At 44.6% G+C, this 72,089-nt stretch overlaps 2 protein-coding genes across 4 annotated transcripts; one reads left to right on the forward strand and one right to left on the reverse strand.

Annotated features, from left to right (window-relative positions):
* Positions 1-1,818: 1,818 nt before the first annotated feature.
* On the reverse strand, positions 1,819-42,802 carry LOC112223126 (teashirt homolog 1). 2 transcript variants are annotated; one of them, XM_024386102.2, is made up of 3 exons: positions 42,688-42,802; positions 40,362-40,929; positions 1,819-6,600 (listed from the first exon to the last, which is right to left on the reverse strand). In XM_024386102.2, exons 2-3 carry the CDS (start codon positions 40,399-40,401, stop codon positions 3,128-3,130), a joined length of 3,513 nt encoding a protein of 1,170 aa, XP_024241870.1. In that variant the 5' UTR covers positions 40,402-40,929; positions 42,688-42,802; the 3' UTR covers positions 1,819-3,127. The 2 variants fall into 2 exon arrangements, with proteins under 2 accessions (XP_024241870.1, XP_024241869.1); XM_024386101.2 differs by lacking the exon at positions 42,688-42,802 and adding an exon at positions 41,087-41,356.
* On the forward strand, positions 41,918-47,790 carry LOC112223127 (prostaglandin reductase 3). Of its 2 annotated transcripts, none has more exons than XM_024386103.2 (2): positions 41,918-42,527; positions 44,930-47,790. In XM_024386103.2, the coding sequence occupies exons 1-2, from the start codon at positions 42,244-42,246 to the stop codon at positions 45,855-45,857; spliced, it is 1,212 nt and encodes a 403-aa protein (XP_024241871.1). In that variant the 5' UTR covers positions 41,918-42,243; the 3' UTR covers positions 45,858-47,790. The 2 variants fall into 2 exon arrangements, with proteins under 2 accessions (XP_024241871.1, XP_024241872.1); XM_024386104.2 differs by lacking the exon at positions 41,918-42,527 and adding an exon at positions 42,864-42,968.
* Positions 47,791-72,089: the final 24,299 nt, after the last annotated feature.

Consider the following 72,089-nt stretch of genomic DNA (forward strand, 5'->3'; position numbering starts at 1 on the left):
TGTGGGCTATATTAGGTTATTGTGTGTAGCGATGGTTCTTCTTTGGTATTTTGTTACAGTAGGAGCGGCAGAGAAGTTGATATGCTCACCTCCACATACTGTCACAAGCCCAGGTAATATTTAGTTATTCTGTCTGTGCCCCTCCTCGACACCCAACTCTGTCTGCTGCTCCTGCACATAATGGTCAGGATCCCTGGGAGGAAGTCGGCATTTACTAATACAAAACCTCGAGGAAATCCCTACGAATCCTCAGGGCGCACGTTTCTGCGTGCCCAAAACACAAAAGCTATGCAAATCTGCCCAGACTGTGTTTATCTACCCTCGGTTTCCGTTTGCACCTCGGGAACCAGCATTGTGTCCTGAACTGCGATTATCGCATGTAATTTACATAGAATGCGTACAGGAAACAGTGTGCTGATCTCTAACAAAGCAGGGATAGAGTCTCTATCTGCTCAACAGACAGCGATCTGACGGCAGAGCAGAATGACAGGTTTAGCTGTAGGGTATTAAACCGACAAACCTACAAGGTTTCCCCCTTTTTTCATTTCTTGTGTGCATTGAACAGTATCTCCTCAAAGTGTTCCTTGTTTATCTGCTCTGTTTGTTTTATAACCCAACTCCCCAACACCCCTTCCAGAGAAACTGCATCCTCATTCCATTTAATCTTCACTCTCTGTGTTTCCTTTGTCAACAAATCCATGTAGCACATACTAAGGTGCAGCTGGATAAAAAATGTGTATAATTTTCACAAAGACTACTTACTAATGTGTTTGTGTGTGTGTGTGTGTGTGTGTGACAATGATAGGCACAGCACACTCTGCCAATACAACACGTTTTGAGAATGAGGACTGCAAGTCATTACACTGTTGTGCTCCTCTGCTGATACAAAGTCTAGTTAGTACCCAGTCGGAAATCTGAGACCTGAGGGAGAGATGAGAGATCAAATTGTTGATGGTGCCATTTCTCTACAGCTGCTCAGGAACGTATCCTTATGTGAGACTGTTAAACTACAGCAAAGGTCAAACAAAGGTCACCTCCCACTGGGCGCGTTTCATTGAAATGACATGGAGACAACGTCGATTCAACCAGTGTGTGCCCAGTGGGTTAATACTAGGATTCATCTTTCTGTCCCGGATCTATTGTCTTAACTCTTGTAAAAGTTGGCTGTGTGACATTATCAAGATAAAACTCATATAATAGTATTGTTTCAGTCCAAAATACTCATTGCGTGACATCTTAATTGTGTTATTTATTGAGTTGCGCAGTGTCGACCATCAGCAGTCTGGATCAAATGGAACAGACACCCATCGGACTCGTTTCCAGGAAGACAGGCACAAGCACATTCATTCCCATCATGAAGACAACACTGATTCTTTCAGTGCAGACACTCCAAAGGCCAGTCACAAGCCTAGCATGGGGCTCACAGCACAATAAACCCCCTTACAGCTTATCATCACCCTCATCATTATATGATGATTCGCAGTCATTGGTCTGTGGCATGACACTAGGTTTTCTTTATAGACTTTTATCTTTTTTTACATCTTTATGTGTATCAATGAAGAAGGGAAAGCTAATGTTCTTTTGTGTGTACCTTACACGTAATATATCATTTTATGTCATATGTTATAATATAATGTTGCATCTTATATAACCTTGTAAAACACAGAAATGTTGTGCAAGGTGAGTATTTAGTTACAGTATTTAGTTAGTATTTCTTCACCAGAAAACAGTAACCACAGAGAATTATCGAAGTGAGCCCCAGTCTTTTCACTGTGTCTATGTACTTCCATGCAAAACAAACACACAATCACAAATCCATGACTGTTAACAAGAACTGCGTTGAGATTTATTTTACAATTGAGAAAAAAAAACTAAATGAAAACAAACTAATCGGTGCTAGAAATATTTTTTTTTTTTTACAATATCATCGATAAAACATTGAAATGTATAGTCATTGTGCATCGCTTAATTCATTTTCACACCATATCATGCATCAAATTGGATGCAAGTATAATTCAAATCATTTCTGTAAACCAAGCCAAAGAAGCTAAATTCTTATTTCTTAAAAAATGACATTTTTGTGAATCTACAGTATATATCTATATACACATTTTTTTTTAACTTTTTATTTTTATATATAAAATGACGATATAAAAGTTAAAGAATGCACACACCTTTTAAGTACAAATAATGTTGAGCTATTGCAAATGGCAAGATATGTCTTATGGAGTATGACATTTCACTGTGAGTCATTTACATGTAAAGGACTGTTCTTTTTATGGTTGAATTCAAAGCGGCAATTTTTTTTGTTTAAAGGAGCTTGTAACAAACAATTGGAAAATTACTATAAGTGATACTTCACATTCAAAAAAAAGTTTATTTGAGCAAACTTGCATACTGTACGGCCATTCATTTTCACTGACTGATATGTAACCAGAAGCAGCATTTCAATTACTCTGAATGTTTACATGATCTGTTTCGTTTTGTAATACACTGACAGATTTCTGAGCAGGCCATTCTTTAGCAAAGATGTTGCAGTGTGACAAGAACCGAGAGAAGAAAATAATTTATCTTTCAAATTAAAACAGATTTTGGACAAAATGCAGAATATCTTAAAACATGTTCTCTTTACAAATAAAATGTTAAAACGTCTATAAGGTGCTACGTCAGTCTTTCAAGGGGTTCTTCCATTCTTTTGGTGTGAACAATGAATTTTCAACTTCTTCATATCAAGTATTGTACAGTTTTCTTTTCCCCCTAATTCATTTTCTGGTCGCCACTTTAGTCACCATTGAAACAGTAGTAGTTTTTTTGTTGTCATGAAAAGATAAAAAAACAACTTGTATTTAACCTTGGTTCACTAAAATACATGCACAGAGCAGACAAATAGCATATAAATACATTACAAAATAAGTGTTAAAAAAAGCTTGCCAAAAAAAAAATCAAATAAGACATGGTCCAGTCAGGCAGTATCACAACAAAAAATAAGACTGATTTCTGGCGGCTCAGTTCGGCCCAGTGCAGTAACTGTGAACAATGTTATCTTAGTGCAATGAAATTCTGGTCAGTTACACAGCCGTCTTTCTGTCTGTTTATCTGTCTCTTCCCTCAGCTCCAGACCTCTCTACTACTTCTCCAGTTTCTCAAGAGCAGTGACGAACACCAGGTGATCTTCTGGTGACTTGCCATGGGTCTTGCTGAGGTGCAGTTTGACTGCGTGCTTGCTGACGAATGTCCGATTGCAAAGCCTGCACTGGTAAACTGAGCCAGTGTCGTCGTCTGGTGAGGTCAGTGATGCCAGGGTGCTGCCAAAAGTCATTTTGTCTGTGATCACCTTGGAGGCAGCCTGCTGCTCCCGTAGGTGCTCATTGGACAGCTTGGACAGGTCCTTCAAGCTGAAGCCCAGGTGAGACTCCAGGTGGCCGATGTAGGCGGACGCAGTCCTGAACTGCGAGGCACAGTCACCGCAGAGGAACACAGGCTGGCAGGAGTCCATGTTCTTCAGGAACTTGGTCCCGCCAGTCCGCCGGAGCTGGTACTTGACGTTGGCCAGCCAGTGAGAGATGGTGGTCATGGAGAGGCCTGTGAACTTGCAGATGTGAACCCGCTCTTGGGGGCCGAGGTCCGTCATGGCGTAGCGGCCCTCCGGGGTCTCCCGCAGGCTAGAGCAGAACTGAGCCTGGAGGATGAGGAGGTGCTGGGGGTTCCAGTTGGACTGCCGCCCTTTCCTCTTCTGGACCGGGGAGAGGTCCTCCAGAGCATCCTCGAACGCACTGCCGTCTGCATCAGACTTCTCGGAGATGGATGACGGGGCGGAGGACTTGGGTGTCAGCCTGCCTGTAAGGTTCTTCACCATGTCTGAGATGTCCATCAAAGCATTCTCTCTCAGAGGAGAAGAAATGTCAGACAGAGACAGGCTTGACATTATGGGTTTGTTACCATTTATGCTGCTGTTACTGTTGATGACAGTGCTGCTGTTGCTGTTGCTGTTGTTGTTGTTGCTGTTGCTGTTTTTGGACTTCCTCAGGTCCATAGGCTGGTCGTTGTTCTCGTACTGATAGTAGCGGTTGATGGGCTCGGCTTGCTTGGCTTGAGTCTGGTTGAAGGCCGGTTTCTCCATCACGCTGTTGCTGATCTTGTAGAGCATGGCCAGCGGGTCGCCCGCGGGGCTGACGGGCTTGGATGCCTTGCCCAGGTGGTTGTTCATGATTGACTGAAGTGCGCTGAGGGGGTTGATGAAAGGCCTCTCTGGTGAGTGATCGGTGATGATGCCCAAGCTGTTGGTGCCGTTGGTGATGGGTGACTGGCGAGTATCTGGGCCGTTCTTTGAATGGCTGTGGTGGTTGTCTACCAGGCTCTCTTTGGGCTCCTTTTTGCAGACCAGCTCCGACTCTACATTTCCAGGGCTGCTGTTCCTCACGAGGGGCTTCCCGACAGTGAGGTCATTGGGCCCTGATTGGTGGTCCCTCTGCTCTTTCAGTACAGGAGACGGCGACTTGATGGAGGATGAATGCCTGTGGCGGTCGAAGCTGACCATCTTCTCCTCTTTCTCTTTCTTCACAGCAGCAGCAACAGCTTTCCTTGTGACCTTCTCCACCAGCTCTTCCATGGCAGTAACATTGCTCCTGAGAGAGGGCGGAGATGCGGGGCTCCTGGGGGAGTGGCCCACTGAGCCTGAGTCCTGGTTCACCAGGCCACGGAGCCCGCTGTTGAACACCGGCTGGATCTGTACACTCTGGACCGAGGAGTGCAGTGCTGCATGTTTCATGTGGCCCTGGAGTTGGTAAGCAGCGTGGATGCTGGGGTAGCCACCACCCCACTGGGGCGTGCCCGTCTGGGCCTTGCTGATGGCACTGGACACAGTGTTCTCCAGGGACTTGAGGATGTCCAAACCTCCTTTAGGAGCCTCCTCCAGGTCCTCCTCTGTCAGATACTTATACAACCCAGCGTTCACCTCAGTCTTCTCACCTGGCTCTTCCTTTTCCTCTTTGATCTTTTTCTCCCTGGGTTCACTTGCCTCCATCCTCTCGTCTTCCGGTTCTCTCTTTTCGTCAGAGCCGCAGGAGAGTGCAGGGGAGACAGGCTGAGATTTGACGCTGGGGACGGGAAGCCTGGTGGTGGTGGGTGGCAGAGGGATGGATTGGATCTTCTCCTCCACCACTGAGTCAAACACTAGCTGCTTGCCCTTTTTTGAGGCGGAGTTGGTGACCTTGAGGAAGTGGCCTGTGACCATCATGTGGGCAGTCAGCTGCTGCAGTGTATCGTGGGAGCTCCCGCACTCCATACACTTCAGGATCTGGGCCTTGCGAGCCTCAAACTGCCAAGTGTAGCTGGCACCGTTCTGATAGCCGTAGCGGTTGTTGGGTGTGACATAGGGGTTTGTCGTGGACTTGGGGTCTTTCCCAACGTCCCCTTGGGGCATGTGGCCACCGCTACCATGGACAGAGTCTGGGGAGCATGGGGATACCAGGGCGTCCTGGAGGGCTCTTTTTTTGGCAGAGGGCATCAGTTTAGTGGCCAGGGCTGGCATTGGTTCTTTGAGGGGCACTTTCTGGTAATGCTTGGTCTTGATCATGTGGACGCTCAGGTCCTGCAGAGACTCGAAGGAGTGGCCGCAGTACATGCACTTGAGCACCTTCTGAGCGTCCTCTTTGCCCTCCATCTCCATCAGGGAGCGCTTGCGGGGCTTGGACCAGCGCTTGCCCCGCTCTTCCTCCTTGTCCTTGTTGTCGTCACGGTAGTGGCCCGACTCGTTCATGTGGACCGTGAGCCCCACCAGCGTGTCGTAGGCACCGCTGCAGTCTTTGCAGCGGAACTTGCTGGCGCCAGTGAAGACTGAGCCGTAGAGCTTGTTGTTCTGGCGGTAGAGCTGCACCGTGCTGAACAGGCTGGGCTCAGGCAGCAGCTGGTAAGGGGTATGCTGGAAGGTTTTAGCCAAGGCTGCCTGGTGCCAGTCATAGGCCACAGCCCCACCGTTACTAGCACCGCCACCGCCACTGCTGGTGCCACTGTTGCTACTGATGGAGGTAGCCACGGTGCCGTTAGAGCTGCCACTGCCACTGCTTGTTTGGTGGTTGGCGGTGGCAGTACTTCTTCTCCCATTGTGGTGGTGGCTGCTAGCATTGCTGTTCTCACTGTGGTTGTTGTTGTGTGTGGTGGTAGTGGTGGGGCTGGTGGCGGTGGGGATGGCGCCAGCAGTAGCAGGCGTAGCTTTCATGATGTCCATGGCAATGCTGGACCAGGAGGCATCTGAGATCAGGTTTGCATAGACAGCTTTCATCTGAGCCAGGCTGTCCCTCAGTGAGAGGCCATTGTTCGGTCCAGAGGGGAGGGGGGCTTCCTCCCTCTCATGGCCATCCCTGGAGGAGGTGCTCTTGTAGTCTGTGAGCCGGTCACTGGCATCGCTGAGCGGGGAGCCGTAGCCAGCGTCTGGGTTGGTGCCGTTACTGAGTGGAGAGGCCCGGTAGCTGGGCGGCTGGCCTCCATCCTCTTCCTCATTGCAAAGGTACGCAGTGTCCTCCCCGTTCAGTGACAGCCCGTCATCCTGCAGGTGTTCCTCGTCGACTGCTCCAGCCTTAAACTCGTCCTCTGGTGAGTAAGCTGGAAGAGAGAGCGATAGAGAAAAGGGAAAAAGGAGGTCAGCAAAGTGAAATAAAAGACTTACAATTCACTAACAGGACCACTGACAAAACATAGTGATGAATAGTCTGTGGCAGGAAATATCGGCTTTTATCTGTGTGTGTGTGTGTGTGTGTGCTCACGTGTATGTCTTTGAGTGTCAGTGAGTCTTTCTTAACTCCCTATTTCATTGCCCATGCCTGCTGTTCCCTAGGATATCGCTAACTGCTTGGCCTTGTTAGCCAGCTGCTTGACTCTCCTCCTTTCCTTCTCCCCCATGCCTTATCTCTATCTCCCCCCCACACACACACACAGTGAACTTCACTTTATTTAGTCATTCACGTGGTGAGCTTACGCAACCGATCAGGAGGGAGGGAGACAAAACAATCATTCTGGGATGTTGCAGCATCTCCTTCACCCACACTCATGTGCCAAAGGCCACTCTCGCGGAGTTAATAAATAAAATGATATTAAATACCAGACAGTACTGTCAAGTCATCTCTACAATGTCAAATAGGGGAGTGACACTCCTTGACTGTCTCTGTTATGTTAGACAGCTTATTGAGAGGTGGAAGTGGATATGAGTCATACTATACATTGTGTTCTGTATTCTTTTCCTCGACACATACCGTGTGTAAACAACTTAGCATCAAAAACACGGGATGAAACTAAAGAACGTACAGGATAGACAGCATAATGTAACAGGTACGAGAGGGAGAGAGAGAGAGAGAGAGAGAGAGAGAGAGAGAGAGAGAGAGAGAGAGAGAGAGAGAGAGAGAGAGAGAGAGAGAGAGAGAGAGAGAGAGAGAGAGAGAGAGAGAGAGAGAGAGAGAGAGAGCAAGGGAGAGAGAGAGAGAGCGCAAGGAAAGGGAAAGAGAGAGAGAGAGCGCAAGGGAAAGAGAGAGAGAGAGCAAGGGAGAGAGAAAGAGAGAGAGCAAGGGAGAGAGAAAGGGAAAGAGAGAGAGAGAGCGCAAGGGAAAGAGAGAGAGAGAGCAAGGGAGAGAGAAAGAGAGAGAGCAAGGGAGAGAGAAAGAGAAAGAGAGAGAGAGCGAGCAAGGGAAAGAGAGAGAGCAAGGGAGAGAGAGGGAGAGAGAGAGAGCAAGGGAGAGAGAGGGAGAGAGAGAGAGCAAGGGAGAGAGAGAGAACAAGGGAGAGAAAGCGAGGGAAAGAATATGGGAAATATTGTGAGTGTGTCTGCGAGAAAATAGAATTTAGGAGAGGCAGGAGAGAGCTGGTGAGCATTAAAGCCAGGGAGAGGTGGGGGCAGAGTAAAGAAGAGGTGGAGAGAGGGAGAGACGGAGCAAGGGAGGGGAGACAGGAAAGACGGCCCCCTCAGTTCTCCCTTTATCTCCTTCCTCCGTGGTGAGATGTGTGTCCTAGATGCCAGCATCAGTCTCTCGTGATGAAACAGATGTGCTGTCAGCTTCAAACAGCACGCTAACCTGTCATATCATAATCTAAGTGGACATAATACCTGATATATGTACACTGGCACCATTTACTGCTGCCTGAGAGGAGACGGGAGGGGAAAAAAGGCGAGCAGCTGCATACGGAAGTGTGTGCGTGCGTGTGTGTGCACGTGCGTGTTTGTGTGTGTGCCTGCATTGGTGTGTGCCATTCGCATGTTCTCATACATGTACGTTTTAACACGGTAGCTTTCGAACATAAAGGACCTACCGTTGTCTATAGGTTTGTATTTTCTGTCTATGACTGATATGCCCTTCTCTCCAAAACGAGCCACATACTGTATTCTGCTCATTCTCTTGATTCCTGACAGGATTTGGAGGGAAGCGAGCGCAGCACAGGAGAGCCTGGCTGTGTTTCAATCCCACTGACAGACAGAAGCTGAGACAGTTCCTAAAACTCTGAAAATCCCTAACACAGCAGATTAGCATTAGCTATCTACTGTGCAAACTCTAACTGTAAGACGTTTCCCCGGTATTATGGCAGCCTTCCCCTCACCAACGGCCAACCTGCGCTTGAAAAGAAAGAGGACGATGAAATCATACAGTAAAACAGGCGATTCAGTCATCACTAGCCTCTGATCAGATCCAGTGAACCCATGTGAAGAACTATGTCCACAACATCGGTGCTAAAAAACGGCATTTTGGCAGCCCCGCAAATCTACGGAAGGAAAGGGGGGAATGGAACGGAGGAACAATATCTGTGAGTGAATGGCGAAGTACAGGCCGAAGGCAGGGAGGGGGAGGGGCAGGGAATGGTGAACGACAGGACGTGAAGGAAACCCTTTGACGATAACTGTCAATCAATGCTTATCCCCTCGTGTTGTCATGGAAACAACAAAGAGAGGGAAATCAAAGCCTGCAGACAAAAGAACGGCTTAAAACATCTGTAAAATCACAGGTTGGGAAAGTGGAAGGCTTCAGAAACCATAAATATGGGATCTTATGATGAAACCCATCTAAAAAATTAGGCCTAGGTAGAGAATTGCGAAACATAAAATCTATATCTTTTGACTCTGTGATTAAATCGCAATCAGACGACAACTCCTCCCCCTCCCTAAAAAAACAACTAAACGGAAATAGGACAGCCATATCCGTTCAGCCATTCATGAAACCCGATCGAACACAACGACTCAAAGTGTCCTAGACCTAGACACACATATGAGGGGAGACGGGAGCGAAGGCGAGGGGTTTGGCGTGCTGTCCCCGGTGGTTTAGCTTGCTGAGCGGGTGATGGCTGTGAGCGGGGCCATCTGCACGGCCGTAAAGGCGCCTGTCACTTCTGCTCCAGGACGCCTCGCCGTCAAAGGGACAGGTGGTGGCGCGGCCAGGATGTGTCCCGAGTCCTGTGCTGTCACAAACGTCCGGGATCAAGCCACGCCATGTCACCGCAACACACACACACATTAAACGCCAAGCCATTTCTGGGCACCACACACGCACACATACTAAACGTTAGCAACACCACAGAAGATCTACATTGTTTTTGAAAAAAAGGTGTTAGTGGACAGTCCATCTATATTATGTGCAACAAACTGCACTATCAGTAACTGTTACCAAACAAAGTAAACCCTAGTTTCTTTTTAACTGTTACCAAACAAAGTAAACCCTAGTTTCTGTTTAACTGTTACCAAACAAAGTAAACCCTAGTTTCTGTTTAACTGTAACCAAACAAAGTAAACCCTAGTTTCTGTTTAACTGTAACCAAACAAAGTAAACCCTAGTTTGTGTTTAACTGATACCAAACAAAGTAAACCCTAGTTTCTGTTTAACTGTAACCAAACAAAGTAAACCCTAGTTTGTGTTTAACTGATACCAAACAAAGTAAACCCTAGTTTCTGTTTAACTGTAACCAAACAAAGTAAACCCTAGTTTCTGTTTAACTGATACCAAACAAAGTAAACCCTAGTTTCTGTTTAACTGATACCAAACAAAGTAAACCCTAGTTTCTGTTTAACTGATACCAAACAAAGTAAACCCTAGTTTCTGTTTAACTGATACCAAACAAAGTAAACCCTAGTTTCTGTTTAACTGTTACCAAACAAAGTAAACCCTAGTTTCTGTTTAACTGTTACCAAACAAAGTAAACCCTAGTTTCTGTTTAACTGTTACCAAACAAAGTAAACCCTAGTTTCTGTTTAACTGTTACCAAACAAAGTAAACCCTAGTTTCTTTTTAACTGTTACCAAACAAAGTAAACCCTAGTTTCTTTTTAACTGTTACCAAACAAAGTAAACCCTAGGGGTTTAACTGTTACCAAACAAAGTAAACCCTAGTTTCTGTTTAACTGTTACCAAACAAAGTAAACCCTAGTTTCTGTTTAACTGTTACCAAACAAAGTAAACCCTAGTTTCTGTTTAACTGTTACCAAACAAAGTAAACCCTAGTTTCTGTTTAACTGTTACCAAACAAAGTAAACCCTAGTTTCTGTTTAACTGTTACCAAACAAAGTAAACCCTAGTTTCTGTTTAACTGTTACCAAACAAAGTAAACCCTAGTTTCTGTTTAACTGTTACCAAACAAAGTAAACCCTAGTTTCTGTTTAACTGTTACCAAACAAAGTAAACCCTAGTTTCTGTTTAACTGTTACCAAACAAAGTAAACCCTAGTTTCTTTTTAACTGTTACCAAACAAAGTAAACCCTAGTTTCTGTTACCAAACAAAGTAAACCTAGTTTCTGTTTAACTGTTACCAAACAAAGTAAACCCTAGTTTCTGTTTAACTGTTACCAAACAAAGTAAACCCTAGTTTCTGTTTAACTGTTACTAGTTTCAAACAAAAAGTAAACCCTAGTTTCTGTTTAACTGTTACCAAACAAAGTAAACCCTAGTTTCTGTTTAACTGATACCAAACAAAGTAAACCCTAGTTTCTGTTTAACTGTTACCAAACAAAGTAAACCCTAGTTTCTGTTTAACTGTAACCAAACAAAGTAAACCCTAGTTTCTGTTTAACTGATACCAAACAAAGTAAACCCTAGTTTCTGTTTAACTGATACCAAACAAAGTAAACCCTAGTTTCTGTTTAACTGATACCAAACAAAGTAAACCCTAGTTTACTTTACACAGAGAGACACGGGGGTCTAGATGGTGTTATGATTAATGGGTCTGGGATGACTGTGTTCCTTTTCACTCTGTACTGTCTCAACATAATGTTAGGGCTGGAGGTGTAACACACACACACACACACACACCTGTTTCATTTGATTTGGGGAATGATAACAACTGAAATGGAATCACATGTGTATCAGCGCTTTAGCAGAGAGTAGGCTCAGCGTCATATCATTTCTTCTCAAACTTTGGCATCTTGGTCTGGCCCTTCCATTTTGTGTTTTTGTTGTCTTTCCAAAATCTGCTAGTTGTTAAATGAATTCATCTCTGTGTCAGGCTGGCGATGCCTCACCATTTGGCCGTAGTCAAACCCAAACAAAACAGATAAGAAAAGCAGAAAGGCGATGAAACGGGAGGGGGCGAGAGGGAGGGAGAGAGGGAGGGAGAGAGGGAGGGAGAGAGGGAGGGAGAGAACGGGGTTCGAGACCAGTCGGTTACTCCGCCATCCAACCCCCATTCCCCAACACCCCTCCTATTTCCTTACACACATTTCTCTATTTATCTGATGTGATTTTGGGAAGAGGGGTGCAATCACCGCAGTCATTTGCACCACTAATGTCCAATCCTGGCCCCCTTCACTCATGTGATTTAGGCTGGTGTTGGAGTGGGCTAGTGGGGGTATGGGGAGCTGGGAGGGAGGTGGGGGCCAGGGGCCATTTAGCCCACGCTCTAATGGGAAACTGGCAGTCTTATTCCTTCCCCTACATTCTGTTTGTCACCCCGCTCCTCCATTACGGTCCTCTCAGCCCTGATGGCTTTGGACAGGAGCTGATCAAAAAGCCATCGCTTGACCTACGCGCCGTGGCGGGGGGGGAATAGCTCCTCGGACCGGGACAAGAGGGGAGGCGGTTGTAAATAAAATGACATTATTATTTATTCTGTCCCGTCATGTAGAAAACCCAATTATGGTAATGTCTGCTGCCGGCCCGCCGTGTCAGAGAGATGGAGAGCAGACAGAGAGCATGCTGGGTTGTGGATTCCTCTGGAGCGGCTAACGTGAGAGAGCAGTGGCCTGCCTGCGTGTCGGTCTGCCCACCGAGGCCCTCCCCTCATCTCCGCCACCGGACGGTACACTCTTTAGAAAAAAGGGTTCCAAAATGGGTTCTTTGGCTGTCCCCATAGGATAACTCTTTTTGGTTCCAGGTGGAACTATTCTGGGTGACATGTAGAATCCGCTGGGGAAAAGGTTCCATGTGAAACCCAATAGGGTTCTACATGGACTCAAAAGGGTTCTTCCTGAAACCAAAAAAAGGTTCCTCAAAGTGTTCTCCTTTGGGGACAGCCGAAAAACTTTTTTTAGGTTCTAGATCGCACCTTTTTGTAGGCACAGAGGTACACAACAGCAGACCGGAATCTGGGCCTGCCACCCTCCACCCTCCACTTCCCACTCTCCATGATACAGTTGGTTGTTTACAGGACCGTATAGAGTAGGCTACATGCACTATAGATGTGTAAGAAAAAAACGGATACCTACTGTAAGTGTCTGGGGTTTAGCACCACCAGACGGACCATCTTACATAAATTAAGAGGTAAAAAGTATTTGTAAAATATAGAGAAATCGAAATATATAGGATAATTATCAATTTCTGTAATACATGATTTGTTTAGCTTGCATCGTCTTCCTAAGTCCTAATATCTAGTCTGGAGATGTGAGTGATATAGGTCCTCAAATAATTCCCCTCACTGCCACCCCCACCACTTTCCACCTCCTCCTCCTCCTTTCCTTTCCCTATCCTCCCTCCCCTGCTCTCCCTCCCCACACTGGTCCAACCACCGACGTCAACCCCTCCCTCCCTCCCCACACTGGTCCAACCACCGACGTCAGCCCCTCCCTCCCTCCCCACACTGGTCCAACCACCGACGTCAGCCCCTCCCTCCCTCCCCACACTGGTCCAACCACCGACGTCAGCCCCTCCCTCCCTCCCTCCCTCCCTCCCCACACTGGTCCAACCACCGACATCAGCCCCTCCCTCCCTCCCCACACTGGTCCAACTCACCGACATCAGCCCCCTCCCTCCCTCCCCACACTGGTCCAACCACCGACGTCAGCCCCTCCCTCCCTCCCCACACTGGCCCAACTCACCGACGTCAGCCCCTCCCTCCCTCCCCACACTGGTCCAACCACCGACGTCAGCCCCTCCCTCCCTCCCCACACTGGTCCAACTCACCGACGTCAGCCCCTCCCTCCCCACACTGGTCCAACTCACCGACGTCAGCCCCTCCCTCCCCACACTGGTCCAACTCACCGACGTCAGCCCCTCCCTCCCCACACTGGTCCAACTCACCGACGTCAGCCCCTCCCGAGGGGAAGAATACAGCATATGGCCAAGCACCTACAGAGCCTTAAATAAATGCTGCGCCATTCCAGCTCACCGTACCGATTTATCTCCACTCATTTGAGAAAACCTCCGACCGGAGCAGAGTGGAGCGGTGGCCACACACACACACTATTCTTGTAGACAGAGCCGGAGCGTGTGTGTGTGTGGACATGTTTAACAATACTTGTGGGGATCAGAAGTCCCCACAATGACAGTAAACAAACCAACATGTGACATTTTGCCAGTCCCCACAAGGAAAAAGGCCATTTGTCAGGAATTTAGGGTTGGGTTAGAATTAGGTAAAGGGGATACCTAGTCTGTTGCACAACTGAATGCGTTCAACTGAAACGTGTCTCCTGCATTTAAATCAAACCCCTCTGAATCAGAGAGGTGCGGGGAGCTGTTGTTAGAATTAGGGTTAGGGGTTAAAGGTTAGGAGTTAGGGTTTTGAGGTTAAGGTTAGGGCTAAGGTTAGGGGTTAATGAAATTAGGATTTTGAATGGGTATCGATTGTGTGTGTCCACAAAGTTGGAGGGGGGGTGGGGTTGACAGCTGATCTACACACAACTCGCAGGGCATAGTTACAGTTACTGTGGTCTCTAACCTTTAATATTTTTGTTAGCTTAAGTGTTAGCCAAGGGTGACGAGTGAGGCGATGAAGTCATGTCAGCGGAATGTCTTCCGGATTCTTTTCCTATTCCCTGACATCACTACGGGCCAAAATACAGCACAAAATACAATTATTATTCTTGAGATTCAAATGTGAGATTTCGATGGGAAACAGTGTTGGGCCGTAACAACTGTTACATGACAAATCTAGAGGACATCGAGAAGAAAACTACTGCCTGGCAGACAGGTAGCACTGTTCTGTGTGAAGGTTTAGACATATTGAATGAGAGGAAGGGGAGGTGTGCATGTACTGTATGTGTGTGTAGATACAAGAGGTAGGGTGTGTGTGTGTGTGTGTGTGTGTATTCTTGGCTTGTTTCTCTGAAATTATCTTTGAGTCGGATATTAATAGACCTGGCTCTATAAATAAAACGGAAGCACCACACACAGACACACAGACACACACACCTAATTTCTGCACCATGCATTCTTGTACACTAACCCACACAACCAGACATTTATTTAGCAACATGTTTGTTGGTTCTCCTGTCTGATTGTAAAGAGGGGGGGGGGGTGTAAAAACGAGTGGATGTTTTGAGCGGCTGAGTTGAGTGAATGCACTTGGTGTAGCACAGCTGGGCTGAACGCGCCGTGGGATCAATAGAGTGAACCAGCAGGGATCGATCGCAATTCATCTCGCTTTTAAAAAAATAACATTTTCATTCTCACCCACACACACACTGAGCATGTTACTAGCTTGTTAGGAGAGGGGGCAAAACATGTGGGTTCATGCACGTATAGGCGTGCATGCAAACACACACACACACACACACACACGCACACACACACACAGTCCAACCTGAGTAGCTGAACTAAAGCGATGCACGCACACAGAGGTTCAATAAAACAATATGGAATGTATTTATTTTGATTGGGCATATCAGCTCATCCCCGTCGTCTCCTTTGCATAACAAGCCCTGTATAATTAAACCATAACTTTCAACACGTCCGTTTAATTACCAGAGACAATGTCAGGAGGCAGGAGAGTAAACAAGTGCCTTTGAAGTGAGTTAAAAAACCGCTCCAACACAGATGCTGTTCATTTTAGGTGGGATGCTTTTATATGAAAATGTAATGTTCAAAAGAATGTGTGTGTGTGTGTTTTGTATTTTGTTTGTTGGTACTTCTCCAGGAATGCTTGGAAAGTAGTAGGCTGGTGAGGTAGTGGGTACAGGTACAAGGGGTATGGCGTGTTAGTGTCTGTGCCCGGACATGGCTGATGTGTGTGTGTGTGTGTGTGTGTGTATTACCCGGCAGTGTGTGCATTATGTGTGTGTGTGTTCCCTGACCAAACACAATGGGCTGAGGGTATAATAATTGATTGGGGGCCCCGCCTCCTTGTCCAGGGTGACCATGACAACAGACGACAGGGGGACAGACATGACAGTGGCTGGGACGGTCGAGTGGACGCTTCAGGTCAATGTCAACACACACTCGCCGCTTCCAGCAGCTTAGCTAATTACACAGCGGCCCTTAAGGCCACTTACAACAGGTTAGCTAATTAACAAACAACTGATTACAAATGAACAGAGAGGTGTTCTTAATCTCCCACCCCACAACGCGATGACGAACACTAACCGCTTGTAATTAGTTCTGGGTAAAGGGAGGGGTGGAGAGGGCAGGATTGTGTGTGTATGTATGTGCTGTTTCGGTAAAGGGACCGCATCTATGTGTCAAACTAACAACAACACTGTCATGATGTAGTTGCCACTTTGTGAAAAATTCAACGGTCCAGCCACAGTTAACCCAGTCTACGTACCTTTCTATTAGCATAGTGAGTGCCATCGAAATAACATTGGCGAACACAACTCACAGGCCCGAACGGCCATAAGGCTCTGAGTCACACCTGCCGACAGTTATAAAATCCTTTCTCTCTCCCTCCGCCCTAATTTTCACGGCCCCTAAAACATCCGCTCTCTCGCAAGGCCCCAAACGTCCATCTGCCCAAATAAATCCCTTTTTAAAATGTACCCCCCTCCCACCACCACCACCACACACTGGCACACACGTCACCTGTGCCTTTTAAGCTGCCCCAGTCCCCCTCCCCTTGAACACTTCCCTCGAATTCCACCTGCCCCCTTTCAACATCAATACCCCTTCCTCTCTCTCACCACAAAGGAACCTGTGACTTTAAATCTCTGTGTCAGGCCCAGCCCGACAAACCAGCAAGCCCAACATCACCTGGGCACCCCTCCCCCCCACCACCTCGACAAGACAACAGCACGGCCCAGAAAACGGCCCAGCCAGCCGCAGCTGTCTCCATCGCCTAGCAACGGCGAGCCTGATAGATGACCCCAACGATGGATAATTACCGTAAATCACAAGAGCTCAGACACTAAAGGGGAGAGCAGGGGAGAGAGAGAGAGAGAGAGAGAGAGAGAGAGAGAGAAGGATAATAAAGGAGGGGTGGAACTGGTCATGCATGCACTAATGCACCTTGATGAGCTCAGACCCCCCCCCTCCTCCACCCAAACACACACACCAAAACACAGGAACACAGAGGCAGGCAGCAGCCTTGTCGCTGTAATCCGACACCCCATTCCCCGCCTCCCTGCAGAGGCGCTTGTCTGTCAGAGATTCACATCAATACACAGAGGCGCCAATCAAAGGCCAGACAGAGCAGCCCAGAACATTGAGAAAAAAAAACAAGAAGACAACTGGATTGAGGAGAAATGGTGACCAAAAGTCCAAAGCAAGTTTAAAAAACATAAACATTTCACGGAGAACTGCCCAAAGCACAGTTTACTCACTAAAAAGGTTCAGCCTTTTTTACTAGTCGTACAAACTGTCCCTTCTCTCTCCCTCCTACTTCACTCATCCCTCCCTCTCTCCCACTGCATCCCCCCCCGTTCCAGATATTTGATCTGGTTCTGCGTGTGATAGATTGACAGGTAATGGGGAAGTTGAAGGGGCGAAGGAGACATGAACAGGTGTTCAGCACAGTCTTTTTGGCTGCCGTTAAAGCTGCCATGTCCTTCACTACATCTACACCACCTCTCTCTCTCCCTCCCCTCTCTCTCTCTCTCTCCCCCTCTCCCTCTCTCCCTCTCTCCCTCCCTCTCTCTCCCTCCCTCCCTCCTCTCTCCCTCCCCTCTCCCCCCCTCCCCTCCCTCCTCTCTCCCTCCCTCTATCCCCCTCCCCTCTCTCTCTCCTCTCTCTCCTCTCTCTCTCTCTCTCTCTCTCTCTCCCTCTCCCTCTCTCTCCCTCCCCCTCCCCTCCCCTCTCTCTCCCTCCTCCCTCTCCCCCTCTCTCTCTCTCTCTCTCTCTCTCCCTCTCTCTCTCTCCCTCTCTCTCCCTCCCTCTCTCTCTCTCTCCCTCCCTCTCTCCCCTCCCTCCTCTCTCTCTCTCTCTCTCTCTCTCTCTCTCTCTCTCTCTCTCTCTCTCTCTCTCTCTCTCTCTCTCTCTCTCTCTCTCTCTCTCCCTCCCTCTCTCTCTCCCTCCCTCTCCCTCCCTCCCTCTCCCTCTCCCTCCCTCTCTCCCTCTCTCTCTCTCTCTCTCTCCCTCTCTCTCTCCCTCCCTCTCCTCTCCCTCTCTCTCTCTCTCTCTCTCTCTCTCTCTCTCTCTCTCTTCTCCCTCTCTCCCTCTCTCCCCCCTCTCTCTCCCTCCCTCCCTCTCCCTCTCCCTCTCTCTCTCCCCCCTCTCTCTCTCCCTCCCTCCCTCCCTCTCCCTCTCTCTCCCTCCCTCCCTCTCTCTCTCCCCTCCCTCCCCTCTCTCTCTCCCTCCCTCTCTCCCCTCCCTCTCTCCCTCCCTCCCTCTCCCTCCCTCTCTCTCCCTCCCTCTCTCCCTCTCTCTCTCTCTCCCCCTCACTCTCTCCCTCCCTGTCTCTGTTTGAGAGATGTAATCCATCAACATATTGACAGGGTTGGACATGTAGGCCTACGGTCGTTCATGGGGAAACATATGTGCAGGTGGGAGGGGGGATAACACAATAAGAGCCCACAGTCCCAGCCATAAAACTACTGTGTGACTGTGTCACACTGAGCACTACCTGAGCAAAAGAGGTTGTTACTGAGTAACTCACTCTCACCTCTATGGGTTGGACTGAACCAAACACGTCATGTCATGTGTACGTCCCAAAATGCAATTATTACAGGATGGGAGGAGGAGAGAAGAGAGTGAAGACAGAAGGGAAAGAAAAACGAAGAGGAGTGTGATGAGTAGGAGAGAGAGAGAGGAGTAAGAGAGCGAGAGAGAGAGAGAGAGAGAGAGAGAGAGAGAGAGAGAGAGAGGAGTAGGAGGGGGGGGATGCAGGCCATAAATCAAAAGTGGTGACGGTAAATAACTACGGTGAGGCTGTAACTACCTGCCACCATGTGACCCCAGGAGAGCGTTCAGCGCGAGGGAAACAGGGGTCTCGCTGATAAATCCCCTCCAACTTTTACTGCATAACATTAAAGGACATGTCACCATCGCAAATCACTCCGGCTCTGCGTTGGAGATGGAAGTAGGGAGTTCAAAACAGGCTCCATTTGCATGTTGTAGCTCCAAAATTCCAGAGGAGTGGATATTGGATAAGAAAACCCCTCTCTGACTTGGGTGTATTGACTTGAAAGTACAAACACTTAAAGACATGCTCCAGAACTTTGGCGAGTAGTAAATCTTTTTTAAAACCTCTTGCTTTGGGCTGGATTTCTCAACGTGTAGTTCATGCCAGAGGTTGACCGATCGGCATGGCCGATTAAAGTAGGGGCGATTTCACGTTTTCATAACAATCGGTAATTGGCAATTTTGGACGCCGATTATGGCCGATTACATTGCACTACACATGGTTGATGATATTACTAGTGTAACTAGCTTGTCCTGCGTTGCATATAATCAATGCGGTGAATCACAGTCTACTTCGCCAAACGGGTGAGGATTTAACAAAAGCGCATTCGGAGTCAGGGTATATGCAGCAGTTTGGGCCGCCTGGCTCGTTGCGAACTGTCCATTTCTTCCTAACGAAGACCATCATTAATTTGACATAATTATGACATAACATCGAAGGTTGCGCAATGTAACAGCAATATTTAGACTTAGGGTTGCCACCCGTTCGATAAAATACGGAACGGTTCTGTATTTCACTGAAAGAATAAACGTTTTGTTTTCGAAATTATATTTTCCGGATTTGACCATATTAATGACCTAAGGCTCGTATTTCTGTGTGTTTATTATGTTAAAATTATGTCTACGATTTGATATTTGATAGAGCAGTCTGACTGAGTGGTGGTAGGCAGCAGCAGGCCCGTAAGCATTCATTCAAACAGCACTTTCCCGTGTTTGCTAGCGGCTCTTCCCAATGCTTGAAGCACAGCCCTGTTTATGACTTCAAGCCTATCAACTCCCGAGATTAGGCTGGCAATACTATAGTGCCTATAAGTACATCCAATACTCAAAGGTCCTATAATAACTACAACCTAAAACTTCTTAACTGGGAATATTGAAGAGTCATGTTTAAAAGGAACCACCAGCTTTCATATGTTCTCATGTTCTGAGCAAGGAACTTATAAACGTTAGCTTTTTTACGTGGCACATATTGCACTTTTACTTTCTTCTCCAACACTGTTTTTGCATCATATAAACCAAATTGAACAAGTTTCATTATTTATTTGAGACTAAATAGATGTTATTTATGTATTTTATTAAGGTAAAATAAAAGTGTTAATTCAGTATTGTTGTAATTGTCATTATTACAAATATATATATATATATATATATATATATAAATAAAATACAAAATCGGCCGATTAATCAGTATCAGCTTTTTTTTTGGTCCTCCAATAATCAGTATCGGCTTTTTTTGGTCCTCCAATAATCGGTATCGGCTTTGAAAAATCATAATAGTTCGGCCTCTAGTTCATACAGTACTTGCATAATCTATGAGCAGAATTACTGTTTTAGCTCAATTAGCCACGAAATCCCTAGTTTGAAAGTGACTCTTTACGGGACGATGTACAGGGCCATTTCACCTACATTTTCCCCCACGTGGACCAGCCCCCTAGCAATTTGAGTTCCAGCCAATGAGCTTCAGCCCCTCTCCCTTGAGTGACAGCTAGCAAGTTGCACACACAACAGAGTGAGAGAGAGAGAGAGAGAGAGAGCAATGACATGGTGCACATATCTGCACATACAGTATGTGACATAGTAGACAATTTTTGGGGGGTCGACTTTCGGGTCGTGAGCACTACTTTCAGAACTACTAGCCAAAAAAGTATACAAAAGTACCTGAGAAACTCTTTAAAGCAGAGATTATAATCATTCGGTAAATATGCTGGACCTCAATTGAAATGACTTAACTTGGTGGAGTTGTTAGTTTTTTAAAGAAAGGGGAGGATACGGGGAATAGAGAAATCCTAGCGTTTGAATTCCCACTGTAACTGCATTGTAATATTAAACTTCAGCACCTGGGTCTTGTTCATAAAGGCATCAACTGGAAGCAAACGGACTGAAACAGGGAGGGACTACCTTTCATTTTCATTTTCTGTTGCAAAACAATGTCTGCCGAGTGCCCTAATGAACAGGACCCTGCTCATGCAAATGCAGCACCTGCTCCATCTCTTCCAGCCCTGCCTTATCCCAAATGGCACTATATTCCCTACATAGTGCACTACTTCATAGGGAATGGGGTGCCATTTCAGACACAGGCCATGGCTAACTGACTTCACCAGAACTGACTCACAGGAGAACTTGATAACAACCGTCTGTATTTATTTCCTTGTTGCCCATCATATAAGATTTACACAAGTTAACAATATAACCAGCAGAAAGATACAGAGGTTCAAACGGGTCACTCCTTGGCAGTTATCTAGAAACAAACAGCCAATCACACACAATCACTTTGAAACACACATGCTTTCTGTCATTTAATAACTCTCTCTTTCACTCACTCACACACACACACACACACACACACACACATTTTTCAAGCAGTGTGCCGGGCATCTGCTGTCACACGACCTGTCTCAGTGAACTAAGCAGAGACAGACACTGTCAACTTAAGAGTGCCTCAAATGCCCACCTACGAACAGGTGAGGCAGGAACCACGGCTGCCTCTTCCTCCCGGTATAATTTGAGCTAATCCGCAATAGGAGATAGTCAAGTTTATGGCATATCTGGCTAACAGCGTCAGTCACCGGCAGCTTTTAATCTCGTATTTGGACCCGTTTCCATCACTCGCCGGCCACAAAAGCAGCCGCACAAAGTGTGATTACCTCGCCTGTTTTTACATGCCTGCATGACTTGACTTCTGATAATTGCGCGGATTTCCAAACAGGAGAAAGAATACACTTAGATTCCCTTCTTAGTGAAGGAAAGCAGGTCAGTTATGGCAGGCGACTGGCTATAGGAGAGGAGTGAAAAGGGAATGTTTCAAATGTGAGCTGTACACTGAGTGTACAAAACATTAGGAACACCTTCCTAATATTGAGTTGCACCCCCTTTTTGCCCTCAGAACAGCCTCAATTCGTCGGGGCGTGTACTCTACAAGGTGTCGAAAGCGTTCCACAGGGATGCTGGCCCATGTTGACTCCAATGCTTCCCACAGTTGTGTCAAGTTGGCTGGATGTCCTTTGGGCGGTGGACCATTTTAATACACACCGGAAACTGTTGAGCGTGAAAAACCCAGCAGCGTTGCAGTTCTTGATACACTCAAACCGGTGCGCCTGGCACCTACTACCATACCCTGTTCAAAGGCACTTAAATCTATTATCTTGCCCATTCACCCTCCGAATGTCACACGTACACAATCCATGTCTCATGGCTTAAAAAGTCCTTCTTTGACTGGCTCCTCACCTTCCCTGGGGCGGCAGGGTAGCCTAGTGGTTAGAGCGTTGGACTAGTAACCGGAAGGTTGCAAGTTCAAAACCCCGAGATGAAGAGGTACAAATCTGTCATTCTGCCCCTGAACAGGCAGTTAACCCACTGTTCCTAGGCCGTCATTGAAAATAAGAATTTGTTCTTAACTGACTTGCCTAGTTAAATAAAAGGTAAAATAAAAAATAAATCGACACTGATTGAAGTGGATGTAACAAGTGACATCAATAAGGAATCATAACTTTCACCTGGGTTCACTATTTCATGGAAACAGTGTTTCCAATGTTCTGTCCACAAAAAGTGGAGTTTAACACAGACACACTAACACACACACAAACTCACATGCACAAGAGCAAACAAACACGCACACTTCCTTTTCAGTGCCAAGGTTCACACCCTGTGGCGTTTGTCCTGCACTGTTGGCCACATGACCGCATGCATTTGAATGTCGGGTGGAGTGCATCCCTCCTCTTTTTCCAGAGAGAAGACAAGAACCATAAAAGACGACACACACACAATGAAGGCTTTTACCCGAGAGGGACTTAGAGGGGGTATACCGGGGTGCAACTCTGGCTGGGGGGTAGGTACTTTCAGGGCACAAGGCAAAAAAAAGCATGAGAAAACCAGCCTACGTATTACAGGAAAACACCTCCCAAAAACATTTGGGTGTGGGGTAAAGTTAATGCCGTAAAAAAAAAAGAGTTGAGGTGCTTGATTTAGTTGACGAGTCTCTTTCTCTCAGTCTCCCCCACAGAGAGTGGTTTTGGTTTGGCTCTTCCATAGAGGAGTGACCTGGGAGAGAGGAAACAGACAAAGGGAAAAGGGGGGAGACAGCACACGGATCCTAATGAAGCCATAAATCAAACGTCCGATGAGAAAAGACTCCGAAGGAGGATCACATCGCCGGGGATCAATGGAGACACATCTAAAGGAGGAGACAACAACAGCCCGGAAAGACACACACACACACACACACTAGATGGACACAAACGAGCACATTGCAAGTACACACAGGCTGAAATACAGCCTCATAAACACACACACATTAACACACTTGAACATACACACACATACTCGCTCACCAAGGCGCAGAGCAACTGAGACACGTGCTTGTCTCTAATCTATTCAACTTCCTCGCACATTGCCCCCCCCCCCCCTCCTCTTACTACCCAGGAGGGCTCCGAGTTACACCTCCACGCTCAATCCCTCTCGTCTAAATAATATTGGCCGTGATAAATGGCGCCATAACTCTGATATCCACAATCAATCTCTGCTTTAAAGACACATCCATCTTCTGTAATGCTGATGGGGGATCCAGGGGAGTGCGAGGGGTGTGGAGGGGAGGGGGAGCCGAGGGAAGACGTGACTGTTTTCCTGACCTCCTGGCGGGGACTAAGGCGGGGGGGTGTGGGGGACGGCGGGGCCCCGGTGGAGGCGGGCCACTGAGTGATGTCTGTCAGCTCACATCTGGCTGGGAAAATAAATTAGGCTTATGAAGACAAATGAAAAGGGCTGTTCCTGCCGCCGCCACCGAGACAAGGGGACGAGAGACAGAGAGCAGGAGAGAGAGAGAGAGAGAGGGACAAAGAGGCAGCGAGAGAGACAGAGAGAGACTAAATAAAAAAAGAGAGCGAGGGGGAGAGAAGCAAAGCAGCCATTAACATAGTCACGCTGCAAAGACGCAGAGCTCACTTAGTCAAAACCTTGTCCTTCTCTCTTCTCTCTCGCTCTTATTTTTTTCCTCTCTGGTTCTCAGTCTTTGAGTTGCAAGCCAGGAACATTCTAGATGGCAACATGGCCGCAGTATGAGGAAGACCAAAGACAAGACACGGACTCCTTCCTCTCTACCTCAGTGGTTGTGAAGTGTACACGGGGGGGGTCTGAAGATGCATTGGGGGGGTGAACTAGGGCTGGGAATTGCCAGGGACCTCACGATGCAATATTATCACGACACTTAGGTGCCAATATGATATGTATTGCGATTCTCACAGTTCAAAACGTATTGCGATTCGATAATTAGATTGTATTGCAATTGGATGTTCAAAACATATTGGTCACAAATGTCTGCTGCCATGAGAACGTTTTGAACAGTCATGGAAATAAAAGACGGAGAACAAGCTATGAAGGAAAAAGATAATGGTGATTTGGTGCAGGTACTGTACAGCCAACTAGTGGTGCAGGTACTGTACAGCCAACTAGTGGTGCAGGTACTGTACAGCCAACTAGTGGTGCAGGTACTATACAGCCAACTAGTGGTGCAGGTACTGTACAGCCAACTAGTGGTGCAGGTACTGTACAGCCAACTAGTGGTGCAGGTACTGTACAGCCAACTAGTGGTGCAGGTACTGTATAGCCAACTAGTGGTGCAGGTACTGTACAGCCAACTAGTGGTGCAGGTACTGTACAGCCAACTAGTGGTGCAGGTACTGTACAGCCAACTAGTGGTGCAGGTACTGTACAGCCAACTAGTGGTGCAGGTACTGTACAGCCAACTAGTGGTGCAGGTACTGTACAGCCAACTAGTGGTGCAGGTACTGTACAGCCAACTAGTGGTGCAGGTACTGTACAGCCAACTAGTGGTGCAGGGTACGGCCAACTAGTGGTGCAGGTACTGTACGGCCAACTAGTGGTGCAGGTACTATACGGCCAACTAGTGGTGCAGGTACTATACGGCCAACTAGTGGTGCAGGTACTGTACGGCCAACTAGTGGTGCAGGTACTGTACAGCCAACTAGTGGTGCAGGGTACAGCCAACTAGTGGTGCAGGTACTGTACAGCCAACTAGTGGTGCAGGTACTGTACAGCCAACTAGTGGTGCAGGTACTGTACAGCCAACTAGTGGTGCAGGTACTATACAGCCAACTAGTGGTGCAGGTACTGTACAGCCAACTAGTGGTGCAGGTACTGTACAGCCAACTAGTGGTGCAGGTACTGTACAGCCAACTAGTGGTGCAGGTACTGTACAGCCAACTAGTGGTGCAGGTACTGTACAGCCAACTAGTGGTGCAGGTACTGTACAGCCAACTAGTGGTGCAGGTACTAGTGTGCAGGTACTGTACAGCCAACTAGTGGTGCAGGTACTGTACAGCCAACTAGTGGTGCAGGTACTGTACAGCCAACTAGTGGTGCAGGTGGTACAGCCAACTAGTGGTGCAGGTACTGTACAGCCAACTAGTGGTGCAGGTACTGTACAGCCAACTAGTGGTGCAGGTACTGTACAGCCAACTAGTGGTGCAGGTACTGTACAGCCAACTAGTGGTGCAGGTACTGTACAGCCAACTAGTGGTGCAGGTACTGTACAGCCAACTAGTGGTGCAGGTACTGTACAGCCAACTAGTGGTGCAGGTACTGTACAGCCAACTAGTGGTGCAGGTACTGTACAGCCAACTAGTGCAAAAATAATATTGTGATATTGTCAAAACGATACGATATATTGTCAAAAATAATATCCCGATAAATAACTATCGATTTTTTTCTCCCCCATCACAAGAGTGAACTATCTCTGACCTGTCGGAGGGGTCGTCACAGCCACACCACAGTGAATATCCCCCCGCCCGATGTAGCACGTCTTTTAACAGACGGACAAAAGCAAAGAATCTCTCACTTTTCTTCTCTCCCCTCCCACCAATGTCTTCCTTGTTCTAACTATCTAGCTGCCTGGCCCCCACCTCCCCCTCTCTCTCTCAGTCTGTCTGTTAGCCACCTAATGCTGCTCTGGGTCTGAACTTAATTATTAAACGGAGATGTCCACACTGCCTTTTTAGTTGTTCTCCTCTCCTCCTTCCAGCACCATAGAATATGATGCACCTACCACCAGGTCGCTGCTTCTACTGCTGCACCAGTCAAAATCGCTTTCCCTTTCCTACCCAAAAATGAAAAGGTACACAAGTTACATTTACGCAAAGTCATAAAGGTGCACGACTGAGGTTGTTATCAAGCTTTGCCACGGTGTGAGAGCAAACACGTCAATGAATCATAAACTAGGCTTTCAGGTTTTTTTCGGAGGGTTTTACAGATTAGAAAATGCCACTATCAAAAAGCCCTGAAAATGACACCAAACGAGTGTGAGAACTTGGAAGATGTGGAACAGTCGCCGGTTTAAAGGCATGTGCGCCCGTTTACACAAAGGGTTTGTCACATAACTGGCCTAGCATATGCTTCCTGTCGCCATACACTTCCATAGCATCACTCACAAGAGAGGGTTGCGATTCAACAAGGCCAGATGTAGTACTAGCCCTACTGTAAACACTATCTGCTATAGCTTAAGTTGCACTAACAAAGCATCAGAGAGAACCAAAGTAGCGCTGTGATATAGTGCAGCATTTTGACAGAGGCCCTCCCACACACCCCAATCTGTCTCTACGATAGAGGAAATGAGAAAGAAAGAGAGAGAGAGAGATACAGATGCAAAGAGAGAGAGAGAGAGATACAGATGCAAAGAGATACAGATGAGAGAGAGAGAGAGAGAGAGAGAGATGCAAGAGAGAGAGATGAGAGAGAGAGAGAGAGATACAGATGCAAAGAGAGAGAGAGAGAGAGAGAGAGATACAGATGCAAAGAGAGAGAGAGAGAGAGAGAGAGAGATACAGATGCAAAGAGAGAGAGAGAGAGAGAGAGATACAGATGCAAAGAGAGAGAGAGAGATACAGATGCAAAGAGAGAGAGAGAGAGAGAGAGAGATACAGATGCAAAGAGAGAGAGAGAGACAGATGCAAAGAGAGAGAGAGAGACAGATGCAAAAGAGAGAGAGAGAGAGAGAGAGAGAGAGAGAGAAAGAGAGAGAGAGAGAGAGAGAGAGAGAGAGATGAGAGATGCAAAGAGAGAGAGAGAGAGAGAGAGATGCAAAGAGAGAGAGAGAGAGAGAGAAGAGAGAGAGAGAGTGAGAGATGCAAAGAGAGAAAGAGAGAGAGAAAGAGAGAGAGAGATGCAAAGATTGAGAGATGCATAAATAACAGAGAAAGAGATACATAAACAACAGAGAGAGAGAGAAAGAGTGAGAGAGAGATGCATAAATAACAGAGAAAGAGATACATAAACAACAGAGAGAGAGACAGAGTGAGAGAGAGATGCATAAATAACAGAAAGATAGGAGAGAGAGAGAGAGAGCAGACACCTAAGCCCTGTCTGGTGCTCCGTGTCTCTGCCACACCAGGGTGAGTGTGTTTATTGATTCAGGAGGCGCCTGGTGATGGTGTTCTAACCCTGTTGGGGAGGCCGGTGGGGGTAGAAGGGGGGTAGGGGTGAGGCGTTTGGTAGTGCTGCTAACCCCAAGGACCTCACTGGGGGATGACAGCCTGGGTAGGAGATAATCACTCTGTCAAACAACTCCGGCAACAGCAGGTAACGAGTGACACACAACAAACACACACACAGACGTAAACACACGGACGCACAGAAACACACACACACGGACCTAAACAAACACATACCAAAACGAGATACTGGGAGACGATGTTGTAGACCAGAACAAGAGACAAAAAAAAACAAAAGTAACATAAGTAGTTACTAGTATGTTAGTGACTACAGCGAAGAATGATGTGGGAGGGAGGGGGGCAGGCAGGGCCAAACCATGCTTAGCACTAGTAACAGTGCTCTAAGCCTTGAACAACAACAGCAACAGCCCCCTGAGGAGTTACAGTGAGACACACACACTCCACAGCTGAGTACAGGCAGGACCCCTGTGTGTGTGTGTGTGTGTGTGTAGTGCAGTGTTGGGAAGACAGAAAACATTACAGGGCCTTTTTTGGCACCAGGCGAAGCGAGGAGAGCGAAGGGGTGAGGAAAGAGAGAGAACGGCGGGGGCGGAGTGGAGACGTAGAGGGGGGCGTTGGAATGAACTCTCTCAGGCTTTGTGGTGCACGTTTCCCAAGGCCCCGGCCTGGCCCCTTTGATAAATGACACATGTCATTCTGTCAGCCCGTGACACTGCAGCTGGGAGGCCCTGTGATGTATGGCTCTGCTGAAAAAGGAAATCAACTTCTTTCCCTCCTCTCTCTCTCTCTCTACCTCTCTCTTGTCCTGGGCCGAGTGCATGTTCTTTTTTTTTATGAGGATTTAGGTTCTTTAGCCCAGTAAGCCCCCTCCTTTCTCCCCCCGCTCGTCTCCCTTCTCTCTTTCCCTGACACAGGCATGCTCAGAGACAGCTAGCTTGGGGCCTGGTTTGGTTCTCACTCACACAATGACACAGCTTATAATGATGTACTAATCTAGTAACTCAAGGAAGGGCACTGCAGCATCTGAGGTGAATTGAAGATTTATGACAGTGAGGAAGTAAACAAGGTATGAACATAGCGGGGCCTTAGCACATTCCGGTTATTCAGGATGACTGTCTCCCTACTGGGTCATCTGTCGTGCATCTGTCTATGTAAAGGACAACGCTGTAATGAACATGTTCCCACAGAATGAATATACACCGCATGCAATAACTAATAGCTCTGTGTATCTGTTTGACGATCACAGTCCAAAATAGTTTGGGGGGGGTGATGAGATGACATTTCGTAGAGAAATCGAGCACAGCCAATTAAGAGCTCTGTGAGACATGGCCGACCCTCCCTTCCTATTAGATTAGCCTATCACAGCACCCCACTGACCCTTTGACTGCGTACGCCGCCCACACAGCAGCATGTGAGGCAACTCTCCCTCCCTCCCTCTCTATCTCTCGCTCTCTAAAGGCTGACCTGTTATCAGTTCTCAGGAGATTTGACAGCCAACAAACCCCATAGTTTGAATCAGCTGTGACAGAGGAAATGTTTGAGTGTCACCTCTCAATCGTCATGCCCAAAAGCCAGTACAGAAAAACTAAGTGGGTGGGAATAAACTTAAAATATTGACTGATTCAGGATCAGTAGTTCAGGACATACCATCCAACCATGTGGTTGACTGAAAACAAAGACAGCCAGATAATGCAGAGGGATCCTTTGACATCCTTCCTGAATGATGAGGTAGAGTGAGAAGAGACTGATAAGAGATCAGTTAGTGTGTCTTGTCAGAAATGTCAGGAATGAGGAATAGGAGAGGACCAGATTACAGGCACCAACACAGGGTATTCATCAACACGGATTCCACACATTATTGGTCCACTGAACCACTACAACATTAAAAGAGTTCACAATGTGTTGCTATGGGGACCAGCTACTTTGACTGAGGGGGGAGGGAGAGAGAGAGAATAGATAGTCTAAAGCACACACAGAGAGAGAGAGAGAGAGAGAGAGAGAGAGAGAGAGAATAGATAGTCTAAAGCACACACAGAGAGAGAGAGAGAGAGAGAGAGAGAGAATAGATAGTTAAAGCACACACACACACACACAGAGAGAGAGAATAGATAGTCTAAAGCACACACACAGAGAGAGAGAGAGAGAATAGATAGTCTAAAGCACACACACACAGAGAGAAAGAGAGAGAATAGATAGTCTAAAGCACACACACACACACACAGAGAGAGAATAGATAGTCTAAAGCACACACACACACAGAGAGAGAGAGAATAGATAGTTAAAGCACACACACACAGAGAGAAAGAGAGAGAGAGAGAGAATAGATAGTTAAAGCACACACACAGAGAGAAAGAGAGACAGAGAGGGCAAACAAAAACAAGAGTCGTCTAGTGAGAGGGCCCGGGCGGCCACCTTGGGGGTCGTGACCCACGGATGACCCCGTCAGATGTGCACTCTGGCTGGGTGCTAGCAGGGAGAGGGGCGGGAAAACAAGGCATCATTAGGGCTGAGTGATGAGCCCCTTGCCATGTTTGACCTCCTCCTTCAGTGACTATGGGGCTGCAACGCTCCACCACAGGACCGACACTGCATTTATAAATACCCGAGGGCCTTCACACACACACACACACACAGGCGCGCGCACACACACACAGAGAGCGAGAGAGACACACACACACACAGAGGGAGAGAGAAAATCAAACAATGCCTAAGCACACAAACACAATTCCTGAGCAACACTACTGAGACTGACCCCACACACCCATAGCAGCACTGCTAACAGCATAGCATGCCTGTGTGACCCGTCGCATATCGGCTGTTTTACCATGAGGCACAAACACTGACCGACCCTACAAACACTGTTGCCTTTAGCTAGCATAACGTCATTCATACGTCCAGTGTGTTGCGGTTACAAACACACTGAGGCAATTGTTAACATTTTGTTTTTGTTTAGTTGGGGGGGGGTTCACTTTTAATTACTGAAGAGGAAGTGGAAAGGAAAAGAAAATAGAGAAAAAAATGAAACAAAAAGGCCAGTGTATGCTAGTCGCACAGTTCAGAGTGCGTATATAAGCGACTGTACAGGGGCAGGTCGCGAAACGACACAGTCCACAGTGTTGGACTCCTCGGTTGATCATGAGAGGCTAAGCAGAACCCTAAATACACATACAGTGGGGCAAAAAGTATTTAGTCAGCCACCAATTGTGCAAGTTCTCCCACTTAAAAATATGAGAGAGGCCTGTAATTTTCATCATAGGTACACTTCAACTATGACAGACAAAATTTGAAAAAGAAATCCAGAAAATCACATTGTAGGATTTTTCATGAATTTATTTGCAAATTATGGTGGAAAATAAGTATTTGGTCAATAACAAATGTTTATCTCAATACTTTGTTATATACCCTTTGTTGGCAATGACAAGGGTCAAACGTTTTCTGTAAGTCTTCACAAGGTTTTCACACACTGTTGCTGGTATTTTGGCCCATTCCTCCATGCAGATCTCCTCTAGAGCAGTGATGTTTTAGGGCTGTTGCTGGGCAGCACAGACTTTCAACTCCCTCCAAAGATTTTCTATGGAGTTGAGATCTGGAGACTGGCTAGGTCACTCCAGGACCTTGAAATGCTTCTTACGAAGCCACTCCATCGTTGCCCGGGTGGTGTGTTTGGGATCATTGTCATGCTGAAAGACCCAGCCACGTTTCATATTCAATACCCTTGCTGATGGAAGGAGGTTTTCGCTCAAAATCTCACGATACATGGCCCCATTCATTCTTTCCTTTACATGGATCAGTCGTCCTGGTCCCTTTGCAGAAAAACAGCCCCAAAGCATGATGTTTCCACCCCCATGCTTCACAGTAGGTATGGTGTTCTTTGGATGCAACTCAGCATTCTTTGTCCTCCAAACACGACAAGTTGAGTTTTTACCAAAAAGTTCTATTTTGGTTTGATCTGACCATATGACATTCTCCCAATCTTCTTCTGGATCATCCAAATGCTCTCTAGCAAACTTCAGACGGGCCTGGACATGTACTGGCTTAAGCAGGGGGACACGTCTGGCACTGCAGGATTTGAGTCCCTGGCGACGTAGTGTGTTACTGATGGTAGGCTTTGTTACTTTGGTCCCAGCTCTCTGCAGGTCATTCACTAGGTCCCCCCGTGTGGTTCTGGGATTTTTGCTCACCGTTCTTGTGATCATTTTGACCCCACGGGGTGAGATCTTGCGTAGAGCCCCAGATCGAGGGAGATTATCAGTGGTCTTGTATGTCTTCCATTTCCTAATAATTGCTCCCACAGTTGATTTCTTCAAACCAAGCTGCTTACCTATTGCAGATTCAGTCTTCCCAGCCTGGTGCAGGTCTACAATTTTGTTTCTGGTGTCCTTTGACAGCTCTTTGGTCTTGGCCATAGTGGAGTTTGGAGTGTGACTGTTTGAGGTTGTGGACAGGTGTATTTTATACTGATAACAAGTTTAAACAGGTGCCATTAATACAGGTAACGAGTGGAGGACAGAGGAGCCTCTTAAAGAAAAAGTTACAGGTCTGTGAGAGCCAGAAATCTTGCTTGTTTGTAGATGACCAAATACTTATTTTCCACCATAATAAAATAAATTCATTAAAAATCCTACAATGTGATTTTCCGGATTTCTTTCCCTCTTTTTGTCTGTCATAGTTGAAGTGTACCTATGATGAAAATTACCGGCCTCTCATCTTTTTAAGTGGGAGAACTTGCACAATTGGTGGCTGACTAAATACTTTTTGGCCCCACTGTAATTGGCCCAGCGTTGCTGAAAGTCCTAGCAATAGAAATAGACTGATTTGAGTCAAAGTGCCTTAGTTTGAGGGGCTTCATCCCGTCTAGTAATTCTATTTCTGTGGTTCCCGGTACCTCTGCTCGCTGAGCCTCCGTACGCTGTGTGTTTGCCTCAATGAATCATCCCAGTGGTTATACTGTGGTAATAATAAAACAATCTCCATGATCACACACACAAACAACATTTCAAATTGCTATCATCCATCTCACCTACCCCTTTAAGAGCAGGGGGGGGGGTTGTACCTCGCACCCTCCCCTGCCTAGGCTGGCCGCTGGAAAAGATGATGGTAAAAAAATATATGTGACTCTGCTGCCAAACGGGTAACGGCGCCGGGCAAGGGGATCAATGCATGGCAGACCGCCGCGACGTGAGCTGCTATGTAAAACACTGCCTTAAGTCAGCCGCATCCGGTTAATATTTAATCCCTCCATCCATCTCGGCGCGAAGCGCTGCTTCCCTTTAGCTCTGCCGCTTACTTTGATTACACACAACCGTTTGGGGGAGTGATAAGAGAGAGCACATCCGATTTGCATGGGGATGGAATATGGAATAAAACGCAAGTTTGATAATAGCTTGGAGCAGTCTGGGGCCAGTGTGAGAAATGGGAGGGGGGGAGAGAGAGAGAGAGAGAGAGAGAGAGAAGGGGAAGGCCTGAGGAGGAAAAGGTGAAGCACAGGGGCTATAAAAAGCTAGCATTTCACTTGGAGGGAAGCCTTATTTAAAACAACGAGATATGCAAATACAACAGAATGGAAAAATAACACTGATAGTATCGTCTCTTTACCAGTTATTTTTTTTTTATGGCAAATGATTTCTAGGGAGGAATTTCCTAAGAAACAACTCCCACGTGAGCATGTAAATCTCCATAACTGAATATTCCCAGAGTTCTCAGCTCTCTTCTAATACTTCTCTTCTGTCACCGATTGTCTATTCCATGAAGGCTGTTTATAAATGGTTTTAGCATATTAATATTCTATATCCCATACTAGGTGTTTAACTGGTTTGATAATACTATGTAATATGTATGTGATACATAATCACTCTCTCAACGAAAGTGTATGAGACTGTGTTGTGATCAAATGTATTTCTGTTGGAGAAACAATCATTCAGAATGTAGTAGATGTGGTACAATACAAAATGACATTCACACACCTACAGTCATACTGTTCAGCTCCCACTTTTATCTATGTTCTCCTCTCACACACGCAGGCAAACACACACACACACACACCTCCAGCTAAACTATCCCAATGACACACTTCTCTGCAACCCCTACTGCAAGAGCTGAGCATAGTCAGTGAAGAGGGCATTTTACCAGTCATGCCGATGACATCATTTCCTACAACTCCCAGCAACGCCCTCAGTAATGATGTGGTGGAAGCAGTATGGGTCTCAGAATGACTTCCTCCCTACCTGTCTTTCAAACATCCAACTACTGTACACTCACACTCAACTAAACTCCTGCCAACAGTTGGGAGAAAATCTGTTTCTTTTACTTTATTTTTTCTACACACACACACACACACACACACAAACCATAGTGAAATGGATTGGGACGAGCAGTGGGGTGTGTGTTAGATGTGAGTTAAAGCATCATTTAGGGAGGAAGTAAGCCTCCACGACTGCCAATGACAAGTGTTCATTTTCTCACTCATTGAACAGAGCTAGCCACTTTACAATGTGTGCGACTGTGAGATTAGCCTGTCCTGAAATAGAGAGAGGGGGTGGAGTGGGAGAGGGGGGTTAATGAAATAGATGGCGAGGAGGTTTGGCCGCTCTGTCAGAGGGAAGGTTTGCCAGTCTGACTTTGGCCTCACAGGTACTCCACACAGGATAGAGGCCACCCGGCCCGACACATATCCCTCAACACACCCCTCTCCCAACTACATTGGTGAGGTCTGGTGAAGAGGAGGATCATGGGAAGTCCTTATCTCTGGCTAACATCACCCATCGGGTGCCACAGCCCTCCACGGACCGAAGGGCGCAATAATTACAAATACAGCACTTTATCGATTGGCACGCTCGACACTGCCCCTTGTTTTCGGGGGTCTACTGCTAGGGGGGCTAACCAAAGTGACACGGGTAAAGTGTTATTTCTTTCACACGCCGACAGCTGGGCGAGAGAGGAGGGGTCGCCCTGGCCCACTCCACCCGGCAGTAATTCTTAATTGACACCTGTCAGGATAATGGCGGCAGTCACAGCTGCTGCAGGAGAATTTGTCCATCGTCCCGTTCATCTGTCAGCTTTGATACCCGTCCTGTGGAACTGCCCCCCTCCAGCCCTGTTGCTGCCTGCCTAGCTAGTAGCTATCCCCTCTTCTTCTTTCCTCTCCTCCTCACCCCCTTGTCTTTCGTTCTTTCGCTCCCCTGCGTTTTGCCGCCGATCTACATACTGCTTTGTTTTTAAAAGTTTTTTTAAAAGTTTTTTTTTTAAGGCTATCTTAAGGGGGTTTGAGTACTGCCCTCTCACATACTCTAAACAACAGAATGGAGACACCAGAGTGCTACAACGACTACCTTTGGTATCAGCATGTATTCCATCAAAACACACACACACACAACAGCACACGCATGTTCCTATTCAGAGGTTTCGGAGAGCTTTGATATTGGGAAAAGAGTAGAAGACACAATGAGAGAGAGGTATTTGAGCTAGTAAGATAGGGGGGGGTGTGAGGGATACATGTTAGGAAGAGGGAGGGGGCAAGAAAGACAGGGGGAGAGAGATAAGATGGACGTGAGAGAAACAGAAAGAGGGAGGAGGATGAGCGCGAGGGTGTCCCTGGGTAGGGATCGGCTCCTCTGTAGTAGGCCCATCTCGTTTGTCTGTTTGTTTGTTGGCATCAAAGCACGTGCCTCCCGTTCTCCGTGCTCGTCCCCTGCTAACTGATGTAATGAGTGGGTAAGCTACATGTTTTTCTGCGCCGAGAAATTCAAATACTTATTAGACAAAATATTCTGTAATTGCTCATCTTTTATTGATGGCAGAAACATGTTCAATTTGGCTGGTACAGACATCCCATAGCACTGCCAAGCCTCTCGAGGAGGAACACTACCGCTGATCAAGAGAACAAATGTACTCACTGGAAATAGAATACTTTACTTAACTACATTTTCATGTTATTGACTTCTCTCAAATTATGGACCGAATAAAGCGGCAACAATTTTACAATAATTTGCTGTTAAAACCACCTAGACCCGCTGTAACTACTATACGGAATACAATAAGCCTACTCAGCATTAAACACTATCTACGGAATAACGTATGTAACAAAACCTGACTTTAACATCAAAAGAAAACACAAACTCACTTAAATATTTTTTAGTACAGTTACTGTTGCTGCATTTACTCTCGTTCTCAATCCAATTAAAGTTCCATACAAATAACATGACTACAATACTTTCATGTAAAATAAAATAAAAAGTAGTAAAACTATAATAACGGTGACCAAGCAAACCGAGAGGACTGGACTAGTGAATCCAATCCCAGAGGGTTGCCTTCTTCTCTATGTTTGACGTTATTTTCTTTTCTGTCCCACAACCCCACTCCGAGAGACATTTTGCTCCCGAGCCACAAAGCACATCTGGCTGCTTTAATGATACGATTTCCCATCATACTAAGCCACCCCCATTATGACCTCCCACCGTGCCACAGTGTGTTTGTGTGTGTGTGTGTGTGTGTGTGTGTGTGTGTGTGTGTGTGTGTGTCTACAGTGCAGAGAGGGCGACACTCTTCTGATGGTAGCTTCGTGCCCCGAGGGCAGCTTAGTGAAAGAATGAGAAAGAAAGAGAAAGATAAGACGAGCTTAAACATTATATGAAATGTATCCTTAGCTTCACACATACAGTACTGGATGCGTACAAAAAAATATATGTATGGTTGTATGGCTTAAACACTTACAAAAAATATTCCCAAAGGCACCTACTCTCATATTCCTTATATCTGAAATATAGTTGTGACTACTAAACACACACACACACACACACAACTCCAGCTATGGCAGTAGAGGTTGGGCGACTGAAGGCATTAAAAAAAAAAAAAAGAGCTGAGCATGTTTGACCTTTGACTGGCTCAATTCCCAGATGCAAATTTAACTATTAGTCTCAGAGGGTGGCAGAAGAGCAAAACTGGCTATCGACGAAAGAAATCGATGCCACCTGCTAACGACACAGGCGCTCCAATTAAAGTAACCTCTGGTGAAGCAGAGAAGAGAGCCTGACCGCCAAACACACACTCAGGGTACTGTTACACACACACACACACACAGCACAGAAACCCCCCCTACTGTATATCACTGTACATTAGTGATACGTATGTGACGTTTGTGTGTCCTAGTTAGCTTGGAGTCCTTGTGTTACTCATATGGTAAACAGAGTGTCAATGTACTGCCCTCTCACATACTCTAAAACGCAGGGCCCAACAGAAGGGAGACGCTAGAGTGCTACAACGACTACTCTTGTAGCACTCTAGCATCAGCATTTATTCCACCAAAACACACACAACAGCACACACATGTTCCTATTAAGAGGCATTTAGATATATCTTTGCACTCACAAATGTCCTATTCACATTTCCTTAGAAACGTTAGATGTGGGCGAAAACACACAATTCTAACGACGACAAACGTTGATGTCTCGGTCGACTTCAGAGAAAGCGTGTGAAACATTAAATCGCTTAACATTTCCTTGACCTTGACTAAATAGTCCACTACATTTGCACGCACCTCCAAAAACAAATCTTTATGTTCTCCGGGCTTACAGATTAATATCATTTTCAGATTACTCCCAAAATATATTTTTGGCAGACAACTACAGGGAAATAAAATGGAAAAAATACACCTCGTGTAAGACGGTCCTCCTCAGGCCGTTGATTTAAGAGTGGGCCACATAAATCTCGGCATGCTGATTATTTCGAGGGCAGAATATCACGTAACAGCATCGTCAAGTTAGAGCACAAAGGTCGTTGTGTAATCTTAGCAACCCCGGTGCATGCTAAACCATTTATCCCAGGGCACTGGGCTTCTTTACCCACTCCAAATATACTGGGAGATTTTTTTTTTACCAGGTTTCTAGAATGGCCCCTAAACACAAGAGCGGAAGAGATACATTTTCCACACATTAAGACTAGGGCTGTACGTGGTTTAGACATGAAGACATGAAAAGGTGTTGTGTGTGTGTGTGTGTGTGTCTCTCCCTCACTGTGCTGCTTCAAAACGTTTACACAATGTACCATCAAATGTACCATCAAATAAAAGCGATACTTTGCATACTAGAATTATGTTGCATAAACATATTAACGTACTATTATCATTTCATTTTACACTGACCAAATTTTGTACAAAAAAATAAAAATAGGCCCCACCCAAAAAATGTTCTGGAAAACTTAGCTACATTTCCTGCATTTATAAACCTTCACAAACCCTCAAAACGACCATTGTTCTTCTTACGCACAGTAACAATCATATGCGATATTAAGAAAGACAATTGCAGGAGTATGACGGTTATTAGACTATATAAAAAGAGAAACATAAACATTGCCCCGCCATTTGATACAGGAGTGTAGCCTCCATGTGACGACGCAGCTGATTTTGGTTCGGTGCGTCTGGCCTTTATTGCGTCGTTAAAGGCGGAGGATTAGGGAGGTCATTAAAGAGGCATTGTCTCCTCCGACATGATTAGTCAGGTAGCAAAGTCCATTTGTCACCTGCACGAGCAAATTGAGTTGATACTGCACTAGGGGCTATGGGGACTGTATAATATCAACTTGATTACATCAAGGCAGCTGCGGACTTGACACCTTACTGAATTTGTCAGCATTAATCGTTAGGGCCCGTCACAAATCCATCAGGTTTACAGATAATTAGGGGCCTTCTCTAATGAAGCCCAGAGAAGCAACCTTACCTTTTCTCTCGGATAATGAAGAAGCCTCTATCCCAGGGAAAGAGATGTTTTTTCTCCCCAGACTACTAGCTCTGACTGGCTGAGACACACAACCTTCCAATTTAATGAAAGACAACGTCACTCTTCTCTCTTTCTTTTTTACATCGTTCCTGTCCTCATCACCATCAACTGATACTGATATTCAAGGACAAAATGAGACCTCAAATAAAGTAACACATATACACACTCTTACCAACTGCCTTAAATACTCTGTAGGATACAAACCGTAGCTCATCTTAACCTTAAATGACAGGATATCTGAAATAAGAGGAGTAGATATTGTGGTTTTCCCGTGACACTACGTATACTGTATATCAGGGAAAGGCCTTTTGTACGGCTATGGCCCAATTTACAACCGTTAGAAGTTCTCACACACACACAAACAAACCCACACAGAACGTAAAAGACCCTATATTAAATGTCGCTCTATTCTAACCCCTGACACTAGTGAAACATAAATACAAATAACATTTGTCCAGACATGTCTCCTCGTGGTGCTCCGTTCAGCCATCCTCTATAATGTCCAGTCCTGTACCCCTGGGGTTCCACATTTGTTTTGGTTGAACCTGGCGTCAACCCTCTCAGTGAAAATATAACTCACAACAACCTCTTTTCCCCGATGATCGCTCGAGTGCTCATTCTCTAAACCTCTATTACCATGGTACTACCATGGCGATACTACCTCGACTCTCCCTCTCTATTTCCTTATAGGCTACAGAGTACAAGGCATGGTTCAGTAGCTACTAGCTAGCATTGAAACACTGGACCATCATGCTTTAGTTGAGCGTGTGTCTGTATTTGTGTTAAAGGGGAGGGTTGGAGGGTGCAGTTGTTTCCAACAAATGGTCATGATCATGACAGAATGGTAACACTCTCGTCTGCCAAGTTGTGATTGACCATTAAAGGCCATAATGTATAAGCCGGTCAATGACAGGCAAGCAGATCAATAGGACCATGTTGAGGGGTCAAGGTGATGGCATGTTTTCATGTAAGATCTGATCTGTTGGGAACAGCCTACATGCGATCCTATAGCCTGCTACCCAGCTTCTTCTTTTTTTTAATGTGATACAAGACAAGAGACGAATCAGATGCTACTCAACAGTAAGTATAAAGCATAAGATGGCTAGTCAACACTGTGTGTCAGAAGTGTATGAACTGTAGAGAGAAGTACTAGTTGAATAGTCTTCCCAGTCAATCCAGACTGACTCCCCGTCATTTGGCGCCTATTTAAAATGATAAACCTGCCGAGTTCAAAGTCTTCGCTGCCCGGGCCCTCCTGTTCGGTCCGCTTTACACCTCATATTTCAGAACCTCTTTAAAATTCTAGAACTGTCTTTTGTTCACTCCACTTGTTAGTGCCCAACTTCAAAGGATGCACCTCATTAGCACAGAGGTGGAAATCCCTGTCACTCATTTACATTTGTTTAAACCGGCTTGAAAAAGAGATGAGAGTCGAAATCCAAATCACTAGACCTCAACCTTGTGTTTCGACATCTGGTTTATCCGTGGTTGTTAGATAGTAAATACTACAGTCCTTGTGGATGTAGACATGGACTGCATTGGTAAAGTGTTCTGTAGGATGAGCGGAGGGTGTGCATTTGGATAAGAAGTGCAAACCTCTGTGTCTTTAACCCAGACCAGGGGGGGGCTACTGTTGGTAGGCTAATTCAGGTACCCTAATTAATTAGGATTTAGTCATTTCTGTGATCCTCAAAACACTTCCACCCCCCTCCCTCTTCCATTTCCTTTCTTTCTCTTTCTTCCCTCTAGTATTTTCTCTGGAAAACAATAAAGAGATAAGGATTTCCCTCCTTTTGAAAACTTTTTTCCTTCCCTTTTTTTAAGACAACCGGGGTTGTCCTTTGAGTGGCTAGATTCGTAAGGAGCATGCGTGTCTCCATGGAGAGATGTATTGATGTTTATCAGGGATGAATAGATCAAAGGCTGCCACATGACAGGCGATCAATCACGCATCAAATCAATGATGGCAATCCTCTAATAAAACCGAAAAGAAAGAAAACCGGCTCTGGCCAGTTTTTTCTCCCCCTCTTTCGGAGTCAATTATTCATTATTACTCGCTCTTTAACACTGCAATGGACCCCAATAGAAACTCTATCTCTAACGTTTCGTTTATCTAGCTACCTAAGTAGTCGACTTTTCTGGCAAGTTAACACATTAGGCCTATCGTGTCACTACAAAACGTACCGTGGTCTACTGAAATCATATGGCAATATAGAAAATAATAATAGTCAACTAATGAAGATGTGTTGAAGGTAAAAACTTATTTTTAGGCTATTACATATGCATAACAGGAGAAATGTAAAAGGGAAAAATAAAACATTTTTAGTGAATCAAAAATAAAAAGTCCAACATTTGATCTCCATTTAGTAAGCGATGGTGAAAATGAATGTGTGTGTGCGCGCCGGTGCTTACCTGCTGATCGCCTGGGCTCTTGCTGCTTTCTCCTCGGCATAGTGACCGTCACGTTCCACGGTACTTTTCATGCAGAAATCAAAACAATTAGTCTGTCAGTGGAGAAAAACCATCCCGAACCTTTTTTTTTTCGGGAAATAACCTTCAACAGTTTTTTCTATTAGAATGGTTTGTTTCTTTTGTAATTGTGGGCTTATGCCAGACAACCTGAAACGGCCACAATGTAACTAAATATGTCCTTTAGAAATAGAAACAAATGACTGAAGATAAAGGACAAACGAAAAAAAAGGGTTTCTGTGATATCAAAACGATGCACGAATTTCGCCAGCTGAGAACATGTCTATCAAATAACATCTTTCCTCATCTCTGTGTGTCAGAAAGAGGCAGACATCGAAGCCAAGTTTCAGTCACTCCCCTGCTGCCATAGGGGGCTATATGACGGTGTTGGGGCTACTTTGTACCGCCTTCACTCCAAAATAAATAAACTCTGATGGTAAACAAATAAGTCCAGTGTGAGCGAACACCTTTGAAATGTATTTCCGTGGAAGGCTGCGCTTCAAACTCAGATCTGAAACAAAGCAGAATTGAGAGAAAATAGACAGGCATTAGATGGTTAATGTCAGTCCGTCACCACGCCACCTAGTCGGATCAAGCCTCGCCGTCAGCGGATACTTTTCTCCCCTCTCTAGTTTGAGCCGGGGTGGTAAGTTAGGGATTCTACTTACATTTCTAGTCGTGAAAATAATTATTATCAGCCGCCGATCAAGGAATGTGCAGGTGGTTGACGTGGTGAGGAGCCTGCGACTAAAGAGAAACAAACAAGGTGCAGGCATCCACCCTCGCGGAGAGAATTTTTCTTCTGTAAACTCCTGGGAGTGAACCGAGGTCTCGTCTGCTCCTCCGAGGAAAAAAATGAAAACGCAGGGAATCGAGAAGCGTTTCAGACAGTCTCAACTGATAGACAGACGCATCGAGTGGCTTTTCCTGCTTCATTTTTACTCCTCCCCTCGCGCTACAAGCGTCACCCTGACAGTAGAACCCACCTGTCAATCTTCTTAATTGTCTTGTTTTTCCTCTGATTAAAATGTAAATGACTTGACAAAGGAATGCTTGATTCAGTAGGCTAATATCAAAATGTTGCTTTGAAATATTGATCCATAAACTTCATGCGGAATGTTATTATGGCAATTAGTCAATTATTACAAAACTGTTACTAGGTTAGGCTATATTACTACAATTAGCTCATCATCATCATCATCATATGAAATAAACTCACAACAACTTTATTTTGCCTGACATAATGCTATCCTATGTCAAACCCAACATGGCAATGCTTTGGACTTGCATATTTTCGGAACATTCGGACTGAAGTTTCCTAATGTGAGAGCACCATAATTTACGCATGCTTGAGGAGAAAATATATCCTGCAGATAATAGCCTTTTTGACGGTGCTTGTTAATACCTTGAAGGGTTTTGGTTGGCACTGGCTGTATTGGCAATTCTTTGGATTTTTGTGTACAATCGTCGAGGATATGTTTGAGACTACGATTGATTTGTTTCACCTTTACTAGGAAGTGTGTCATGTCCAGGAAGGGGAGGGACTCCAAAGAATACAAGCCGCTACAGTGACAGCTGCTACAAGGTTGCGCCGTGCTATCGCCTAGTTATCATCAAGGCAAACATTCCAAAAGCACGCTATTGCGTGTCGATCTTATGCGACAAAACTGCGCTGGTAATATTGTTTTAATTGCAATGCATCATTGCATTGGCGTGGCCTACCCTGCTACGTGAAGAAAGCCTAGCATAGGCTAACGATAAGCATATTGATATCAATGCACAGCCAGTGCCCGTGAACTTTGTCACATAATCCCTCCCTGGTGCAATGTCCACCTCTTTCTTGTTGAGAAACGGTAAGAGGGTGTTTTCGGTAATCGGCGGGGGGTGCAGAGGAACCGATGCACTTTCTAGAGTTCATTTCGTATCGCGCCGCTTCATTATAGATTTGTCATACTCCACGCACTTCATGGATTTGAAAGGTTCCTCGATACCGAGCTCCATGAAAAAGCTGGTCGTAACGAAGCTTAGCCAGAATTTCAGAGACGCCGTTGCCTTGCAAACTGTTCCAGTCCCGACACCTGGCGACGGGGACTTGCTTGTCAGAAATCGGTAAGTTTTGGTTAGAAATTGGATACAGAAGGTTCACATTTTCCGCGGGTGCGTAGCCTGTACCCTATGGATAGACTATTCCAATATTTGGCACATTTTGGAGCCAATATCTTTGATACAATATTTGGTATTGTTTTCAAGTTATGAAAGGGTCTCTTACCTCGGTTAGAATAGCCTTATCCATCCCCATCGATATTAGTAGCTTACTTGCGACCATTTCAGGAGCGAGCAAAATACGTGAGAAATATATCCAAGTTCCGCCCCTACATTTGTCTATCAATCCATCTCGCTCTGTCCTGTCTCCTTACGTCACGAACCTGCAAACAGAAAGTCATTGGGGGGGATAGACTCGCACGAATAGATGAGGAGATGGAGAAACAGCTTTGCATGGCATTTGGGGCTGCGGCAGGATCATCATTTTCCGCTGCATAAAACCAATGCGTAAGACTCAATATATGTCTGTCTGATTCAAAGCAAGATATTTACAAATGTTGATTACATTAACAGGTTACTGTAACAGAGGAATGTAGGCTACTTAATCTAACCGGTTATTTACTACAATTTAAGTCAAAGATATATTCAAATACTGGTGTAGCCTATTAGAGCGTAGTTGATCAGTGAAATAAAGGCAGTGTCTTGCATTATGGTTGAGACCAAGGACATACTAGCATAATCTAAAGATCAAATAGCTTTTAACATTTGCAGAAATTGTCATATGTAGCCTAAAGCTTTTTCACAGGTTTATTTTGTGTGCGTAATTTCGTACGCGTAACCTAGAGAATAAATAAAAGTGGATTGTCTTGTATGTCATTTATAATTTGAAAATGTGGAACATTGAATTATAAATACCATTTTCAATGGAGAAATAATATCTCTCATCTTGGGAAAATGAAAGAACTGTTGATGCAGTGGTAGGTTATGTGCTTTGCCCTCTCTGCCTCGCTAAACTGTATGGCATCACAAATTGTTCTATATTTTAATGTAGGCCTATGCCCTTATACTTTCTTTTTGAACAATTCTTTGTTTGTTGTCTGTAATGAATCTCCATCATATGAGTTGGCCTGGCAAGTTACAACATTTAGCAGCAGGACCACAGCTGATGAATAGCTAACAACTAGGCCTCAAGCACCTTCAACTGAAAAAAGAAGTTAGTTATTCAGGCACCTTTCTTGATGTGGATTATTATTTATTTGTTAATAACTACATCAGAAAAGCCAATTCTATGGTCTCAATGTAGAGCTTGGGAATTAGCAGAAATATCTGTGATGCCGCATTTAGGCCAATGTCGGCCTTGTATTGTATAAGGCCTGCTTGGTTAAATTCTCTGAGGTGGGAAGACAGTTACACAACAGCCTACTGTAGTCAAAGGTCATTTAATTGCACATATAGCCTTCTTTTATGTATTATTGACCTGAATTTGCTTGACTAATTTTGAGCTTAAATTGAGATATGCATTAATATCATGTTTCAGTGACCGAGATTATTGTGCATTCAAAGTTGCACATTTTTAAATCAAGCATCTTTAAGAATATCAGCCCAGTTCATTTGAGTTTTGACCTGTGAACTTGCTCTTATTTAATGCATGGTGTTTCAGTACTGTTGGTCCATTATGAGAGATTCAGGTTCAAATATTTACTGGTACGGAATAATTCAGAAGGGCTGCAAAAGCAATTTGGAAAGTATAGTCAAACCTAGATGTTTTCTTTATGTTTTATTTAATTGGAGCCATGTATTTGTAACTAAACCGGGCTGTTACGTTTAAGTGCTAAAAATGCAAATATGACACAATGATAAGTCGCAACAAGGGTTCTTCTGGAGGATAGAAAATTATTTATTTATACATTTCTTTCACACAAGGGTTTTTTTCTCTCTCCATGTCATCAACTGAGATGAAAACAGTTTGTATTTATTTTTTCATGTCACGGCAAAGAAATATACCAGATTTAAAAGTGCAGTTTGTTCTTGTGTGTCTCTCAAGACAATGACTCGTGACATCATGCAATGTGTTTTGTGATACCAACCTCGTCCTGTCAGTGTAAGGTGGGTGTTTATTCCCTAGACAAATGGAATCATTGCCAAAACAAACCAATGTTTCCTTCCCAAACGATGTCGCAGATATTTCCTAGAGAATGGAAGTGAAATTGGAAGTGAAATCTTGACCTTCGCAGACAAGACTGTAGGAATTATGAAGTGCTCCTCTTATGTTATTATAACATGAGCTACTATCTTATTATTATCAAAATTCTGACTATATTATCATGTTATTATCAGAATTCCGACGGAAGAACATCACTAAAGTATCCTATACCGATGTTAATTGATTTTAATTCTATGTAACAATTGTTGCTCATTCTGAACTGTCATTCACGCATATTTATCCTTCTCTGTTCCATTTCATGCAGATTTGTTGGAATCAATGCCTCGGACATCAACTACTCAGCAGGCCGCTACGACCCTTCGGTGAAGCCACCGTTTGACGCCGGGTTCGAGGGCATTGGCGAGGTGGTCGGACTCGGCCTGAGTGCCAGCGCCCGCTACACCATTGGCGACACCGTGGCCTACTTTGCCGATGGGGCCTTTGCGGAGTACACGGTGATACCCATGATCAAGACCGTACCCGTACCCGCGGTGAAGCCAGAGTTCCTCACCCTGCTGTTAAGCGGTGCCACGGCCTATATCGCCATGAAGCGGCTTGGCGACCTGGTGAAGGGCGAGACGGTGCTGGTGACGGCCGCTGCCGGTGGCACAGGACAGTTTGCTGTGCAGTTCGCCAAACAGGCCGGCTGCCACGTTGTGGGCACCTGCTCCTCCAATGAGAAGGCTGGCTTCTTAAAGACCATTGGCTGCGACAGGCCCATCAACTACACGTCCGAGGACCTGAGCACCACGCTGCGCAAAGAGTACCCACAAGGCCTGGACGTAGTCTACGAGTCCATAGGTGGCAGAATGTTTGACATGGCGGTCAACAATCTGGCCAATAAGGGTAGGCTGATTGTGATCGGATTCATCTCAGCGTACCAAACGGCATCAGGGGTCCCAACTGTTAAAGGAGGAACTCTGCCCATGAAGCTGCTCCAGAAGTCAGCTAGCGTGAGGGGGTTCTTCCTACCTCACTTCCTGTCTGACTACAAGGAGGCGATGGGAAGCATGATGCAGATGTTTGCTAAAGGGAAGCTGGTGTGTGAAGTGGACTGTGGCGACATGGCCCCCGAGGGCCATTTCATGGGACTGGAGTCCGTCTTTAGGGCTGTGGACTACATGTATGCTGGGAAAAACGTGGGAAAGGTGGTGGTTGAGGTGACTCCACCCTCACTGGACAGCAAACTGTGATTTGCCTTAATGTGAATGCACTGGAATTCTCGAAGAAATCGAATGTATGTATGTACAATGAAAGGAACAATGAAAATACAGAATCTAATGCATGTATGTACATTGAAATGAACAATGTAAGTATATTTGTTGAAGGCAAATTACCCGAACTGTGACAATCTACAGTACTCTGAATTTAATATATTTTTGAACAGTTTATTTCACCTGAATATATTTAGATATTACTAAAATGTTGTTCTGTGAGAGAACAGTTCCTTGTTTAATGTTTTAATGATTAGCTTTACTTTATTCAATAGAAAGTCCCAATAAATGGGGATAATACTTGTAGAGGGAAGATTGCTGGTGTAACATCAGGTTATCTCAAGAAAATAATGCTGTACCCCTCTAGATCAAATGCCTCCCTCATTCTCGTGCTCTCTCACACACACACACTCACTTGTTTCTTTGCTCTGTGCTCAAGACTAGAGCTAACTAAAATGTAATCATATTAACGTTTGTGTTGACATATTAACGTTTGTGTAACTAGACCCATGTCTGCTTTGACTGTCCACAGCTTACGCATGATTACTGCACTCCAGACAATGTACCAGCATATCAGCTGAACTTGTCCCTCTGTTTACACAGCTGAGGACAATATTGCATAATGATCACATTTCGTGTTACCAGTTTAAACCTCTGTCATTCTTTTGGAATATAGGCCTAAGCATGCCCAGAGCAATTGACCCGTTTAGTCCCCCCCCAACCCACACACACACACACACACATACGTACAGCATGCATAAACAGATTACTCATTCATATAATTAATACATTATCTTAAATCAACAGAAAATATTGCACATTTCTCTGTATTGTAGGTGTACAGTAAGTTTTAAAATGGCTAATTTTGAGGAGTAATAACATGTAATTAACACTAACTAGATTACATTATTTATCTTACATTCTTGATTTTAGAATCACATTTTGTTGTGTTTTGTTTGAGTAAGATCTGTTAATACTTGTCAGAACTGAATGCAGCATCAGGTGTGCTTGGTATTTTATAGCATGTTTGTGGCTGATCGAAACAGCGTTCATATGATCCATCTTTCCATTCACATGCCCCAAGCTGACCATAATAAAAAAAAATATCCAGCTAACCAGAACTTGGGGTTGAAAATACCATTCGTTTTTCCCACAAGAAGCAGAAACCCACTTATATTGAATGTATTGTGGAATGCCCTCTGAGGTAGGCCTATGTTTTTCTTTCTTGTTTGTTACCGTGAGGATAAGGTTCCACTTGATGTTTTGCATTCTCTTTAAGCCAATTCACTAATTTCATTTTTTTTGTCATTTAAATATTGAACCCTTTTAAGCTAAATATCATGTTGTCACCTATATTAGAGGTGAGGGTAGATGGGAGACTAGGTGGGATACAATCGTCATGGAAAAATGCCTTATCTTATATTTTCCATATTAATTCTAAAACTATTTACAAGTTAATGTGGGGGTGTTATTCTGTGGCCTTTTTTTTAAGAAGTGAGAAAAGGTAATTAAAACATCTCTAAGACAATACGTTATGTATCAAGCCTAGGAACAAAAAAACAAACACCTGTTTCCACCTGGGAGGGACGTCTGTGTGTTCATGCACTGTGAACATGCAATATCCTCCTCCAGGTGGCCACTCAAAAAAGATCTCTGTGTGAAATACGTTACAGGTGTGACCCCAGCATGCAAAGCCTCTACCTTCGCCAGGCAGGCAGCTCAGGAAATCAGAAACATACCCACCAGCCTGAAGCCATTTGAACCTGCACCAGTGTGTGTCTCACACACACACACACACACACCCATATGTGTTCCAAGAGAGAAGTGGTCTGTGTAATGCATACAGTGTATTTTTGTAGATTGGTTCTTACTATCTTTAGTAAAAAAATAAAAAATAAAAAAATTAAGGTCCTCTTTGATTTCTACCCCTGTGTTAAATGTATAAATGAAATGATCCATCTCTGCACCCATCATTGTAAGTGTTTGATAACAGTGCCACTGTACAAGCATACATGACTATGAGCAACCTGAAAGCTATTGTTAAGGCGGACGCTCTTACCGCTCGTAAAATGTATGGTTCACGCCGTCATTGTAATGCAAGAGCACGCTCTCACACACTAGTCACACAAAGGTGAGAGGTGATACAAATGTTCACTTGAATTTACCGTGCTTGAGTACTATTGCGTGCATACTCTGGATAGAGGTACGGACTGTCAATGTGTATCTGTCTTCAATTACCAACCGAGGCCTCACTCTGGTCCTCCGGGGGCCCACCTGTAGCAGCCATGATTAGTGCGCATTCACAGTCCAATTAAAAGCACAGGACAACCTGGAGAAAACAACACACTCTCTTTAATTGGCTTGTAGCTGTTAGCAGGCTCTTAATAAACCATATAGACACATACCTGTTGTAGTCACCTTCTGAGGTACATGACAAATGTTGGTGGAGTGACAAACATGTTTTGGAAAAGTGTTGCGTTTCTCAACGTAGTTTGAGAATATTAGTTATTGTTTTTTTTATTGCTTAGACTATAGTTATGTTTTTTTCAGATACAGTATATTACATCCACCTTTAACCTGAGTATAGCCCTTAATTAAACCCTAAAAGTAAGATTGAAAATAGTATATGGTAAACGTGAAACAACCACAACAATTGTGAGAGAAAAGTTCAAATCTAAAATAAATGTCCAAAAGTGTCATGAATAGTTGTGATACTTGGTTTGCCAGAGATCTGTGCTTTGTGCATTTCGGATACACACGCAAAATGGGATCTGTGACCTTTTTACAGCTTTGCTTTCAATTCAATTGAACCATATAATTGTTGATTAAATGAATACATTGAAAAATCTGTCAACAGTTTAGTGAAATGCCAGTGTTGTAATACATCAAATCAATTTGATCAGCTGGGTACTCTATATATTCAATCAACCTCAGTGTTACTTTAGGCTCTGCCATCCATGCTCCTATACTGGCACACCTAACATAGACATCATTTGGATGGTGTGGTCTGGTATAACCTGGTGCCTTAGTGACTGACTCTGTCATGGCTCAGGTCCACTCTCAGTTACTAAGAGTCACTCAGACCCTTCAACCACCATCACTCCTCCCCCTGTTACAAAACCTCACTGAACTAATTAGTCGATGCACACCCAAACACTGTAAGTTAAGGTAAAAACAGGTGACTTTCCGATATTTAATAAAAAATATATAATAATATGTTACTTTTACTCATGTTGTATTACATAGAAATAAACTCAGCAAAAAAAAGAAACGTCCCTTTTTCAGGAACCTGTCTTTCAAAGATAATTCGTAAAAATCCAAATAACTTCACAGATCTTCATTGTAAAGGTTTTAAACACTGTTTCCCATGCTTGTTCAATGAACCATTAACAATTAATGAACATGCACCTGTGGAACGGTCGTTAAGACAGACGGTAGGCAATTAAGGTCACAGTTATGAAAACTTAGGACACTAAAGAGGCCTTTCTACCGGCTCTGAAAAACACCAAAAGAAAGATGTCCAGGGTCCCTGCTCATCTGCGTGAACGTGCCTTGGGTTTGCTGCAAGGACGCATGAGGACTGCAGATGTGGCCAGGGCAATAAATTGCCATGTCTGTACAGTGAGACACCTAAGACAGTGCTACAGGGAGACAGGACAGACAGCTGACCGTCCTCGCAGTGGCAGACCACGTGTAACAACACCTGCACAGCATCGGTACATCCAAACGTTACACCTGCGGGACAGGTACAGGATGGCAACAACAACTGCCCAAGTTACACCAGGAATGCACAATCCCTCAATCAGTGCTCAGACTACTTCCGGCGCCGACAGAGATGGCCGCCTCGCTTCGCGTTCCTAGGAAACTATGCAGTTTTTTGTTTTTTTTACGTGTTATTTCTTACATTAGTACCCCAGGTCATCTTAGGTTTCATTACATACAGTCGAGAAGAACTACTGAATATAAGATCAGCGTCAACTCACCATCAGTACGACCAAGAATATGTTTTTCGCGACGCGGATCCTGTGTTCTGCCTTACAAACAGGACAACGGAGTGGATTCCATGCATCGACCCAAAAAAACGACTCCGAAAAAGAGGGAAACGAGGCGGTCTTCTGGTCAGACTCCAGAGTCGGGCTCACCGTGCACCACTCCCTAGCATTCTTCTTGCCAATGTCCAGTCTCTTGACAACAAGGTTGAAGAAATCCGAGCAAGGGTAGCAGTCCAGAGGGACATCAGAGACTGTAACGTTCTTTGTTTCACGGAAACATGGCTCACTGGAGAGACGCTATCCGAGGCGGTGCAGCCAACGGGTTTCTCCACGCATCGCGCCGACAGAAACAAACATCTTTCTGGTAAGAAGAGGGTCGGGGGCGTATGCCTTATGACTAACGTGACATGGTGTGATGAAAGAAACATACAGGAACTCAAATCCTTCTGTTCACCTGATTTAGAACTCCTCACAATCAAATGTAGACCGCATTATCTACCAAGAGAATTCTCTTCGATTATAATCACAGCCGTATATATCCCCCCCAAGCAGACACATCGATGGCTCTGAACGAACTTTATTTAACTCTCTGCAAACTGGAAACAATTTATCCGGAGGCTGCATTCATTGTAGCTGGGGATTTTAACAAGGCTAATCTGAAAACAAGACTCCCCAAATTTTATCAGCATATCGATTGCGCAACCAGGGGTGGAAAGACCTTGGATCATTGTTACTCTAACTTCCGCGACGCATATAAGGCCCTGCCCCGCCCCCCTTTCTGAAAAGCTGACCACGACTCCATTTTGTTGATCCCTGCCTACAGACAGAAACTAAAACAAGAGGCTCCCACGCTGAGGTCTGTTCAACGCTGGTCTGACCAAGCTGACTCCACACTCCAAGACTGCTTCCATCAGGTGGACTGGGAGATGTTTCGTACTGCGTCAGATAACAACATTGACGAATACGCTGATTCGGTGTGCGAGTTCATTAGAACGTGCGTTGAAGATGTCGTTCCCATAGCAACGATTAAAACATTCCCTAACCAGAAACCGTGGATTGATGGCAGCATTCGTGTGAAACTGAAAGCGCGAACCACTGCTTTTAATCAGGGCAAGGTGTCTGGTAACATGACTGAATACAAACAGTGCAGCTATTCCCTCCGCAAGGCTATTAAACAAGCTAAGCGTCAGTACAGAGACAAAGTAGAATCTCAATTCAACGGCTCAGACACAAGAGGCATGTGGCAGGGTCTACAGTCAATCACGGACTACAGGAAGAAATCCAGCCCAGTCACGGACCAGGATGTCTTGCTCCCAGGCAGACTAAATAACTTTTTTGCCCGCTTTGATGACAATACAGTGCCACTGACACGGCCTGCAATGAAAACATGCGGTCTCTCCTTCACTGCAGCCGAGGTGAGTAAGACATTTAAACGTGTTAACCCTCGCAAGGCTGCAGGCCCAGACGGCATCCCCAGCCGCGCCCTCAGAGCATGCGCAGACCAGCTGGCCGGTGTGTTTACGGACATATTCAATCAATCCCTATACCAGTCTGCTGTTCCCACATGCTTCAAGAGGGACACCATTGTTCCTGTTCCCAAGAAAGCTAAGGTAACTGAGCTAAACGACTACCGCCCCGTAGCACTCACATCCGTCATCATGAAGTGCTTTGAGAGACTAGTCAAGGACCATATCACCTCCACCCTACCTGACACCCTAGACCCACTCCAATTTGCTTACCGCCCAAATAGGTCCACAGACGATGCAATCTCAACCACACTGCACACTGCCCTAACCCATCTGGACAAGAGGAATACCTATGTGAGAATGCTGTTCATCGACTACAGCTCGGCATTCAACACCATAGTACCCTCCAAGCTCGTCATCAAGCTCGAGACCCTGGGTCTCGACCCCGCCCTGTGCAACTGGGTACTGGACTTCCTGACGGGCCGCCCCCAGGTGGTGAGGGTAGGCAACAACATCTCCTCCCCGCTGATCCTCAACACTGGGGCCCCACAAGGGTGCGTTCTGAGCCCTCTCCTGTACTCCCTGTTCACCCACGACTGCGTGGCCACGCACGCCTCCAACTCAATCATCAAGTTTGCGGACGACACAACAGTGGTAGGCTTGATTACCAACAACGACGAGACGGCCTACAGGGAGGAGGTGAGGGCCCTCGGAGTGTGGTGTCAGGAAAATAACCTCACACTCAACGTCAACAAAACTAAGGAGATGATTGTGGACTTCAGGAAACAGCAGAGGGAACACCCCGCTATCCACATCGATGGAACAGTAGTGGAGAGGGTAGCAAGTTTTAAGTTCCTCGGCATACACATCACAGACAAACTGAATTGGTCCACTCACACAGACAGCATCGTGAAGAAGGCGCAGCAGCGCCTCTTCAACCTCAGGAGGCTGAAGAAATTTGGCTTGTCACCAAAAGCACTCACAAACTTCTACAGATGCACAATCGAGAGCATCCTGGCGGGGTGTATCACCGCCTGGTACGGCAACTGCTCCGCCCTCAACCGTAAGGCTATCCAGAGGGTAGTGAGGTCTGCACAACGCATCACCGGGGGCAAACTCCCTGCCCTCCAGGACACCTACACCACCCGATGTTACAGGAAGGCCATAAAGATCATCGAGGACATCAACCACCCGAGCCACTGCCTGTTCACCCCGCTATCATCCAGAAGGCGAGGTCAGTACAGGTGCATCAAAGCTGGGACCGAGAGACTGAAAAACAGCTTATATCTCAAGGCCATCAGACTGTTAAACAGCCACCACTAACATTGAGTGGCTGCTGCCAACACACTGACACTGACTCAACTCCAGCCACTTTAATAATGGGAATTGATGGGAAATGATGTAAATATATCACTAGCCACTTTAAACAATGCTACCTTATATAATGTTTACATACCCTACATTATTCATCTCATATGCATACGTATATACTGTACTCTAACCCTAACCCTAACCCTATCATCGACTGCATCCTTATGTAATACATGTATCACTAGCCACTTTAACTATGCCACTTTGTTTACATACTCATCTCATATGTATATACTGTACTCGATATCAGCTACTGTATCTTGCCTCTGCTGCTCTGTACCATCACTCATTCATATATCCTTATGTACATATTCTTTATCCCCTTACACTGTGTATAAGACAGTAGTTTTGGAATTGTTAGTTAGATTACTTGTTGGTTATTACTGCATTGTCGGAACTAGAAGCACAAGCATTTCGCTACACTCGCATTAACATCTGCTAACCATGTGTATGTGACAAATAAAATTTGATTTGATTTGATTTGACTGTCTGCAATAAGCTGAGAGAGGCTGGACTGAGGTCTTGTAGGCCTGTTGTAAGGCAGATCCTCACCAGATATCACGTCCCCTATGGGCACAAACCCACCGTCGCTGGACCAGACAGGACTGGCAAAAAGTGCTCTTCACTGACAAGTCGCGGTTGTCTCACCAGGGGTGATAGTCGGATTCGCGTTTATCGTCGAAGGAATGAGCATTACACTGAGGCCTGTACTCTGGAGCAGGATCGATTTGGAGGTGGAGGGTCCGTCATGGCCTGGGGCAGTGTGTCACAGCATCATCGGACTGAGCTTGTTGTCATTGCAGGCAATGTAACGCTGTGCGTTACAGGGAAGACATCCTCCTCCCTCATGTGGTACCCTTCCTGCAGGCTCATCCTGACATGACCCTCCAGCATGACAATGCCACCAGCCATACTGCTCGTTCTGTGCGTGATTTCCTGCAGGACAGGAATGTCAGTGTTCTGCCATGGCCAGCGAAAAGCCCGGATCTCAATCCCATTGAACACGTCTGGGACCTGTTAGATCGGAGGGTGAGGGCTAAGGCCATTCCCCCCAGAAATGTCCGGGAACTCGCGGGTGCCTTGGTGGAAGAGTGGGGTAACATCTCACAGCAATAACTGGCAACTCTGGTGCAGTCCATGAGGAAGAGATGTACATTAAGTACTGCAGTACTTAATGCAGCTGGTGGCCACACCAGATACTGACTGCTACTTTTGATTTTAACCCCCCCTTTGTTCAGGGACACATTATTACATTTCTCAAGGTTTCTCTTGCGAACATTTTCCATACTACTGTCATTATTTTGCACTTCTCACATTTTTTATGGTTCACCTTTACAAAAAAAAGGGTTTCTCCATAGGAGAACCATTTTTGGTTCCAGGTAGAACTCTTTTGTGTTCCATGAAGAGCCCTCTAGGAAAGGGTTTTACTTGGAACCCAATACGGTTCTTCAAAGGGTTCTTCTATTGGGACTGCCAAAGAATCCTTTTAGGTTCTAGATAGCACCTTGTTTCCGAAGAGTGTAGGCTAGCAGTGTGTGTGTGTGCATGCGTCTGTACTGCTGGCAATCTGTCTGTCTGTCTGTCAGGGTCACAATGACTCAGTGGGACATAAATTAGAATATGCGGCTGAGCCACTCAAGTCTCACTAAGGAGGAGGAATAACTTTCTTAATCAGGTTCCCCTGATTAATTGTAATAAAGGTGTCATCAATAAATGTGTCCTCCTGATTGAGTAATTCGAGGCTGAAGACAGTAAGCACATCCCTGGTGATTGGGGTTTTACAGTGGGGGGATGTAACTGGGAGACACGGCAACGACACAAATAGCTTCTCAGTGCGCTGGCAGTCACCCTCCCTCCAGGACAGCCTTCGCACAGCTGACGGTCATGAAATACAATTATCAGTGTGATCTGCTTAAGAATTCATCAGCGGCTCCACTGCCCAGTGAAGACATTCACAGAGTTGGAGAGAAAAAGAGAGCGAGAGAGAGAGGGGGGGGGGAGGTTGCCAAAAGGAAAGGGAGGCCTGACTGATTAAATGAGGTTTCATTTTATACAGGCCGAATGTTCCTTTGATGGTATACTATAAATGAATGTATTGATTCCTCCCGCATGTTATTTCACGTTCCTGTGATGGTATACTATAAATGAATGTATTGATTCCTCCCGCATGTTATTTCACGTTCCTTTGATGGTATACTATAAATGAATGTATTGATTCCTCCCGCATGTTATTTCACGTTCCTGTGATGGTATACTATAAATGAATGTATTGATTCCTACCGCATGTTATTTCACGTTCCTGTGATGGTATACTATAAATGAATGTATTGATTCCTCCCGCATGTTATTTCACGTTCCTGTGATGGTATACTATAAATGAATGTATTGATTCCTCCCGCATGTTATTTCACGTTCCTGTGATGGTATACTATAAATGAATGTATTGATTCCTCCCGCATGTTATTTCACGTTCCTGTGATGGTATACTATAAATGAATGTATTGATTCCTACCGCATGTTATTTCACGTTCCTGTGATGGTATACTATAAATGAATGTATTGATTCCTCCCGCATGTTATTTCACGTTCCTGTGATGGTATACTATAAATGAATGTATTGATTCCTCCCGCATGTTATTTCACGTTCCTGTGATGGTATACTATAAATGAATGTATTGATTCCTCCCGCATGTTATTTCACGTTCCTGTGATGGTATACTATAAATGAATGTATTGATTCCTCCCGCATGTTATTTCACGTTCCTGTGATGGTATACTATAAATGAATGTATTGATTCCTCCCGCATGTTATTTCACGTTCCTGTGATGGTATACTATAAATGAATGTATTGATTCCTCCCGCATGTTATTTCACGTTCCTGTGATGGTATACTATAAATGAATGTATTGATTCCTCCCGCATGTTATTTCACGTTCCTGTGATGGTATACTATAAATGAATGTATTGATTCCTCCCGCATGTTATTTCACGTTCCTGTGATGGTATACTGTGATCCCGCATGTTATTTACGTTCCTGATAACTATAAATGAATGTATTGATTCCTCCCGCATGTTATTTCACGTTCCTGTGATGGTATACTATAAATGAATGTATTGATTCCTCCCGCATGTTATTTCACGTTCCTGTGATGGTATACTATAAATGAATGTATTGATTCCTCCCGCATGTTATTTCCTGTGATGGTATACTATAAATGAATTATTGATTCCTCCCGCATGTTATTTCACGTTCCTGTGATGGTATACTATAAATGAATGTATTGATTCCTCCCGCATGTTATTTCACGTTCCTGTGATGGTATACTATAAATGAATGTATTGATTCCTCCCGCATGTTATTTCACGTTCCTTTGATGGTATACTATAAATGAATGTATTGATTCCTACCGTATGTTATTTCACGTTCCTGTGATGGTATACTATAAATGAATGTATTGATTCCTACCGTATACATGTTATTTCACGTTCCTGTGATGGTATACTATAAATGAATGTATTGATTCCTCCCGCATGTTATTTCACGTTCCTTTGATGGTATACTATAAATGAATGTATTGATTCCTCCCGCATGTTATTTCACGTTCCTGTGATGGTATACTATAAATGAATGTATTGATTCCTCCCGCATGTTATTTCACGTTCCTGTGATGGTATACTATAAATGAATGTATTGATTCCTCCCGCATGTTATTTCACGTTCCTGTGATGGTATACTATAAATGAATGTATTGATTCCTCCCGCATGTTATTTCACGTTCCTGTGATGGTATACTATAAATGAATGTATTGATTCCTCCCGCATGTTATTTCACGTTCCTGTGATGGTATACTATAAATGAATGTATTGATTCCTCCCGCATGTTATTTCACGTTCCTTTGATGGTATACTATAAATGAATGTATTGATTCCTACCGCATGTTATTTCACGTTCCTGTGATGGTATACTATAAATGAATGTATTGATTCCTACCGCATGTTATTTCACGTTCCTGTGATGGTATACTATAAATGAATGTATTGATTCCTCCCGCATGTTATTTCACGTTCCTGTGATGGTATACTATAAATGAATGTATTGATTCCTCCCGCATGTTATTTCACGTTCCTGTGATGGTATACTATAAATGAATGTATTGATTCCTACCGCATGTTATTTCACGTTCCTGTGATGGTATACTATAAATGAATGTATTGATTCCTCCCGCATGTTATTTCACGTTCCTGTGATGGTATACTATAAATGAATGTATTGATTCCTCCCGCATGTTATTTCACGTTCCTGTGATGGTATACTATAAATGAATGTATTGATTCCTACCGCATGTTATTTCACGTTCCTGTGATGGTATACTATAAATGAATGTATTGATTCCTCCCGCATGTTATTTCACGTTCCTGTGATGGTATACTATAAATGAATGTATTGATTCCTACCGCATGTTATTTCACGTTCCTTTGATGGTATACTATAAATGAATGTATTGATTCCTACCGCATGTTATTTCACGTTCCAAATCAATTTTATTTCAAATGTGAATGAAAAACACCCAGGTGCCTTTAAACGTGCTATACGTGTATTAAACACTGTTCAGATTGCATTTCAATACCACACACCAGTCAAATGCATATTGGTCATACGATACGAGTAGTAGAGAAAACAAACGTATCCAAATGTATCTGATGTTGGTGGCAATATACAAAGTAGCAAACCTGAGCCAGGTAGCAACACAGTGCAACCTGTACCGTCCGGAAAGGCAAGCCTAAGATCACTGTGTCGGATGTCATGCGTACAGGTGAAAGTCAAGGGCAGTAAGTATTCATACAGTGGATGGGTGTTATTATCAGCACACCGTGCCGGGCGACAGCGTCACAATTTCATCGGTCAGTGTCTCTCCACTGCAGACGTAAAAATCGAAACACCCAGTCCATCCCGCCCCCTGTGATTGACGGACAGGTCCTCAGTTAGCTCAAACACCAGGTCCCCCTGTCCCCCCCTTCTGTCCCCACCAAACGCCACTGCAGCCAAGGACACCGGGGTGTCAGCAGCGAGGCATCTGGGCGACATCGTTCATCAGGGCGCATCGGTAATGGGAACCTCCCGGTGACAGTGGTCATCAGGACACAAAAGCAAAAGGGACCATAAACATGGTATGACAGATGGCCAGGGGTACAAGCTCCGACAGGGAGGGAGGGAGGGGTGGAGAAAGAGAGAGCGAGAGATGAAGCGAGACAGTGAGAAGGACAGAGAGGAAGAGAGGTTTTATGCTAAAGTGTTGGACGTTATGAAAAACAACTATTCAACCCCCACATGAGAACTATATGGTCAATGTCAATGGCGAAGAGGTGGACTGCGTTGCCTGTATCATAAATGCAATGGAACCCCTTCTCTCGGTTCCATCTGGTTCCATCAACGATGAGGTCATAAGTAATTATGTCTCTCCCTACTCAATGAATCAGGTAGGCTAGCTACATTTAGAAAAGCAGAACGTTCAAAGACATTCATTCAAACATTCTTCTTTTTCTTTGTTTTTCTCTCTCTCCTCTCATCAGTTTAACGAGCTTGCCTTTGTTTCTGTTTGCTTACCATCATGTCAGCGTTGACATCAGCCAATTAGGACAGTGAAACCGTTTAACATGAGCTACAGTATTTCGGGGAATGAAGGCACTGTGAAAGGACAGAGAGAGATGTTGATTTAACAACGCACAGACAACCACCAGGTTTTTTTTTTTTTTTTTTTGAACTGGGACATACAGGCATGATGGCTACTGCAGGAGCTAAAGCTGCTAGCATCATACGCTAGCTCAGAAGTTCTTCAGATATTGCCTCCCTGTTCCTTTTCAAACTATTGAGGAAAAATTATTAAAACTATTGAGGGAGGGGGGACAACACATGGTCATTATGATCTGGATGTTTTAAATGTTTTTTGTTTAATCAAGCTCCAGGAAACTGGGCCTTGAAATGTTGCCTGAAGTGTATGGTGTTTTGTGGCAAATCGTGGTGAAAGAAGTTTGAAGTAAAGTAAAAACAAAGGGATAATTATGGAGGTGATAGCAACGACAGAATGGGAGAAACAAACAGGTTGTGTGAAAATGAGGTGAGGCAGGGATGCTGAGGGTTGTCAAGAAATGACTACTTGTTGTAGGTCCCAGAAGAGAGAAGACATCGTTGTGTTAACAACATCTACATCCACCTCAGGACTCACATATTGTCTCAACTTTCTTATATGAGGTATTGAAGAAGGTAGCGCGCGCTGCACGGCGACATCCTATGAAAAGTGCTCTATAGGCTACCAGCTGTCTACTTTCGTTACTGTTCTTGTTCTTCTTTCTGGATTGTTCTTCTTCGCCTTCTTCGCCTTCTTCGCCATACCGGAGCCAAGTTGTGGACAAAGATGTGAGCTTACTGCTCGGCGGAAACAGTCTCGTCCGTTAATCGCCATCCATCCATCGGCCCTGCTCCTGTATATAACGCGGAAATTACAATATCCATCACTCCACCATGCCGTCACTTTGATTGATGGATCACTCACAGAATCCCTCCGTTTTCACAGAAGTGTTTGGTTCTGGAGTGAGAAGTGAACAACATTTCCGCCTATGATCCGATTGAGAGTACATATTCCATCCAAGAGTCTATTTGGTTCAGTGATACACAATCCCCTACGGGGCAGCCAAGCAACATGCTGATGGAGATCTAATTCCATTAGGCGTTATGGTTTGTCATGTCTGTTATTCGTGTGGTAGGCCATTGACGTACTCGGGCAATAGTGTAACACAATGGAACACGACAGAATCTCATTCTGTGGGAGTCCTTCAAGTCTGTCAAGGAGCGGCGTCACTGTCAAGGAAGTTGAGCAATATCAGAACAAACACTTGGTAGTACGAGAGGTACCAGACAATCTCCCTCAGAAAGGAATCCTTCAATAAATACTATAAGAGCATAATCATCTCTCCTAGACTAAGGTTTTGAGTAACAGATTTGAGCGAGCGTGGTGAGCCAGCCTTGCCTCTAGAGAGATTCACACAGAGCGTGAGACAAAAGAGACACAAATATGGACTCTATTACAGCAAACAATTGAACTAGCACTGCAGTGAAGGCCCGCCTTTCCTCCCTTTCCTCAGGACTTCCTCGTCATTGTAACCCAAGGCAAATTAATTCGCCATTATTGTTTTTCCGTCCCATCCCTAATTTGTGTAGCTCTAAGTGTCTGCAGCACCTGAGCAGGGACGTGTGTGTGTGTGTGTGTGTGTGTGTGTGTGTGTGTGTGTGTGTGTGTGTGTGTGTGTGTGTGTGTGTGTGTGTGTGTGTGTGTGCGCGCGAGTGCTGGGAGAGGCTTTGACGCGGCGACGACAGGAGACCTAACGCTGCAGGATGGAGAAAGGTGAGCAGGAAACAGAAGGCGCCCACGGAGGAGGTATATGACATCTGTCAGAATCCAGGGTGGTTGGGGGGACAAAGCCCCCCCCTCTCCGGCCAGGGGTCACATCTCACACTGCAGTCGCTGAAGTTGTCAAGACACCGCTGACACTTCTTTGGCAATGGTGGCCGAGGACCTGGACAGGCACGGGCGTTCAAGGCACACTTATTTCTGAGTAAATGTATCTGAGGGCATTTGTTCTGCTTTTTTTTTTTCTCAAGGACCAACAGAAATGTCAGGGTTTTCTTTTTTGTCGGTTGTGGATGCAGGAAGGTCACCTGACATGGCAAGGTCGACAAACAAACAAACAAATAAAAGGAATTAAAATGGAGAAAAACATAACAGGTGAAACAAGGGGGAAAAGGATGAAATGTTTATTTTGAACCTGATGGCATGTAACAGGCATTACTCTCTGTGCTGTCCTCTGCCCCCCATTGGCTACGACACCACCTCCTGGGCTAACACAAGGGTCGTCCAAACGTCCAATCACGTCAAAACCAGCGGTCCGACTTCAACTAGAGAACAGATTCACTATTAAAAATCATGAATACATTTGAATCGTTACTTTTGTTTGTGTACCTGCAATTGTTCTGACAAAGTACGACAGCAGTATCAGTTAGCGATGGCCTGACAAGAGAGCGAGAGAGAGAGAAAAAGAAAGGGAGTGTGAGTGAAATAGAAAAAGAGATAGAGACTGAAAGAGAGAGAAAGTGAAAAGAAGTGCATAGAATCCAGGGTGATATCATTTTAAACCATCATCATTGGTCTCCATTTTTACCTTTATTTAACTAGGCAAGTCAGTTAAGAACAAATTCTTATTTACAATGACGACCTACCCCAGCCAAACCTTAATCCGGACGACACTGGGCCAATTGTGTTCCGCCCTATGAGACTCCCAATCACGGCCGGTTTTGATACAGCCTGGAATCAAACCAGGGTCTGTAGTGACACCTCTAGCACTGAGATGCAGTGCTTTAGACCGCTGTGCCAATCCGGAGCCCCAATAATAAAAGCTACATTGAGAAAGCTAGGACATGCACTTGAGCAGTGGGTTTGTATTGGGCATGCATTGGGTTAGAGCTGATGATATAAAATATAGGCCTTCTACAAGATCCGATCCATCACAGATCTATATGCAGGGTGCTGTCTTAAAAAGCATGTTTCCTTTGTTTATTCTTTGCGTTGTCTTTTCCTTTCTCTGGAGTTTTGACATTGGATATGACAGGTGTCTGTGGGGAGGAGAGAGAGGAAGGGAAAGGGGGAAGAGAGGAAGGAGGGAAGCGCTGGTAAGAAAGAAAACAATCTTTGACTGCCTGTGGGTGAACGTGGGTTCCTCTAGGCAAGGCGGCCTTCAGCGTTTAGCTGGGGGCGCCGTATCCGAATCACAGCCACTGCTGTACCCCCTAAGGCGCTAATCTCAACCAGTTACCGTCAAGTGTTGCTCTTCTTTATATTTCCCTCCGTTCCTTACTATCTCTCCATCTTCTTTGTTATTTTCCCGCTAAACTGTGCCCAAGTCACAGAAGTGAGAGAAAAATGACAGCTCGAATAGATACGAGGGAAGACTTCTTGCATCTTAAGGCATCGTTTAGCTTTATTAGCAAAAGAAACAGGTAAAATATTCAAAAATATTTCTTTCATGAAGCTTGTATGACATGTTGTTGGACAAGATATCAACACATGTCGACGAGACCTCGCCGTCATCCAGAAGGCTTGATTGAAAAGGTTTGCCGTTTGAGCTGCAGAGAAGTTCTAATTTAATAAGTGTTGACTACGGAGACAGTGGGGGAAAAAATGGAAACATAGGAGGAAAAAAAGTCAAAGATTAGCTGATGACATGTTCAACTGTGCACATAATAAAAGGCTTAGTTAAAAACACACATGCTGTTTGTCAATTATTTAAAAAAATATATATTAAAAAAATGGAATTTAAGTCCAGGTAATCTCATGAAGTGTAAATAACATTATTTCTTATGGCAGCTTAATTGAATGAATTTGACTCCGTTTAGAAATAATAGAATTACATTCACTTTCAAAGATCCCCAATACCATCTGTGAAAAGGTGAAAAGGAAACAAAAATACACTGCTTCTTTGTCAATTAATTAATTTACAAAGATAGCGATCACAATGAATCTGAATTCCTCTAAATTAAATTGACTATGACTTAAACTATAGTAGTTCCCTCCAAAACGGGTCTCGCACTCTCTTAAAAGGATAGTTTACCCAAATTACACATTGGTTTCTTTAACCTGTAAGCAGTTTATGGACAAGTTATGACAGTAATCCATGCGTTGGCACTGTTTCCACTGTTTTTGCATTTGTGCCCACTGCACTGAGGCTAGGAAACACTGTCACCACCGATAAATCCACGATAATCGAGAATTTCAAAAAGCATTTCTCTACGGCTGGCCATGCTTTCCACCTGGCTACCCCAACCCCGACCAACAGCTCTGCACCCCCCGCAGCAACTGGCCCAAGCCCCCCCGCCGATTCTCCTTCAATCAAATCCAGACAGATGATGTTCTGATAGAGCTGCAAAATCTGGATCCCTACAATCTGGACCCTCTGTAACTATAATTATCCACCGTCATTGTTGCAACCCCTATTACTAGTCTGTTCAATCTCACTTTTGTGGCCGTGGTCATCCCCCTCTTCAAACGGGGAGACACTCTATACCCAAACTGTTACAGACCTATATCCATCCTGCCCTGCCTTTCTAAAGTCTTCGAAAGCCAAGTTAACAAACAGATCACCGACCATTTCGAATCCCCCCGTACCTTCTCCGCTACGCAATCCGGTTTCCGAGCTGGTCATGGGTGCACCTCAGCCACGCTCAAGGTCCTAAAAGATATCATAACCGCCATCGATAAAAAACAGTACTGTGCAGCCGCCTTCATCGACCTGGCCAAGGCTTTCGACTCTGTCAATCACCGTATTCTTATCGGCAGACTCAACAGCCTTGGTTTCTCAAATGACTGCCTCACCTGGTTCACTAACTAGTTCTCAGATAGAGTTCAGTGTGTCAAATCGGAGGCCCTGTTGTCCTGACGTCTGGCAGTCTCTATGGGGATGCCACAGGGTTAAATTCTCTGGCTGACTCTTTTCTCTGTATATATCAACGATGTCACTCTTGCTGCGGGTGATTTTTTGATCCACCTCTACACAGACGACACCATTCTGTATACATCTGGCCCTTCTTTGGACACTGTGTTAACAAACCTCCAAACGAACACCTTCCGTGGCCTCCAACTGCTCTTAAATGCTAGTAAAACGAAATGCATGCTCTTCGACCGATCGCTGCTCGCACCCGCCCGCCCAACTAGCATCACTACTCTGGACGGTTCTGACTTGTGGACAACTATAAATACCTAGGTGTCTGGCTAGACTGTAAACTCTCCTTCCAGACTCATATTAAGCATCTCCAATCCAAAATTAAATCTTGAATCGGCTTCCTATTCCGCAACAAAGCCTCCTTCACTCATGCTGCCAAACATACCCTCGTAAAACTGACTATCCTACCGATCCTTGACTTTGGCAATGTCATTTACAAAGAACCTTCCAGTTCTCTGCTGCCAATGACTGGAACGAATTGGCAGAATTGCAAAAATCACTGAAGTTGGAGACTTATATCTCCCTCACTAACTTTAAGCATCAGCTTTTTCTGCTCTTTTGCGCACCAGTATTTCTACTTGCAAATCCTCATCTGCACATATATCACTCGTGTTAATTGCTAAATTGTAATTACTTCGCCACTATGGCCTATTTATTGCCTTACCTCTTTACTTCATTTGCACACAATATATACAGATTTCTTTTTTTCTTTACTTTTTTTGGGGGAATTTTACCCCTTTTTCTCCCCAATTTCGTGGTATCCAATTGTTAATAGCTACTATCTTGTCTCATTGCTACAACTCCCGTACGGGCTCGGGAGAGACGAAGGTTGAAAGTCATGCGTCCTCCGATACACAACCCAACCAAGCCGCACTGCTTCTTAACACAGCACCATCCAACCCGGAAGCCAGCCGCACCAATGTGCCGGAGGAAACACCGTGCACCTGGCAACCTTGGTTAGCGCACACTGCGCCCAGCCCGCCACAGGAGTCGCTGGTGCGCGATGAGACAAGGACATCCCTACCGACCAAGCTCTCCCTATTTTTCTATTGCGTTATTGACTGTACGTTTGTTTATCCCATGTGTAACTCTGTGTTGTTGTTTTTGTCGCACTGCTTTGCTTTATCTTGGCCAGGTCGCAGTTGTAAATGAGAACTTGTTCTCAACTTGCCTGATTTGAACATGATGTGCTTAAAATGCTAATATCTGAACCAGGATTTGTATGCGATTTGTGCCATAAATCCTAAAATGTTAGCATTTGAAAACTGCTAGGAAAGTGCCAGGGAAACTTAACCAATGCTTGGATTGCTGTCATACCTTATCCATAGACTGCTTACGGGGTAAGTAAAACTAAATGTCATTTTTTACATTTTAGTGAACTCTTTTTATGGCCATATTATCATCAAACATTTCATTTGTAAAAAACATTTACAGATAGGAAACAAAATTACAAAATGGTTCCCTGAATGAGTATGATTCCCAACATAGGTTATACACACAGCGACAGACACAGCGACAGACAAGACAGAAATACAGACACAGACATACACAGGCACACAGACACACAGACACAAGACCCATGACACTTGGGGAGGGTGGATGTGTGTGTTTATGTGGTTTCTGTGAGTGACTGAGGGGAGGGAGGGAGAGAGGGAGACAGAGAAGGAAAAAGGAAAATGGAAGGATTAGATAAAGGCTGTGAGTGCGTGTCATCATCTCTGACATTCTGTAGGGCTTGACCTTAACAGAACAGATCATGTCAGAGAGAGACGGTCTCATCATGGCCGAGGAACACAGACAACCCTTCAGAAATCACTACTGACAACAGGAGCGCTCAGGACACACACGCACACAAACACGCAGAATTGCATGCCCACACACACTTGGCGGCACACAAACACATACTCAAACACACATGCAGGATGCACTCACGCACGCACACACACACACATGCACAATTAAACACACATACACACACACAGTCTTACACACACACACACACACACACACGCACACACACACAAATGCACCTAATTCCTTTGGAAATATAAGTTACATATTCTACCCTATTCATGGGTTGCACGTTTCATCACAATATTATTTAGCCCATCTGAGCATTCTAATCAATGCCATCTCAATAGGTGCTGATGAAGACTAAAGTGCATTACTGTCGCTTGGAAACACAATTACATTTCAAAAGGAGGCAAATAATTAGTAGGACAAGCTTTTGTCATCTTTGTGATGTCGCCGCCAGAACGACTTTTAGATGCAATATAACTTTAGTTAGCTAGATAAGATTGAGGGGAGATCACCAACATTTTAGCTCGGTAATGTTAGCATCGCTAGCTACTTCTGACAAACTCATGGTAACCATCTTTCTAAAGTAACTTGACAACATCATAACGACGGCAAAGTGGTTTTCTACTAATCTACTTTAGCAATGTCATCGTATTTCCAGGCCACTATTGTAATGTTGAGGAAGCAGTCATTAGCTCCTGTTCAGAAAGACTGAGCCTTAACCATCAGTCAGACTTCAATTCGCTGCAGCATCTGTGGGACACTGATAACAATGGCGACGACGCGGCCGAGTGACAGAGGTGCTAACCCGTGAATATTAGTGTGTAATACCGTATTATAAACTTTATCTTCTCCACCTCTCATCTTCCCCCTTCATGGCCAGATTTAGAGTTGGCCGTCGGGCTGCTATTATAGAAATATGGTTTGACCTTTGAGGACCAGAGGTAGTTTAGATCAGAGGTGGTTTTTCACACAGCTGTTTGGACAGTCTGCTCTTCTCTCTGATATGAACATATGCCAGTCTCCCTAAATGTTCACAGACATTCTATTAAAAATCTTAAGTACATCAGTATAATTTTTATTATTCCCATAAAGGAAGAGCTAGCTCACATCATTTTTTTCATTAACAGTGAACTTTTGAAGCGAACTCCAATGGGTTACATAATTAATTTCTGCTTTCTGTTAACCCAAAGCTATATATTTCAGTCTGTTTCTCTCTTACTCTTAATTTTAACCCTGGCTTTTTGGCATGTCTTTCATAAGATATTGGAGAAAGCATACAAAATCTCTCTCTCTCTGTGTGTGTGTGTGAATGCCCGTCTGTCTATCCATCCAGCTTTCTGTGAATGCAGTGTAGCCGTCTGCAGCGTAGTCTGTTTCTGACCCATTGCTTGTCTCTGCTTTAATGATGCCGAGGCCTCCATCAAAGTGGGGACCCCCTATGGCTTCTGGAGGCCCCTGGGCTGAACAAGAGCATCGTTCCTTCAGTCTTCCCCTCACTGCTAAAGGCTTGTCTGAGTAATGAGAAAATGAATTTAAACAAAATGAACACAAATACTCCATTCCAGAACGGCAGGCACATACTCTGTGTTCAGCTTGAAGTATCAAAATCAAAGATTGGTTTAAAAAGAGGAGTTCAAAAAGACTGGGCTCCTTTTATTTCATATGCCGGTCTCTCTCTCTCTCTCAGCACAGAGAAGGGGATTACTCTGAAATGTTTGTGCACATATGGATTGATATGTTACAGCCTACTGGACCGATGCAATGTGGGGAAAAGTCTATTGATTTCTTGCCAATACGGTTCCGTGGGAGCTCAAGGCGACGGTTGTTTCTATCCCTCGGAGAAAAAAACAGGAGTGCCACACTTGTTTTGCCAGTCGCCATGGCAACCGGGATCATCCGAGTCAGGGGAGGTCAGTTGCCGTAGCAGAGGGGATTCTTGGTTCAGCGAAATCAACATTACATTAATTGCCCACCAAACCCTCTCTCTGTCTCTCTCTCTCTCTGATCCTAGTATATTTGAGAGTGCTGTATGTTGTGTGTTGGGTTTAACCCCCAACTGGACTGGAGCTCTCTTTCCTCTGTGTTGTTGTTGATGGATTGAGTTTGTTACAGCATTTCCAGATGCACTGCCTCCACCTTTTTGGGTAGCAATACTATTCCATATCTTATCATCGCACACTGTAAGCCGCAGAGCTCATGTGTGGATGGTTCTAAGCGTGTGGAAATTGGTAGCAGCCCACCTCTCCTCAGGTGGTAATTGGCCTCTGATACAATACCCACCTTGTGTAATTAATCTCCCTCACTGACATAGTCTCTCCACTGCTTGCTGGGGAACCAATAAGACCTTACAAGTGTTCACCTGATGATGTGTGATGAAATACACTGTGTTTACAATCCTATAAGAGACTGGGAGCTACACAGTGGGAACAAAGCATGTGACTCCACTATGCAGGGCTTGGCTCATTACACATAAGCCTTGTTCACACTGCAGGCCTTAAATGCTCAAATCAGTTATGTTTTTCAAATCCGTTTTGGAATACTGACTGTCCAAACAGCAAGTTACAAGTGACTAAATCGGATGTGTGTGTTCAGACAGCAGTTATTAGCTGACATGGCTACACTAGTTGTCATAGTAATGGCAGTGTGTGTTAGGCTGATTGGTGGTGGTGCTAGTGCCTACTGTCCCTCAGAAGTTATGTAGCAAGCTAAGATGACAACAATGCCTGACATGGATGTTTCTCAGTCGTTTTGAATGTTCAAAATCATAGTGTAAGAACACCTTTAAAGCCTCAAAGGATAAGATGATCCAACTTTCAAAACAAGTCTGTTTTGGCCACAGCAGTCAACTAGCTAGCTAGGTAGATGTTTAGCTTTCTACCACATTCACTCATTTGTTTGTAAACAATTAACAAGCTAGTTTAGCTACCATATGTTCTTGTCAAACTGTCAACAGAGTAGCTAGCAAGCAACAAGATAGTCTAAAAATCACTTGAGGGCAAATAAATCAGATTTGACCATTCAGACACAAGTCGCATATCTGATTTCAATCCACCTATGAAGGTGCTTTAAAATGTTGTTTCAAGTATCAGATTCCATGTGCCTTGTGGCTGTTCAGACTGCAGGAAAAATAACAGATTCGAATCGGATATGCAAAAAAATTGGATTTGAGTCACTTCAAACTGACAATATGAACAAGGCTTTAGAATACAATTTTACTTGATATTATAATCATTATATTCCAGCCAGACCCCATTTTCAAAAAACTTTTTGGTTGGAGATATCGGAATTCACTGGAGATATAAGAAGTCCGTTATTAATTTCTGTCTTAGATAAGGAATTGGAAAAATCCCTCCCAGCTGGGGCCATGATAAGTAACCCAACAAACAGTGGGCCTCAAATATTGTGTTAATTTAACAACATGTCCTCTGTGTTCAATTAACACAAGACAGTGAATCTACTGCCTAACACCTTAACAACAGAGAGCGAGAGAGAGAGAAAGGAAGAGAGTAATATAGAGAGACAGAGAAAAAGAGAGACAGAGACAGAGAGACAGTGAGGTACACTACCGGTCAAAAGTTTAAGAACACCTACTCAATTCAAGGGTTTTTCTTTATTTTTTTTAACAATTTTCCTCATTGTAGAATAATAGTGAAGACATCAACACTATGAAATAACACATATGGAATCGTGTAGTAATGCAAAAAGTGTTAAACCAATCAAAATACATTTTATATTTGAGATTCTTCAAATAGCCACCCTTTGCCTTGGTGACAGCTTTGCACACTCTTGGCATTCTCTCAACCAGCTTCACCTGGAATGCTTTTCCAACAGTCTTGAAGGAGTTCCCACATATGCTGAGCACATTCCAAACCATCTCAATTTGGTTGAGATCGGGGGATTGTGGAGGCCAGGTCATATGATGCAGCACTCCATCACTCTCCTTCTTGGTAAAATATCCCTTACACAGCCTGTGTGTTGGGTCATTGTCCTGCTGAAAAACAAATTATTGTTCCACTAATCCCAAACCAGATGGGATGGTGTATCGCTACAGAATGCTGTGGTAGCCATGCTGGTTAAGTGTACCTTCAATTCTAAATAAATCACAGACAGGGTCACCAGCAAAGCACCCCCACACCATAGCACCTCCTCCTCCATGCTTTACGGTGGAAAATAGGCATGCAGAGATCATACGTTCACCCACACTGCATCTCACAAAGACATGGCGGTCGGAACCAAAAATTTTCAATTTGAACTCCAGACCAAAAGACACATTTCCACTGGTCTAATGTCCATTGCTCGTGTTTCTTGGCACAAGCAAGTCTCTTCTTATTATTGGTGTCCTTTAGTAGTGGTTTCTTTGCAGCAATTCGACCATGAAGGCCTGATTCACAGTCTCCTCTGATCAGTTGATGTTGAGATGTGCCTGTTACTTGAACTCTGTGAAGCATTTATTTGGGCTGCAATGTCTGAGGCTAGTAACTATAATGAACGTATCTTCTGCAGCAGAGGTAACGCTGGGTCTTCCATTCCTGTGGCGGTCCTCATGAGAGCCAGTTTCATCATAGCGCTTGATGGTTTTTGTGACTGCACTTGAAGAAACATTCAAAGTTCTTGAAATTTTCCATATTGACTGACCTTCATGTCTTAAAGTAATGATGGACTGTTGTTTCTCTTTTCTTATTTGAGCTATTCTTTGCATAATATGGACTTGGTCTTTTACCAACTATGGCTATCTTCTGTATACCACCCCTACCTTGTCACAACACAATTGATTGGCTCAAGCCCATTAACTTGTTGAGGATAGGGGGCAGTATTTTCACTTTGGATGAATTGCGTGCCCATAGTGAATTGCATCCCACTCTGTCCTAGATTGCTAATATATGCCTTCCACTCATTCAGTAGAAAGTGGAATGGAGCATTTGCTGTGAACTTTGACCGAATGGGAGGGGAAATAGTCAGTGTCCGGACAGAATGCCATTTTCCTGTGGCGCATTTCTCTGTGGGTGCCACCGCCGTTCCATTTGGCTCCAGCTGAAAACGTATGATCCGGTTGGAACGTTATTGGATATATATGATAATAACATCCCGAAGATTGATTCTCTACTTAGTTTGACCAGTTTATTCGACCTGGAATATATCTTTTGGAAGTTTTCGTGCGAGTTATCCTGGACCAGCAGTCAGTTTTTGGGCATGTGAGCTGAAAGTGATAGCAAATGCAGCTACTTGGACACTAGTAATGGACATTATGAAACAAAACAACGATTTATTGTGGAACTAGGACTCCTTGCACTGCATTCTGATGAAATATCATCAAAGGTAAGGGAATATTTATGTTGTAATTTCGTATTTCTGTTGACTCCAACATGGCGGAGAAGTACTTTTACGTCTGCGCGCCGTCTCAGATTATTGCAATGTTAGGCTTTTTCCATACAGCACACAGCACATACTGACACAGCGGTTGCATTAAGAACCAGTGTATCTTTAATTATATGTAGAACATGTATCTTTAGTCAAAGTTTATGATGAGTATTTCTGTTATCTGGCGTAGCTTTCTATAATTCCTCCGGATATTTTGGAGGTAGTTCTGAACATGGCGTCAATGTAAACCGAGATTTGTGTATATAAATATGCATATTATCGAACAAAACATAAATGTATTGTGTAACATGTTATATGAGTGTCATCTGATGAAGATTTTCAAGAGGTTAGTGATTCATTTTATCTCTAATCCTGCTTTTATGACTATCTTTGGCTGGAAAAAATGGCTGCCTTTTCCCTTTGATTTTGGTGGTGGTCTAACATAAATATATGTTGTGTTTTCGCTGTAAAACATTTAAAAAATCAGACATGATGGGTAGATGAACACGATGTTTATCTTTGATTTGAGGTATTGGACTTGTTAATGTGTGAAAGTTAAATATTTCTAAAGAATATTTTTGAATTCCCTACACCACCTTTTCAGCTGAATGGGGGGGTGGAGTTCCCTGAGGGGAACTACTTGCCATAACAGGTTTTAAGAAGGAAAGAAATTCCACAAATGAACTTTTAAGAAGGCACACCTGTTAATTGAAATGCATTCCAGGTGACTACCTCATGAAGCTGGTTGAGAGAATACCAATAGTGTGCAAAGCTGTCATCGAGGCAAAGGTTGGCTATTTGAAGAATCTCAAATATAAAATACATTTTGATTTGTTTAACAATTTTGGGTTACTACATGATTCCATGTGTTATTTCACAGTTTTGATGTCTTCACTATTATTCTACAAAGTAGAAAATAGTAAAAAATAAAGAAAAACCCTTGAATTGAGTAGGTGTTCTAAAACTTTTGATTGGTAGTGTACATAGAGGGAGGGATAAACAGATAGAGAGACAGAGAAGGACAGGGAGAAACAGAAAGAGAGAGCTACAGGGGCCCCACCAAGAGAGACCAGTATCACTTTATCCCATGTCCACCGATAAACCCCAGCTGTTTCAATCCAAACCAGGGGGCTCGTCAGCCCGGATGGTTGTTAACTTATTATATGTTCTATCTACTTTGTTTTCAAAAAAACTAGATTTTTGATTCCTCACGGCGTCGGAAGGGAAGCAGGCTTTGTTCTTTGTCTGAGCTGTGACTCCCCTACGGTGGCTTTCATTTGACTCCCAGTGTGCGTCTTGTGTTAATTAGGTAAACGCTATACGCACGTCGCTATCCGGCCTGCCGTTCCAGCGCGCTCCGCCGCCATCGCCAACAAAGGGCCTACCAGCGAGGGTAAGTTTGTGATTAAAGAAAAGGGGGCCTTTATCGCGAGGTGTAACAAAAAGCATACAGCAAGGCTTTGAAGCTTATTTATGGAGCGCCTTCTAATTCCCCCTCCTGTGGCTGTGTAGGAGATATATATGTATTATTCATACTAATGTATGGTGTCGACTTATGCAGATTCAGGGGGGGAAAAAAGACCAGGAACAAAGGCAAACTTTCTTTTTGTGTTTCGTAAATGGCCAATTATTTTCCTTTCAAGTGATCTGTTGTGGTCAACTGATAAAAACGGA

This window comes from Oncorhynchus tshawytscha, linkage group LG23, assembly GCF_018296145.1.
Source record: "Oncorhynchus tshawytscha isolate Ot180627B linkage group LG23, Otsh_v2.0, whole genome shotgun sequence".
Classification (NCBI taxonomy): domain Eukaryota; kingdom Metazoa; phylum Chordata; class Actinopteri; order Salmoniformes; family Salmonidae; genus Oncorhynchus; species Oncorhynchus tshawytscha.

Coding starts and splice junctions, on each gene's coding strand:
- LOC112223126 (XM_024386102.2), bottom strand. CDS start 40,401: ATGCCGAGGAGAAAGCAGCAAGAGCCCAGGCGATCAGCAG. Junction 6,601..40,361: donor AGAGCCCAGGCGATCAGCAG/GTAAGCACCGGC, acceptor TCTCTCTTCCAG/CTTACTCACCAGAGGACGAG.
- LOC112223127 (XM_024386103.2), top strand. CDS start 42,244: ATGTCCACCTCTTTCTTGTTGAGAAACGGTAAGAGGGTGTTTTCGGTA. Junction 42,528..44,929: donor GACTTGCTTGTCAGAAATCG/GTAAGTTTTGGT, acceptor CATTTCATGCAG/ATTTGTTGGAATCAATGCCT.